Genomic DNA, 53,677 nt, shown 5'->3' on the forward strand with positions numbered 1-53,677 from the left:
AGTTTCTGCATAGCAAAAGAAACCCTAAACAAAATGAAAATACAACCCACACAACGGGAGGAAAATATTTGCAAAGGAATCGACTGACACGGGATTAATCTCCAAAATTTACAAACACCTTCTGCAGCTCCATACCAAAAAAGCAAATAACCCCATCAAAAAATGGGCAGAAGATCTAAACATACAATTCTCCAAAGAAGACGTACAGATATACAGATAGCCAAAACACACATGAAAAGATGTTCAACATCCCTCATCATTAGAGAAATGCAAATCAAACGCTCTATGAGGTACCTACCACCTTACACCAGGCAGAACGGCCATCATCAAAATGTCTACAAACAATAAATGCTGCAGAGGGTGTGGAGAAAAGGGGACCCTCCTGCACTGTTGGTGGGATTGTAAGTTGGTGCCACCACTGTGGAAAACGGTATGGAGAATCCTCAGAAAACTAAAGATAGAACTACTATTTGATCCAGCAATCCCACTCGTGTCAGAGAAAACCATGACTCAAAAAGACACGTGTACTCCAGTGTTCATTGCAGCACTATTTGCAATAGCCAAGACATGGAAACAACCTACATGTCCATCAATAGAGGAGTGGATCAAGAAGATGTGGTACATATACACAGTGGAATATCACTCAGCCATTAAAAGGAACAAAAGGGAGTTCCCATTGTGGTGCAGTGGTTAACAAATCTGACTAGGAACCATGAGGTTGTGGGTTCTATCCCTGGCCTTGCTCAGTGGATTAAGGATCCGGCGTTGCCGTGAGCTGTGGTGTAGGTTGCAGACACGGCTCGGATCCCGCGGTGCTATGGCTCTGGGGTAGGCCGGTGGCTGCAGTTCCAAGTCCACCCCTAGCCTGGAAACCTCCATACACCACGGGTAGTGGCCCTAGAAAAGGCAAAAAAAAAGACTAAATAAATAAATAGAAGGAACAAAATAACGACACTTTTAGCAACATGGATGGACCTAGAAATTACCATGCTAGGTGAAGTCAGTCAGACAATGAGACACCAATATCAAATACAATATCACTTACATGTGGAATCTGAATAAAATACACAATGAACTTCTTTGCAGTACAGATACTGACTGACTCACAGACTTTGAAAAACCTATGGTTTCCAAAGGAGACAGGTTGAGGGTGGAAGATGTGCTGGGGGCTTGGGACCGAAATGCTGTAAAATTGGGTTGTGATAATCATTGTACAACTATAAAGGTAATAGATCCATTGAGTAATATAAAAAAAGAACAAACTAATACCATTTGCAACAACATGGATGGAACTAGAGACTCTCATCCTGAGTGAAGTTAGTCAGAAAGAGAAAGACAAATGCTGTTTGATATCATTTATATCTGTAATCTAATATATGGCACAGAAAAGAAAAGACAATCATGGACTTGGAGAAGAGACTTCTGGTTGCCAAGGGGGAGGGGGAGAGAGTGGGAAGGACTGGGAGTTTGGGGTTAATAGACGCAAACTCTTGCTTTTGGAATGGATTAGCAATGAGATCCTGCTGTGGAGCACTGGGAACTATGTCTAGTCACTTAGGAAGGAGCATGATAATGCGAGAAAAAAGAATGTATACATGTATATGTAACTGGGTCGCCATGCTGTACGGTAGAAAAAATTGCATTGAAAAATAACATTTAAAAAAGTTTTTAGGAGTTCCCGTCGTGGCACAGTGGTTAATGAATCCGACTAGGAACCATGAGGTTAGGGGTTTGGTCCCTGCCCTTGCTCAGTGGGTTAATGATCCAGCGTTGCCGTGAGCTGTGGTGTAGGTTGTAGACACGGCTCGGATCCCGCGTTGCTGTGGTTCTGGCGTAGGCCGCGGACTACAGCTCCGAATCCACCCCTAGCCTGGGAACCTCCATACACTGCAGGAGCGGGCCAAAGAAATAGCAAAAAAATAAAATAAAATGAAAAAGTTTTTAAAATAAAAATATACATACAGTGGCAAAAACAAAAAAAAAAAAAAAACAACCAATGATACTGAATCAACCTGACAAGTTTTGCACAGCAAAGGGAACCATCCAAAAAAACAAAAAGACAACTTGCAGAATGAGAGAAAATAGTGTCAAATGATGCAACTGACATGGGCTTAAACTCTAAAACAGACAAACAACGTACACAACTCAACAGCAAAAAAAGCCAACAACCCAATGGAAAAATGGGCAAAAGACCCGAATAGACATTTCTCTAAAAAAGATATACAGATGGCCAACAAGCACATGAAAAACTGCTCCACATCACTGATTATTAGAGAAATGCAAATCAGAACCACCATGAGGTACCACCTCACACCAGTCTAGAATGGCCACCATTAATAAGTCCACAAATAACAAATGCTGGAGAGGGTGTGGAGAAAAGGGGACCCTCCGGCACTGTTGGTGGGAATGTAAGCTGGTACAACCACTGTGGAGAACGGTGTGGAGGTACCTTAGAAAACTATACATAGAACTACCATAGGACCCAGCAATCCCACTCATGGGCATATATCGGACAAAACTTTCCTTGAAAAAGACACATGCACCCGCGTGTTCACTGCAGCACTATTCACAATAGCCAAGACATGGAAACAACCCAAATGTCCAACAACAGATGAATGGATTAAGAAGATGTCGTATATGTACACAATGGAATACTACTCAGCCATTCAAAAGAACAAACTAATGCCATTGCAGCAACATGGATGGAGCTAGAGACTCTCATCCTGAGTGAAGTACGTCAGAAAGAAAAGGACAAATGCCATACGATATCTCTTTTATCTCGAATCTAACATACAGCACAAATGAACCTTTCCACAGAAAAGGAAATCATGGACTTGGAGAAGAGGCTTGTGGTTGCCAAAGGGGAGGGGGAGAGAGTGGGATGGACTGGGAGCTTGATGTTAATAGGTGCAAACTCTTGCCTTTGGAATGGATAAGCAATGAGATCCTGCTGTATAGCACTGGGAACTCTGTCTAGTCACTTATGATGGAGCATGATCATGGGAGAGAAAAGAATGTATACATGTATGTGTGACTGGGTCACCCTGCTGTACAGTAGAAAAATGACAGAACACTGTAAACCAGCTATAATGGAAAAAAATAAATAAAAGTTATATATAAAGTTATAAAGTTAAAAATAAACAAAAATAAAAAGCTATTTTAAAGAGAAAAAAAGAAAATACTGAAAGCAGCTAGGGAAAAGAAACAAATAACATACAAGGGAACCCCGATAAGGTTATTGGCAGATTTTTCAGCAGAAATTCTGCAGGCCAAAAGGGAGTGGCACGATATACTTAAAGTGATGAAAGGCAAAAACCTCCAGCCAGGCTTACTCTACCCAGCAAGGCTCTCGTTCAGATCTGAAGGAGAAATCACAAGCTTTAGAGACAAGCAAAAGCTAAGAGAATTCAGCGCCACTAAACCAGCTTTACAACAAATACTAAAGGAATTTCGCCAGGTGGAAAAGAAAAAGCCACAACTAGCAACAAAATAGTACAAAGCTCACCAGTAAAGGCATGCATATAGTAAAGGGAGGAAACCATCCACACGCGAATATTTTACCAAAATCAAACATCGTGAGAAGAGGAGAAGGTGCAAAGGCAGGACACCGGAGATGCACTTGCAATTAAGAGACCAACAACATAAAGCAATCTTGTATCTAGAGAGACTCCTATACCAAAACTTCAAGGTAACTGCAAACCAAACATCTACAGCAGATACACCAATAAGAAAAAGCAATCCAAATACAACGCTAAAGATAGTCATCCAACTACCAGAGAAGAGAACAAGAGAAGAAGGGAAGAAAAAAAACCAACAGACCACTTGACCCTACAGTGCCCCAGGACACCATTCTCAGACTTCTCCTCTTTCTACACCCACTTCCTTGGCAACCTCAACCAGTCTTCAAGCTTGAAATACTATCCACCTGCTGACCACTCTCAAATGATATCGTTCCCACACCTCACCCCTGGGCTGAGGCTGTCATTTCTAGCTGCCTACAGGCTGGCTGCCCTTGGATATCTAATTCACATCTCAAGTTTAGCATGTCTAACGGAGAGCCCCTTATCCTCCCTCAAAACCTCCTCCTTCCACAGTTTCTCCTAGGTTAATGGCAACTCCCTCTCTACATTGGCTTGAGGCAAAGCTCTTGTCCTCTGTGACTTCCGGTTTTCTCATCAACAAATCTTGTCAGAGCTGTCCTCAGAATATGTGCAGAATGTGACCGCTTCCACAGCTACCACACTAGTCCAAGTTAACACCTCTCACCTTTTTATTACAGCGACCTCCTAACTGATCCTGCTTCAGCCTTGCCCCTTCAGTTACTCCTCCATCTGACAGCAGAGTGACCTATAAATCCCAGTGTCACGATGCACGTCATTCTTCTGCTCCAAACCCTCCACATTACTCCTAGCAAAAGCCAAATTGCTAACAATGCCCTATATTATCCCTTCTGTGTACATATCCATATTAGGCACATTGCTGCCACAAGGCTTTTTGCTTGCTCATCTGTGTGCAGAGACAGTGGTTCTTAATCATGGACCTCTGTGGCAGTCCATGACGCCTGTGGGCTCCTTTTGAGTATCATATCTTTAAATCCATAAAATAAGCTTCATAAACTCTAAAGAAAACAAGTTACATTGAAATGCAACTCTCAAAATTTTTTTTCTTTTTTGGCCCACTCACAGCATGTAGAGGTTCCCAGGCCAGAGGTCAAACCCATGCTGCGCTTGTGCCCTGATCCACAGATGAGGTGGCACTGGGTCGTTTAACCCACTGTGCTGGCTGTATTTCAGTGGGTTGGGGACTGTATCTGCATCCTGGCACTGCAGACATACCACTGATCCCATCATGCCAAAGTGGGAACTCCTCAAAATATTTTTTAAATTTGCTACGTGGCAATATATGTTTCCAATGAGTTTTTTTTCTGTCGTTTTGCCTTTTCTAGGGCCGCTCCCGAGGCACATGGAGGTTCCCAGGCTAGGGGTCCAATCGGAGCTGTAACCACCGGCCTACGCCACAACCACAGCAACCACGGTTCCTGGTCGGATTCGTTAACCACTGCGCCACGACGGGAACTCCTCCAATGAATTCTTAAAGTAAAAGAGCTAGCAGGATAAATTTGAAGTAGTGATGAATGTAATGATATTTTAAGATATTTGCAGTAACTAATGTGATGTGAAAGTATCTGTGATTTCTATGGGCAACGATGCCACGGGTGCTGCTAATACCACTGTGATTTTCTGTCTGCATTCATAATTGAGGAAGACTCTAAATATTAATTAGTGAAAATAAAGATAAAATTGGGAGGAGTTCCCATTGTGGTGCAGTGGAAAAGAACCCCATTAGTCTCCATGAGGACAAGGGTTCCATCCCTGGCCTCGCTCAGTGGGTTAAGGATCCAGCGTTGCCGTGAGCATGATGCAGCTCGCGGACAAGGCTCAGATCCCACATCTCTATGGCTGTGGTATAGGCCGGCGGCTGCAACTCCTATTCAACCCCTAGCCTGGGAACTTTTAAATGCCATGGGTGTATCCTGAAAAAGCAAAAAAAAAACAAAAAACAAAAAAAGACATAACTTTTGTTTCCTACCTCAGGCCAAGACTTTCTGAATTGGATCTTCAGACTTCTGGAGGGAGGTGTCCGTGGAGTCCAGGTTAAGAATCCCTGGCTTCGGCAGTTCCCTTCATGGCCCAGTGGTTAACGAACCCGTGTAGGATCCATGAGGATGAGGATTCGAACCCTGGCCTCGCTCAGTGGGTTAAGGATCTGGCATTGCTGTGAGCTGTGGTGTAGGTCACAGATGCGGCTCGGATCCCATGATGCTATGGCTGTGGCATAGACCAGCAGCCACTGATTTGACCCCTAGCCTGGATCTTCCATATGCCATGAGTGTGGCTCTAAGAAGGAAAAAAAAGAAAAAAAAAAAGAATCCCTGGCTTAGAATATTCTTCCCCCGTAAACCCTCATAGCTCACTCCTTCCCTCTCTTTTACTCAAAAGCTACCTTTTCAGTGAGTTTTTCCCTGAGGACTCTATTTGAATTGCATTCTCACATGCCCTATCTCTTTTTCCTACTTGGTTTTTTCCACACTTAACCTTCAAACTCAGGGTTTTTAAACTTTTTTAAAAATGCGTATTTCCTTTCAGTAGAAAGTCGCTTCTGTGATAGCAGACACTGCTGTGCATCATGTTTGTGCCGTGTCCTCTGCATCTAGAATGATGCCTGGCATACAGAAGGCCCTCGATAAATATTTGCTTAAAAAAATTTAAATAAGAACTCTGAACGCAAAGAAAAACAAATGTGATTTTCACTTTAGAATAGATTAAATATTTACTCATTTCACGTTACAAGGCTTCTTTCTGGTTTTGGAGACAGTAAGTCTTCTGTCCCCCAACCTCTGGGCCCCTCAAAGGCTCTGAGACTAGGACTCTATACAGGACACCCTGTGGGCTGAATGGGGCAAGGCCTGGGGCAGCTGCTGTGCCAGGTTCTGAAAGAGCAACCCCACACGTGCCCTCTCACTATTCCTCACTGGTGTGGACCCACTTGACCCCACTTCCTAGAACATCTAATGAGAATGAAGTCCACGGTCATGCCTCTCTGAGGGGAAAAACAAATTTCACTTCCTAGCTTCGAGCCAGCTTCACATAAAAACCCCCTGGAACTATACCACAGATGCAACTGTGGAGGTTTTGAATTTACTGAATCTTCTAAAGATAGATTTCTTCAACAGCAGGTTTCCACATTTTCCAAAATTTAAACACAACTTTGAGGGTTTTAAAACATTTTAATTTGACAAAGTGAGGGAAAAAAGATGGGAGGAAATTCACCCCTATTGAGTACTGACATTTACCAGATATTGACTCAGTCGTTTGAGACAGGCTTGCTTATTCAATCCCAACAACAGTGCAAGAAGGTGGCTACCACTCTGTAATAAAGGAACTAAGCCTTAGAAAGATAAACAATTTCCCCAAGCAAAACAGCTAGTAAATGGCAGACAGGGATGGTAACTTTGGTAGTCTAATGGCAAGGAGCGGTGGATCCAGGTCCTCTGTATCTAGCTCTCTGCTCCACCTTCCCTAAAGAGTAGTTCTGTCCTCCTGACCCCACTCCCATGTCAGTATTGCCCTCCATCCCAGTCCTCCACCTTCTCAGCTACACCCGCCCCCCTGGATCCTCATGAGACCCAAGAGCCCCCTGCTGGCTCTCTTGAGGTTCAGCACAGTTTTATTCCTGGGACTCCACAAAGTGAAGTGTCTAGGGTTAGGGTAGACCCCAGGCCAGGAGGTGGTGGGTCACTGCTGGCCTCCACGCAGTGGCTCCACCCGCAGCCAAAGGCCGCCCTCTGCCCGCAGGACTATCTCTGGCTTCCTGCGCGGCTCCTCCTCATCTGGCAGGACGCGGAAGCGCAGCAGTGTGAGTGCCAGGACCACCTTCATCTCTGTCATGGCAAACGTCTGCCCAATGCAGTTCCTGCGGGGTGAGAGTAGGGGCTCTGACTGCACCCAGGTCCCCATCAGGCCCCATCAGGCCCAGAAACTACCTGGGACACCTATCCCCTCCTGCAGGGATAGAGAAGGAGGCTAACCATGCCTGAGACCACCCCAACCTGGGCTTGCATGTCCCCTGTACCCCACCCCTGTCTTCACACCATCCCCGCTTCACACACCCACCAGCCTTACCTCGGCCCTGCCGAAAAGGGAATAAAAGCCAGAGGTGACCTCTTCTGGGGACTTTCTGGATCAAAGCGGAAGGGATTGTATACCTGGGGCAGAGAGGATAGGCCTGCTGGGTGGGGTTTCTCAGGACACCCGGACACCCCCAGAAAAGACAGATGTAGATAGAGTAGAGGGGAAGTGTCTGATTCCCCAAGTGGGGGCAGCACCTCGGGGTCTGGCCAGATGGATGGGTTGTGATGAATCCCAAAGATACTGATGACACAGATGTTCCCTGTGGGGAAGGAGGAGGCAGTCAGGATGAGGGCTCAGCTGACAGGACCACCTCCCTCCTCCCTCTGAAATTTTGGGCACCTTTGGGGATGACCCGGCCATCTGGGAGCACAACATCCTGGGTACAGCAGCGAGAGATGATAGTGACTGGGGGATGCAGCCGCAGACTCTCCTTGATGCACATGGTCAGGAAGGGCAACTGAGCCAGATCATCCCTATGGATCCCCACACGCACAAAAAAAAATCAATTATCCAAGGAGCAAAAACAGAGACACCCCTGGGCCCTGATGCTGTCCTGTGAGACACTCTCTCCACCTCCCACTGACCCTCACTCCTATAATAAAATAAATTCAAGGGAGTTCCCAGTGTGGCTAAGCAATAATGAACCTGACTAGTATCCATAAGGGCGCAGGTTTGATCCCTGTCCTTGCTCAATGGGTGAAGAATACAGCATTAATGAGAGCTGTGGTAGAGATTGCAGATGAGGCTCGGATTCTGCATTGTTGTGGCTGTGGAGAAGGCCTGTAGCTGCAGCTCAAATTCGGACCCCAGCCTGGAAAATTCCATATGCTGCATGTGCATTCCCAAACAAACGAACAATAAAGTAAATTCAAGATGAAGCAAAGATTTAAGCATTACAATATCAAAATCACAAAAGTCACTAGAAGAAAACAAACTGGTATTTTAGAAGCATTTCTGAGCAAAAACACAACAGTTACTGGTATCCTTAAAAGTATTAATATATTTGCATTTAAAAGTTTTTTGAATTATATAATCAGCTTAAAAAGCAAAAACAATTCTCTATAATGAATTTATGGGTTTACATGAATGAGTAAGACCTACTCCACTCTCTGGGGTGAAATGACCTAATATTATTAAGGTGTCAGTTCTTTCTAAATCAGTCAACATAATCAATGCAATCTAATAAAAATCTAGTTTTGGAGGAAGAGGAAAAGGAAGGTGGTAATTGTATTCAGTTTGAAAGAATTAAAGTTCACCAAAAGCTAGGTCAATTTGTAATTCCTGTTGTGACTCAGCAGGTTAAGAAGCTGACTTGTATCCATGAGAATGCAGGTTCCATCCCTGGTCTCATTTGTGGGTTAAGGATTCCATACTACCACAAGCTATGGTGTAGGTTGCAGACACGACATGTATCTGGCATTTCTGTGACTGTGGCGTAGGCCAGCAGCTGCAGCTCCAGTTTGATCCCTAGCCTGAGAACTGCAGTATGCCACAGGTGTGGCCCTAAAAAAAAAAAGCAAACACCCACACACACACAATAAAATCCTAAGACAAATAGAAAATAAACACTAAATTCTGTTGGGACAACTAGTTAGCCATTTAGAAAAAACTGTAGACCCCTACCTCAGTACTTATACCAATACAGATTTCATATGCAATAAGGATTAAGAAATAATAATAATAACAATATTAAATAAAATTAACTTATACACAGAATTGTTTCCTTTTTTTGTCTTTTTGGGGCCACACCTACAGCATATGGAAGTTCCCTGGCTAGGGGTTGAAATGGAGCTGCAGCTGCCAGCCTACACCACAGCCACAGCCACAGCCATACCAGATCCATGCTGGTCTGCAACCTATACCACAGCTCATGACAACACTGGATCCTAACCCACTGAGGCCATGGATCAAACCCACATTCTCATGGATACTAGTCAATCCTTGACTCAATGAGCCACAATGGGAACTCAAATAAAACCTTTTTAAATAAATAAATCCATTAGAGAAATACAAGCAAGATGTTTACATTTTAGTCCTAGAGTATGAAAGTATTTTCTAAGCATTTTTTTTCTTTGTAGGGCTGCACCCAAAGCATATGGAAGTTCCCTGGCTGGGCATCTAATTGGAGCTACAGTTGCTGGCCTTCGTCACAGCCACAGCAATGGCAGGATCCGAGCAACATCTGCAACCTACACCACATCTCACAGCAACACTGGATCTGTAACCCACTGAGCAAGGCCAGAGATCAAACCTGCATCCTCATGGTACTAGTTGCACACGTTACCACTGAGCCACACCGGTAACTTCCCAATATTTTTTTTAAGTAAAGGAGCTGTGAAGGAAAAAAAAAGTTAATATATTTGACAACAAATAAATGAAACCAAACCAAGATAAAGTCAAAAGACAATCTGGGGAATAATTCTTGCATAAGAAAAAGTAATTGAATTTCCTTACATTTAAATAGTTTCTATAACTCGGTAAGGAAAAAATGACTAGGATAAAAGTAAAAATTTAAAGGACAAATTATGAAAACTGACACTCTACAGAAAAATAAATATATGTGGTTGGTCAAAATAGGAAAGCAGTGCCCAACTTTACCAATATTTAAAGTGATGTTCACTGAAGTAACAAACTATATTTCACCTAAGAGAAGGGCAAATTTTTAAATTTTATAATGCACACTGTTGATGAGGATACAAGGAAATGGGCACTCTTAAAATCTGTTTGTAGGAATGAATTTGCCAAGAGCTATTAAAATGCAATACTCTAACAGTCTTTGATCCAAGAACACCACTTCTAGGAATTAGTCTGAGAAAGACATCCACACATATACGCAAAGTGGATGTACACTGCATCAGGTTGATTGTAGTAACAGGCTTGGAAAAGATACAAATTGATGGGGGAATGTTTAGATAAATTATGATACATCCATATAATGGAATGTTATATAGCCATCAAGAAGAAGGATATAGGGATTAACTGGTTCTGTCCCACCATGCATGGTAAATCTGCAGAGTAAATCAGGACAGAGATACTGAAAAGCAACTTGGCAATATCTATTATAACTGCAAATTATATATTATATTATGTAAATGTCCCCCACAGAAGCAGCTTGGGTAAACTAAGCAATGCTATACACACTCAGAGAGAAGGAGCTCTAAGACACATTATTGACTGAAAAGAACAAATGACCAAATGTGTGTGTCTGTTTATATTAAACTCTAATAACCTAATCTTATCAGGATGTTTCATTGGGTGCAAAAAAAAAAAAAAACCCACCTACTCTCATTATTGACTTTGCAATTCAAAATTAGTTTCCCGAAACCTAATAAATGAAAGGATCTTGAAGCTATATTGTCAAGGATCATGCCTGGAAGCTCTGTATATACTCTGAGCTGTAGAGACATAAGATAGAATGAATAAGGCAAGAGAGACTGTGAACAGATTAATGTAGGGACAGACTGAACAATGTCTGGAAGGACACAGGAAACCATTGAAGGAAGGGATGGGTTTGGGATGCTGGTGTCTGACAGAGGCTTATGGGAGGTGATGGATGTCTTAAACAACTTTATTGTAATTATTCTGCAATATATACATATATCAAATCACCATGTTGTACACCTTAAGCTTGTAGAATGTTATATGACAATTATATCTCAGTAAGCCTGGGGTGGTTGATGGGAAGCTTATGTTCATACTGTTTAGATTTTACCAAGTGCCTAATTTTTTTTGAAGTTGAAAGAAGCACAAAAACATCTTTCCACCTCAAGGACTGCTGTGCTGAGCAAACCTTCACGTTGAGGGTACTACCTCCAAAATATTTATCCAGACCAACACTTTCTCTCCATCCATTAGCCTTTGGCCCATAATCTTCCCCCTTATCACCCAGACTGCATCTCATTCCCTCCAGGTTGCCCCTGTAGCTGCAAAGAGATATTTCTAATACATCAGACCTCTTTCCTCCCTTGCTCAAAGATCTTCAATGCTCCCCATCACTCTCCTATGTTAGTCATGGATCTCCTTTCAAGAAAGAACTAGCTGGAGTTCCTGCTGTGGCTCAGCAGTAATGAACCCTACTAGTATACATGAGGATGCAGGTTCATTCCCTGGCCTCACTCAGTGGTTTAAGAATACAGTATTGCCATGAGCTGTGGTATAGGCAGCAAACACATCTCAGATCCAGAGTTCATGTGGCTGTGAGACAGGCCAACAAATACAGCTTCAATTCAACCCTTAGACTGGGAACTCCCATATGCCATGGGTGCAGCACTAAAAAGAAGAAAGAAAGGAAGAAAGGAAGAAAGGAAGAAAGAAAGAAAGAAAGAAAGAAAGAGAGAGAGAGAGAGAGAGAGAGAGAGAGAGAGAGAGAGAAAGAAAGAAAGAAAGAAAGAAAGAAAGAAAGAAAGAAAGAAAGAAAGAAAGAAAGAAAGAAAGAAAGAAAGAAAGAAAGAAAGGAAGGAAGAAAGGAAGGAAGGAAGGAAGAAAAAGAAACTTGCTGTACAACTTCAAGGAGTGCTGTTACCTGACAGCCTCCAGCTATAGGATCCCTGGGCTCTGCTATAGCGTTCACAGCAAGGTCACACTTTCCCAGGCAGCCTACAGCCAATGACTGAGCACAGTGGGCCACAAATGTCTAATCATTATTGCCCCATGTGACGCTTCACTAAAGGCAACACCCAGCCTATTTTTATTTTTTATCCAATATTGGAGTCCCAAAGGACTTGAACTGATACCTTTGAAAACTCTTAATGTCCTTTCCAAAGCACTCCAACAAGGGCTTCCATTACCAGATCCAGCTTTAACAAGAACCTCTCTGATCCTCACACTGTAGATTTCACAAGGAGCCAACCACCTTTATCTCCTCCCAGACATCCCAGGCTCACTCTTGCATGCTTCCATCCTGGCCTTTGCACAAGTTACCCCCATGGCTTGCAGCACCATCCAATAACCACATCCAGGTGGCAAATCGATATTCACTTCTTCACTATGAAGCCTCACCTCCTTTCCTCTCTGCCCCAGGCTGGACCATGTAGGACTCAAATGGGACTAGACTCTGAACTGGAAAAGGGGAAGTATAGATATGTTTCCTGAGCAAAGAGGTGGACCCCCGAGAGATTTCCTCGGAACCCCTGGGATAGAATATTAGATGGGAATTAGAGGAAAGAGCAAAAATTCAGGGCAATGGGGGTCTTTGGAGAAACAATGCAACTTCAAGCAGAAGAGCAAGGGAGGAGAGAGGATGTTAATATATTGAACATGTACTGTGCTGCATCTGTTCTGCATTGTCACAATTCTCCAAGTAGCACCTGTGGAGGGGAGATTCCTCACCCCACCCCCCAATTCATAGAGGAGAAAACACTATTCAGAAAAAGGGGACTGATTTTCTTAAGTCACATAGCCAGTTAGTGGGGCATTAATGAAGACACTCAGATCTTCTCATCCCCAAAGCCTCAGCTGTTCAGACTGGGCACCACACTTTGCCTATGGGCTCTGCTCCTATGCCCACTAAGCAATAATGACAGAATAATAAATATATATTTGTTTCCCCTTTCCCAGCTGGGGACTAGAGCCAATAAGAAGGGTTCAGGAAGACACCATGTGGACATGCACGCACCATTCAATCTCCTTAGGCTCACGGTCCCTCAGGAGCTCTTGCACCTCCTGCCGGCAGCGCTCCTGGTACTCCGGATGCTTTGCCAGGTTGTACAGGACCCAGGAGAGGCCACTGGCGGTGGTGTCATGGCCTGAAGGGCAGCCAAACAGGCTTGGGTCTCTGGGATACTTCAGCACCAAAGGGTCGACAGCACCCTCATGGTAAGACGCCCCCCACCCCACCCTCGCCACCTCAAATAACATGGGAAAGATGGCCAAACGGGGTGATCCAGGGCCACCAGCCAAGTCCCTCACATGAAGAGACCCCTGCCTGTTCCGAAGTCCCACACCGGGACCCTCACCCGCAAACATGAAGGTGTCAGCCTCGGCTCGGATGTCCTCATCTGACAGTCCTTTCCCGTCTTCATCCTGGAGAGAAAGCACCCCCCAAATCACATCAGCTCAGAGGACACCTGAGCCTAACCTGAAATTGTCCCTGAAGCTCCACCATCCAAACAGGATCATCCCCTCGTCAGCTCCAGAGCCCACCCCACAGCCCTCCTCCTTGGTCTCCTGCCTCCTGTTTACTCCTTCCAGGCAGCCTTCTACACAGCCACGTCTGAAACTCCTCACCGACCTGTCCCTCCCTTCCTCAAGCACCCTCTGTGACTCCCTAGCCCTCTCTCGATCAAGTCCATGTTCTTTGCTCTGACATGTGAAACCAAGATCCAGTCTACCTACCTCTTGAATTTAGATCCCAGAGAAGCCTACCTTGGCCAGCAGGAGCACATCAATGAAGTCCAAAGTCTTGGCCTTAGCCTTGGCCCTAAGGAAGTCTTGGGAACCCTGACTAATGAGGGTGCGACGCCGCTCCTGGATGACGGCATCTGTGAAGTCGTGCACCAGGCGGCAGGCCTTGCGGAAGCGCCTCCCTTCGGGGGTGAGGTAGTACAGGAAGTCCTTGTGCAGGAAGATCTGCTCATTCCGTTTTGTCACCAGGGCACTGAGCTCGGAGATTGCAGCAATGTATTCACTGGGTTTCCTACACAGTCACACCAGAGAGAGCCTTGAGAAGCAGCTCCTTAACACACAGGAAACCCTGGGAGCCCTTCCAGTCAGGAACCCAGGACCACATCCCAGCCAGAAAAGAGTGCCCTCCCATCAGGTTTCTCTCGCTGCCTCCCATCTCTGTCAACTGCCTCATGTCCTAGATCTCAGGGCGGAGCTTGAGAATCACGCTCATCTCTCCTCGCTCCTACACAATATCTGCCCCTGCCATTCTTCCTCAGCTTCTCCCAAATCTGCCCCATTTTCCCCACCAACGTCAAGCTTCCTCCTCTCTGGGGTCTCCTTCCATCCTCTGTCCACATGACAGCCAGGCTTTGCCCAAGTCAGATGTCCAAACTCCGCTTTGACCACAACCCACATCTGCTTGAGCACCTTCCCTGGCTCCCTGGAAACCTCAGCAAAAAGTTCATATCCTCTTTGTCTGGCTTTGGAATGTCCTTAAGCTATAGCCCCTGCCCACTCCTCCAACCTTATTTCCAATGTCTCTCCTCACTCTTACACCCACTTGGCTCACACTAGCTTCCTGGCCTCTATCAAGCAGTTCTGCCTGACCAAGAGGATCTCACCTTCTCTTTCCCCTTCCTGACCTTCAGTGTCCACCCCTCACCCACCTCCTCCAGGAGGGCCCTTCTGATCACCCTGCTCAGTCCTCCCCCTACCCCATCCACTCCCTTGGGTCTATGGCTCATGGTTCCAGGCCCTGGGACAAGACTCACTCCTGGCAGTTGCTGTCAAAACTGAAGACACATTTCTGCAGACTGTCCAGAGTCATGAGGCTGATGTGTTCAAACATCTCCAGACGGGTGTGGCCTTCTGAGGCCAAGCGCTGCCACTTGGCCTGGACAGAGAAGAGGGCAGAGCTTGGGCTGGGTATTGCCTCCCCTGAGCCCCTCTCCAACCCCAAACACCAAGATGCACTCCCCAGACCCTGTCTCTTGGTCTCTGCCCTAGGCACCCACCCCCAAGGATGCCCAGGGCATGAGTGGGAGTGGAAGCTGTTCCTATCAAGACATCAAGCCCCCAGAGCTGGGAGTCAGGAGACCTGAGTTCAAGGTCCAGCTCTGCCTCTTAGGTTCTGGGTGCCCTTGGTCTATTCATTGCTTTCCACTGGGCTTTTCCAGCATCAAATATTTAGTAACACTTCAGATGAACTGCTTTGGTATTAGACAAACCAAGTTAGAGTTGGTGTGCCACCACACATAGCATCCTTCCTAGTGTGTGATCCTTGGCAAGCCCCTAACTTCACTGGCCTCCCATTTCATCCTCTATAGTGTGGCAATTGTCATAATCTCTGCTTCGTAGGAATGTAAAAATAAATTAAGCAACACATGTCAACAAATGGCCCCACTGTTTGGGATTTCCAATAAGTGTGAAATAACCGTTATTTACAGTAGTGTCTGAAGTTACAAAAATGTATCTTTTATGAAAATATTAGTTATTATCATTTACCTTAGTTGAACACATAGGCTTATATTTTTATTAATAATAATGAGGAGTTCCCTGTGGCTCATCAGGTTAAGGATCTAGTGTTGTCACTGCTATTTCTCTGGTTATAGCTATGGCACGGGTCCAATCCCTGGCCCCGGGGAATTCCTACATGCTGGGGGCATGGCCATCATTATCATCATCATCATAAAAAGTAATGTTAGCTTCTCTGACCAATAAACCTAGTATAGAAAACAAGATGTTCAAACTACGGTAATTAGACGTTTTTGGAGAAAATGAAGACTTTGCATCATCTAGAATTGTGCTAGAGTTGCTAAAATCGTCATAAAATCAAGGTTAAGTTATATGATCACACCCGACTAATTTCCAAGGATTCATTTTAACTAGAACTACCACTTTATGTTTTCCCTTTTAGGGTACTATTCCAGTTACTCAATTACTTAACTTCATTTAAAAAATAACTGTTAAATAACCATTAACTACCATCATCATCTTCGTCATTACCATAGTGGTAGACAACTGCAAAAATGTCATTCACTCTTTGTAATGAGACTTTGTGGCTCTTCCATTAGGAGGTGGAACCTCTCTCTTCACATGCTGAATATGAGCTGAGTATGTGACATGCTTCAACCAGCAGGAACAGAAAACTATGGTGTGCTAGTTTTGAAACTAGGCTTCAAAAGCTGCCACATGTTTTTTCAGACATCCCCAGGGCATATGGAAGTTCTAGCCACAGCTGCAGCAACGCTGCACCCTTAATCTACTAGGCTGGGCCAGGGATCAAACCCGCACCTCCACAGAGACAAACCAGATCATAAACCCACTGCACCACAGAGAGAACTCCATACTGCATGTTTCTTTTTTTTTTTTTATTTTCTGGTTTTATTTCTTTTTTTTTCTTTTTTTTTTTTATTTTATTTTCCCACTGTACAGCAAGGGGTCAGGTTATCTTTACATGTATACATTACAATTACAGTTTTTCCCCCACCATTTCTTCTGTTGCAACATGAGTATCTAGACATAGTTCTCAATGCTATTCAGCAGGATCTCCTTGTAAATCTATTCTAGGTTGTGTCTGATAAGCCCAAGCTCCCGATCCCTCCCACTCCCTCCCCCTCCCATCAGGCAACCACAAGTCTCTTCTCCAAGTCCATGATTTTCTCTTCTGAGGAGATGTTCATTTGTGCTGGATATTAGATTCCAGATATAAGTGATATCATATGGTATTTGCCTTTGTCTTTCTGGCTCATTTCACTCAGGATGAGATTCTCTAGTTCCATCCATGTTGCTGCAAATGGCATGATGTCATCCTTTTTTTATGGCTGAGGAGTATTCCATTGTGTATATATACCACCTCTTCCGAATCCAATCCTCTGTCGATGGACATTTGGGTTGTTTCCATGTCCTGGCTATTGTGAATAGTGCTGCAATGAACATGCGGGTGCATGTGTCTCTTTTAAGTAGAGTTTTGTGCAGATAGATGCCCAAGAGTGGGATTGCGGGATCATATGGAAGTTCTATGTATAGATTTCTAAGGTATCTCCAAACTGTTCTCCATAGTGGCTGTACCAGTTTACATTCCCACCAGCAGTGCAGGAGGGTTCCCTTTTCTCCACGGCCCCTCCAGCACTTGTTATTTGTGGATTTATTAATGATGGCCATTCTGACTGGTGTGAGGTGGTATCTCATGGTAGTTTTGATTTGCATTTCTCTTATAATCAGCGATGTTGAGCATTTTTTCATGTGTTTGCTGGCCATCTGTATATCTTCTTTGAAGAAATGTCTATTCAGGTCTTTTGCCCATTTTTCCATTGCTTGATTGGTTTTTTTGCTGTTGAGTTGTATAAGTTGCTTATATATTCTAGAGATTAAGCTCTTGTCCGTTGCATCATTTGAAACTATTTTCTCCCATTCTGTAAGTTGTCTTTTTGTTTTCTTTTGGGTTTCCTTTGCTGTGCAAAAGCTTTTCAGTTTGATGAGGTCCCATGGGTTTATTTTTGCTCTCGTTTCTATTGCTTTGGGAGACTGCCCTGAGAAAATATTCATGATGTTGATGTCAGAGAGTGTTTTGCCTATGTTTTCTTCTAGGAGTTTGATGGTGTCCTGTCGTATATTTAAGTCTTTCAGCCATTTGGAGTTTATTTTTGTGCATGGTGTGAGGGTGTGTTCTAGTTTCATTGCTTTGCATGCAGCTGTCCAGGTTTCCCAGCCATGCTTGCTGAATAGACTTTCCTTTTCCCATTTTATGTTCTTGCCTCCCTTGTCAAGATTAATTGACCCTAGGTGTCAGGGTTTATGTCCGGGTTCTCTATTCTGTTCCATTGGTCTGTCTGTCTGTTTTGATACCAGTACCACACTGTTTTGATGACTGTGGCTTTGTAGTATTTCTTGAAGTCTGGGAGAGTTATGCCTCCTGCTTGGTTTTTGTTTCTCAGGATTGCTTTGGCGATTCTGGGTCTTTTGTTGTTCCATATAAATATTTGGATTGTTTGTTCTAGTTCTGTGAAAAATGTCATGGGTAATTTGATAGGGATTGCATTGAATCTGTAGATTGCTTTGGGTAGGATGGCCATTTTCACAATATTGATTTTCCCAATCCAGGAACATGGAATATCTTTCCATTTCTTTACATCTTCTTTGATTTCTTTGATTAAGGTTTTATAGTTCTCGGCATATAGGTCCTTTACCTCCTTGGTCAGGTGTATTCCGAGGTATTTGATTTTGTGTGGTACAATTTTAAAAGGTATCGTATTTTTGTATTCCTTTTCTAATAGTTCATTGCTGGTATACAGAAATGCAACTGACTTCTGAATGTGAATCTCATATCCTGCTCCTTTGCTGAATTTATTAATCAGTTCAAGGAGTTTTGGGGTTGAGTCCTTAGGGTTTCTAGGTATAGAATCATGTCATCTGCATACAGTGACAGTTTGATCTCTTCTCTTCCTATATGGATGCCTTTTATTTCTTTTTTTGTCTAATTGCTGTGGCTAAGACTTCCAAAATGATGTTGAAGAGCAGTGGTGAGAGTGGGCATCCCTGTCTTGTTCCAGATTTGAGTGAGAAGGCTTTCAGTTTTTCCCCATTGAGGATTATATTTGCTGTGGGTTTCTCATAAATGGCTTTGATTATGTTCAGGAATGTTCCCTCTATACCCACTTTGGCGAGGGTCTTGATCATGAATGGATGTTGAACTTTGTCAAATGCTTTTTCTGCGTCTATTGAGACGATCATATGATTTTTGACTTTTTTTTTGTTAATGTGGTGTATGATGCTGATTGATTTGCGTATGTTGAACCATCCTTGTGAACCTGGGATGAACCAACCTGGTCATGGTGTATGATGTTTTTGATATGTTGTTGGATTCGGTTGGCTAAGATTTTGTTGAGAATTTTTGCATCTATATTCATCAATGATATTGGGTGATAGTTTTCTTTTTTGGTGGTATCTCTGCCTGGTTTTGGAATGAGGGTGATGGTGGCCTCATAGATTGTCTTTGGGCATGTTCCGTCTTCTTCAACCTTTTGAAAGAGTTTAAGGAGGAGGGGCACCAATTCCTCTTTATATGTTTGATAAAATTCACCTGTGAAGCCATCTGGTCCTGGACTTTTATTTGTAGGGAGTGATTTTATGACTTCTTCAATTTCATTTCTAGTGATCGGTCTGTTCAGTTGGTCTGTTTCTGCTTGATTCAGTTTTGGCAGGCCATACTGCATGTTTCTGATTGCTCCCTTGGAGCAGTCTCCACCATGCAATCAAGCCCAGGCTAACCTACTGGAGGAGGAAGGACAAAAGCAAGAGTCCACGGTCCCACCAAGGCTATCCTAGACCAGCTGATAGCTAGCCAAACCCCAAACATGTGACAGAGCTGAACCTGGGTCAGCAGAGCTGTCTACCAAACCCACACATGACCACAGACACAGGAGTGATTCCAGCTAAGATGAGAAGAACAAAACAAAACTGACCCAACATCGCAGGAACAATAATAAACCCAAACTCAAGTCTATGAGTTTAATGTGGTATGTAATGAGTAGGAACTGCAGGAGATCCTGTTGTGGCTCAGTGTGAACTAGTATCCATGAGTTCAATCCCTAGTATGCATAGCTTGGCCCACTTTATAGTATCCCATAGATCTCTTATATTGCTTTCATGTTTTTTCATTCAGTTTTCTGTCTGCTGTCCTGATTGGGTGATTACCATTATTTTATCTTCCAAGTCATTAATTCGTTCCTCTGCATTATTCATTCTGCTCTTCAGTGCCTCTAACTCAGCTTGCACCTCTGCAAGTGAATTTTCTAATGTTTCTTGGCTCCTCCTTTTACTTTCTAGTTCCTTTCTAAAGGAATCTGCATTACGGTTCATATCTACTCTAAATTACTTCATATTTTCTCTTAATCCCTTTAGTAATTTCACTAGCTCCTTTTTGAAGTCGGTGTCTGTTAGACTGCAGAGTTCTGTTTGCTCCTTCGGGGAAAATCTGTTGTTCTTTTAACTGTGAATGATTCCTGAGCTTCTTCATTTCACTTATCTTTTTCTTATTCTGTGACTTTAGGGAAAGCAATTACTATAGCCTTGGATGGCTATTTATATGTGAGAGCATCCCTGGGTATTTTGTGATGGCTCACTATGTATTTTTAGGGTGCTGTGCGTGCTTCCAGGGAGATGGAGGCAATGGGCAGGGCTAGTAGCCAGTGCCTATCGCTGGGCCTTGACAGTGGCAAAGACCCGTGGGCAGACGGCATAGCTGCTCCTAGTTGCAGGGCCCTGGGAAGTGACTGTGACTTCAGGCAGAGGTATGCTATGCCTAGAGCATTTGGCAGTGGCAGCACCAGGGTGTGTGTGTTCCCAGAGGAATGAGAGCACCAACTGGTGGTGCTTGGTTGCAGGGCCCACCTGTGTGCCGACCTCCGAGGTGACTGAGGCAGCAGGTGGTGCCTCTTCACAGACCCCTAGTGGTAGCGGGCCACGCCCACCTCTGGGGTCTGAGATGACTGCTGTGGTTTGCCCCTACTGCCTGCAGACCATGCAAGAGACACAGTGTCATGCTTAGCCCCCTGCTGCCCTTAGCCTGAGGAAGCAGTGCCCGGCTACACATAGCCCACAGAAGAGGCATCCCATAGCCTGTAGCCTGCACTAGAGGTTCCCTGCCCTCACCACCTTAGCCTGTGCCAGAGGTTCCCTGCCCTCTGAGAGTCCACAAGGAAAGACATTCCTGTGGTGTTCTCTGCCTCCTCCCCTGACCTCTCCAACAATGGTGCCTTGCATCTCCTGTGGGCCCAGATCTCCTGAGTTCCCTTGGCTGTGGCGATCCACTCCCCGACCAGTGGCACACAGCTCCCTGGCCCCTCAGGCTGTCTCCACGCATCCAACCCTAGTCCACTCCCTGAGTCTCAGCACCCAGCCCCCGCCCAGCCTCTCAGGCTGTGGTGTCTGGGAGTGCTGGTACAAATGGTCTGTATGGCTCTCATCGTGCTTGGCCCTCCTCAGTCCAGTTCCTGCGCTTTGCCCTGAGACTTTGAGATCCCTCTGTTCTCGCGGATCTCTGTATTGGTTACATGGCTTCAAAAAAGTGTTTTTCCTCTTTCACAGCTCCCTCTCAGTAGTGCTGGTCCAATCCTGCTTCTTTCTCTCTTTTTTTTTTTTTTTTCTTCTCCTCTGTTCTACCCAGGTATGGGGAGGGTTTCTTGCCCTTTTTGGAGGTTTAAGGTCTTCTGACAGCAATCAATAGATGTTCTCTGTGACTTGTTCTACATGTAGATGGGGGTATTTTGATCCGTTTACAGGAGAGGGTGAATGCCATGTATAGTCGTCCACAAGTATTTTTGGATGCCCTGCGGCATATGGAGCTCCCAGGCCAGGGATCAGATCAGGACCACAGTCATGACCTAAGCCACAGCTGTGGCAACTAGATCCCTAAAGCTCTATGCCAGTCCAAGGAGCAAACCCACATCAGTGTCTCAAAAGATGCCTCTGATCCCACTGCCCTACAGGAGAAGCTCCTTCTCCACCATCCTGACTCAATTTAAATCTTCATCATTTATATCCTGAATTTAAAGAGCTTCCATGATGTACACTAGAAACTAGAGCGGTCTGTGTACCCACTATGTGCCAAGAACAGGATTCCTTTACATCATCTTGACCACTCTTTCAGAAGGGATTATTATCCTGATTTTAAAGATGAGAAAACAGGCTTCGAGAGGAAAATCAGTGATGCCACCCCCACACACACACACACAAAAAGCCATTCAGCAGAGCAGGATTCCAGACTATTTGTGTCCGAGGCCACTCCGCCTTTCCCAAGGCTCCAGCTGGGAACCTGGGTTCAAGAAACTCACATGCATGATGTCTGCACTCCTGTTGAAAATCTTCACATATGACTTCAAGATATCAAAGTGGAAGGCAGGTGTCAGCAGGCGGCGCTGGTGGCTCCACTTCTCACCAGCACTCAGCAGGAGCCCAACCCCTAGCAGGGGCAGCCATGGGGAATGAGCAAGAAGGGCAGTACCTTCCCCCAGACCCCCAAGGTTGTCCCCAACCTCCGTCACTCCCCGTTACTCACCCAGCCAGGGCTTCAGGAAGCTGTAGAAAAGCATATCCTTGGGTATGATGGTGGCTGACATGAGAGATGGAACATCAGGGACCATGGAGAGGAGAAAGGGAGGGACTTTTGCTCTACATTCCCCCTCCAATCCCAGCATGGCAGGAATGGGACCAAGGGCAGGGGAAACAGGGAGGAGGGGGGAGGTAAGAGAGGACAAGACCAGGCTGCAGCACAGAGTAGAACAAAGGCAGAGCCAACACACACACTCCTACATACTTAGATGCAATCCAACATGGCACAACAGGTCTCGGCACACCTTGACGCGGTTCTTAGGAGGACTAATCTGTTCTACACACCCAAGCACAGGAACCTATCAGGAACCTAGTACACCACATTTGCCCCATCACTCTCTGACATCTCCTAGAACACCCAACATCACCCCAATATATATTAGCATGCCTTAACATGAAACAGCATACATGATATGTCCTAACATGGCATAGCCCTGACCTGGGCCTGAGGCAACATGACACAATCTTAGCATGTCCCACAGAGAGGCCCCAGATAGGACTTAAACACTGTCCCATTAAGGGCACAGACAGAGTCTGGCGTGACCTAGACTTCCTCAGTATCCTCCTTCACCCTACCCTTAGCATCAGGTGCTTAGGCTCAAGGGACCCTCTGTGCTGAAAGGGACCAGAAGATGCTGTCCCACTCAGATACTGAGCTCCATCCACCATGAAGAGCTCTCCTGTCCCTTAAGCCTCCAGAGGCCCCAGGACCAATCAGACACAGTGGGCTAACCTGAGGTCGGGTGGTATCCCTGCCCCACACACACAGTACCCTGGCCATCTCCCTACCCCACATCACCTTCTGGCTTAGAGTTCCTTCCATCAGAGGCAGCTCAGGCAGCAGAGAATACACAGAACTAGGAGGCAAGCTTCACATGCTACGTGGCCTTGAGAAGTTACTATGCTTCCCTGAACCTCTTTTTCCCACCCTGGAAATGCCCACTAGCAGGGTGGCTAGTGATGAATAGCTGCAGTATCTGCCTGTCCAATGTCTATCTCCTTTCCTGGGACCAGCACCCCATACTTCCTCACCGTCAACCCAAGTAGTTATGAGGCAGCTGTGCCACCCATCCCCTGCTCCAGAGCCGACCATATGACACTCAGGCCTCACCAATTCAGCTGCAGTTATTAGGTGATGAAGTGGTCCCTGTGACCCAGGCCACTCCACTTTAGGGAATTCTGCAACTTTCCTGGGTCTGTGGGCGTGAGCTCACTTGTCAGCGGGATGACCTTCTGGATTCATCTTACCAGCATGAAGAAGAAGAACACACAGCTTTGAGATGAAGACAGATTCCAATGACACTGCTTGAAAACCTAGATCCAGCCATGCCTGAGCAATGCTCCTGAGCTTTCACTCAAGAGATCCCTTCTTAGACCAACAGGTTGAGTTACACCACCACCCAAAACTGGAAGAGATTTTGGCAACCAGAGAGAGCAAGGACCTGCCAGAGGAACCAGCAGTCTCTGTCGATGCTGCCCATACCCCTGCTCAACCTGGTCTGTGGAGGAGTGGGAAGGGCTTGGAGCAGGGGCAGGGGGAGCCTGGGGTAGGGAGGGCTACCAGGAGATACCTGGGGCCTGGAGCAGGGGAGCAACAAAGTTGGGGTGGACAAGCCGCAGGACGGGGTACAAGGGCCCTAGCCACCAGAGATGGACGTCGCGGAAGCAGTGGCTGAGATCTTCTACCAGCCGCATGCCCTCTTCATTGTTCTTCGCCTGGGAATGAGTGAGGATGGGTCCAGGCCTGACAGAGGGCCTCAGAAACTGCAAGTGCCCACTCCATTCCCAAGCCACCACACTCACTCACCCCTTTTTCCCCCCGCTACCTGGATTATTAACCTATACTTTTCTCTATCTCAACAAGTCAGCTTCTCTCTGCTGGCCTCTCTTTTTTCATATGTATCCTAGTGACTCTCTCTGTGCCCTTATTCTCTTCATCTCTGAATTTTGACAGAAAGAGAGACGGGGCGGGGAAGCAAGAGAGATAACAGAAGGATGGGTGGATAGATATATTTGGATCGATGGATGGATGGATGGATGGATGGATGGATAGATAGATAGATAGATAGATAGATAGATAGATAGATAGATAATTATGGGTAGATAGAAAGATAAATGGATGGATGAATAGGTAAAATTTTAGATGATGGGTGGATAGAAAGACGGATGGATGGAGGCATGATGCAAATTCTATGATAGATAATGGATAGATAAATATATTATGGATAGACGGATGGATATAGATGATGGCTAGATAAATAGATTATATATGGATGGATAGCTAGACGAAGATAGCTGAGAGGAGGAAGACGATGGATGAATGGAAAATGATGGATAGATAGTATATTTATATATGTGTATGTACATTTCTTTGCTCCATTTATATCTCTCTGCATGTCTCTCTCAGTCCTCTCTCTGTATTTCTCTCTCTGCCCGATTTCTCTGTCATTCCACACATCTTCAACTCAACAACTCTGATTCTCCTCATCTACACCCTTTCCACAGCTCCCCTTCGCTCTCAGGATCAATCTCCTGCCACTACCTTGTCTTGAAGTCCTGTGACCCCTACTCTCCTCACCACTATTTCTCTAACCCTCACTGCTATCACTGTAGCTGCAGGGAACTCCCAAGTGCTCAAAAGCCAAATCCTCACTCTGTCACCTCCAGGCCTCTGAGTGCACTAGTCCTCTCCACAGAATACACTTTCCTTTCTTGCTCAAAAAACAAATGCCTGCAATTTTTTCCAGACCCACTTGCATCACTTTTCCTCCAGAAGCCTTTCAGCCTGCCTGATGGCAGAAGCCTTGCTTCCTCTCTGGGTCTGCCAGCCCGTCTCTCCCTCAGACCTATCTGGCCACAGAGATTGGGTGTCTCTGCCTCTGCATGCAAGATCAGGGTTCCTCCAGGCAGAGTCTGGGGCTATCTCCCCAAGAATCCTCAAACAGTGTCCAGAATGGGGTTGGAAAATAAATGAAAGAAAGACATGACAAAGGAAGCCCAAGTTCAGGAGGGGCTTTGGGACCTGCAAGAGCTGTGCAGAAGTGAGGCAGGGAAGGGCTCGCAGCACTCAGATGCTGACACAGCACCCACCTGTGGTGTCAGTGACAGACCAGGCAATAACACAGTGGCAGAAAGAATGAGGAAGATGGCGGGGCCCAGCCAGATCCTCTGTCTCTGGGGACAGTTGGCCACCAGTGGAGTTAAGTCCCTCAAGCCCTGCTCCATGGGGGCACTTGCAGCCAAGGCAAGGGCCATCACTCCCCAGAAGGAGCCCCTACAGTTGGACGCTGTGTCAGAATCTGCACAGACAGAGGTGGCCACAGGAAGAGGTCCTCATGGGGGAGATTTGTGGGTGGTACAGTGACCAAGACTTGTCCTGGGTTTGGGTCCCACATCTTCTCATGTTCTGACCAGTCCATATGGCTTCTGTCCTTGGATGGTGAAGGGTCTAAAGTTCTGGGACCTTCCAGCCCTGGAAGATGCCACAGGACAGATGTGAACTCTACCTATCAACTAGGGCAGCCTCTCCCACCTATGAGTCTGTTCTACTGCCCAGGCTCTGTGCACAGTGCATTCTGTCTGACAGTCTATCTATCTATCCGTCTATCTATCTGTCTACCTACCTATCTATCTATCTAGCTATCTATCTATCTAGCTATCTAAAACATCCTGTCTATCCATCAATTTATCATAGTATCTCCCAGCAAGCCAGCTATCTCTCCTGAACCTATGGACACTCCCATAAATCATGCCATTTACAAATGAGGAAGCTGAAACCACATACCCCACAAGAGGAAGAAGCATGGGTCCCCTCCTGGTCAAGCATTCTCACCCTCATGAGGACCCAATCAAGCCTGACAAATAGTCCCAGGTGCTCCAGTCAAGGGAATATAAGTCTTATTCGCCTTTGTCACCCACTCCCTGCTCCCTGATGACCCTGAGACACTTGATGAGATCAGTCCAGACAGGGAGAGGGACTCAGCCAAGATCACACAGGAACAAACACGGAAGGAGAGAAGAGAGGTCAACACAAGCCTCCAATGCCAAGCCCTTGGATGGGGAGCCAGAACTGCAGTAACTCTGTAACATTCCTGCTGCCTCAGGGGCTGGCTGAGACATGTAACCTAGGGAGGGCCCTTCTGATCACCCTGCTCAGTCCTCCCCCTACCCCATCCACTCCCTTGGGTCTATGGCTCATGGTTCCAGGCCCTGGGACAAGACTCACTCCTGGCAGTTGCTGTCCAAAACTGGAAGACCACATTCTGCAGACTGTCCAGAGTCATGAGGCTGATGTGTTCAAACATCTCCAGACGGGTGTGGCCTTCTGAGGCCAAGCGCTGCCACTTGGCCTGGACAGGAGAAGAGGGCAGAGCTTGGGCTGGGTATTGCCTCCCCTGAGCCCCTCTCCAACCCAAACACCAAGATGCACTCCCCCAGACCTCTGTCTCTTGGTCTCTGCCCTAGGCACCCACCCCCAGGATGCCCAGGCATGAGGTGGTAGTGGAAGCTGTCCTCATCAAGACATCAAGCCCCCAGAGCTGGGAGTCAGGAGACCTGAGTTCAAGGGTCCAGCTCTGCCTCTTATGTTCTGGGTGCCCTTGGTCTATTCATTGCTTTCCCACTGGGCTTTTCCAGCACTCAAATATTTAGTAACACTTCAGATGAAATGCTTGGTATAGACAAAACCAAGTTAGAGTTTGGTGTGCCACCACACATAGCATCCTTCCTAGTGTGTGATCCTTGGCAAGCCCCTAACTTCACTGCCTCCCATTTCATCCTCTATAGTGTTGGCAATTGTCATAATCTCTGCTTCGTAGGAATGTAAATAAATTAAGCAACACATGTCAAACAAATGGCCCCACTGTTTGGGATTTCCAAAAGTGTGAAATAACCGTTATTTACAGTAGTTCTGAAGTTACAAAAAATGTACTTTTATGAAAAGATTAGTTATTATCATTTACCTTAGTTGAACACATAGGCTTATATTTTATTAATAATAATGAGGAGTTCCCTGTGGCTCATCAGGTTAAGGATCTAGTGTTGTCACTGCTATTTCTCTGGTTATAGCTATTGGACACGGGTCCAATCCCTGGCCCCGGGGAATCCTACATGCTGGGGGCATGGCCATCATTATCATCATCATCATAAAAAGTAATGTTAGCTTCTCTGACCAATAAAACCTTAGTATAGAAAACAAGATGTTCAAACTACGGTAATTAGAACGTTTTTGGAGGAAAATGAAGACTTTGCATCATCTGGAATTGTGCTAGAGTTTTGCTAAAATCGTCATAAATCAAGGTTAAGTTATATGATCACACCCGACTAATTTCCAAGGATTCATTTTAACTAGAACTACCACTTTTATGTTTTCCCTTTTAGGGTACTATTCCAGTACTCAATTACTTAACTTCATTTAAAAAATAACTGTTAAATAACCATTAACTACCATCATCATCTTCGTCATTACCATAGTTGGTAGGACAACTGCAAAAATGTCATTCACTCTTTGTAATGAAGACTTTGTGGCTCTTCCATTAGGAGGTGGAACCTTCTCTCTTCACATGCTGAATATGAGCTGAGTATGTGACATGCTTCAACCAGCAGGAACAGAAAACTATGGTGTGCTAGTTTTGAAACTAGGCTTCAAAAGCTGCCACATGTTTTCAGACATCCCCAGGGCATATGGAAGTTCTAGCCACAAGCTGCAGCAACGCTGCACCCTTAATCTACTAGGCTGGGCCAGGGGATCAAACCCGCACCTCCACAGAGACAAACCAGATCATAAACCCACTGCACCACAGAGAGAACTCCATACTGCATGTTTCTTTTTTTTTTTATTTTCTGGTTTATTTCTTTTTTTTCTTTTTTTTTTTATTTTATTTTCCCACTGTACAGCAAGGGGTCAGGTTTCTTTACATGTATACATTAACAATTACAGTTTTTTTCCCCCACCATTTCTTCTGTTGCAACATGAGTATCTAGACATAGTTCTCAATGCTATTCAGCAGGATCTCCTTTGTAAATCTATTCTAGGTTGTGTCTGATAAGGCCAAGCTCCCGATCCCTCCCACTCCCTCCCCCTCCCATCAGGCAACACAAGCTCTCTTCTCCAAGTCCATGATTTCTCTCTGAGGAGATGTTCATTTGTGCTGGATATTAGATTCCAGATATAAGTGATATCATATGGTATTTTGCCTTTGTCTTTCTGGCTCATTTCACTCAGGATGAGATTCTCTAGTTCCATCCATGTTGCTGCAAATGGCATGATGTCATCCTTTTTATGGCTGAGGAGTATTCCATGGTGTATATATACCACCTCTTCCGAATCCAATCCTCTCGTCGATGACATTTGGGTTGTTTCCATTGTCCTGGCTATTTTTGAATAGTGCTGCAATGAACATGCGGGTGCATGTGTCTCTTTTAAGTAGAGTTGTGCAGATAGATGCCCAAGAGTGGGATTGCGGATCATATGGAATTCTATGTATAGATTTCTAAAGGTATCTCCCAAACTGTTCTCCATAGTGCTGTACCAGTTTACATTCCCACCAGCAGTGCAGGAGGGTTCCCTTTTCTCCACGGCCCCTCCAGCACTTGTTATTTGTGGATTTATTAATGATGGCCATTCTGACTGGTGTGAGGTGGTATCTCATGTAGTTTTGATTTGCATTTCTCTATAATCAGCGATGTGCTTGAGCATTTTTTCATGTGTTTGCTGGCCATCTGTATATCTTCTTTTGAAGAATGTCTATTCAGGTCTTTTTGCCCATTTTTCCATTGCTTGATTGGTTTTTTTGCTGTTGAGTTGTATAAGTTGCTTATATTTCTAGAGATTAAGCTCTTGTCCGTTGCATCATTTGAAACTATTTCTCCCATTCTGTAAGTTGTCTTTTTGTTTTCTTTTGGGTTTCCTTTGCTGTGGCAAAAGCTTTTCAGTTTGATGAGGTCCCATGGGTTTATTTTTGCTTCTCGTTCTATTGCTTTGGGAGACTGCCCTGAAGAAAATATTCATGATTTGGATGTCAGAGAGTGTTTTGCCTATGTTTTCTTCTAGGAGTTTGATGGTGTCCTGTCGTATATTTAAGTCTTTCAGCCATTTGGGTTTATTTTTGTGCATGGTGTGAGGGCTGTGTTCTAGTTTCATTGCTTGCATGCAGCTGTCCAGGATTTCCCAGCCATGCTTGCTGAAATAGACTTTCCTTTTCCCATTTTATGTTCTTGCCTCCCTTGTCAAAGATTAATTGACCCTAGGTGTCAGGGTTTATGTCCGGGTTCTCTATTTCTGTTCCATTGGTCTGTCTGTCTGTTTTGATACCAGTACCAACTGTTTTGATGACTGTGGCTTTGTAGTATTTCTTGAAGTCTGGGAGAGTTATGCCTCCTGCTTGGTTTTTGTTCTCAGGATTGTTTTGGCGATTCTGGGTCTTTTGTGTTCATATAAATTTTGGATGTTTGTTCTAGTTCTGTGAAAATGTCCTGGTCATTGGATAGGGATTGCATTGAATCTGTAGATTGCTTTGGTAGTATGGCCATTTTTACAATATTGATTTTCCAATCCTTGAACATGGAATATCTTCCATTTCTTTACATCTTCTTTGATTAAGTTTATAGTTTTGGCTATAAGGTAAAGGTACTCCTTGTCAGGTGTATCCGAGGTATTTGATTTGTGAGTGCAATTTTAAAGGTATCGTATTTTTGGATTCCTTTCTAATAGTTCATTGCTGGTATATAGAAATGCGACTGACTTCTGACTGTTAATCTTATATCTGCTACTTTGCTGAGTTTATTAATCAGTTGAGTAGTTTTGGGTTGAGTCTTAAGGTTTCTATGTAAAGTATCATGTCGTCTGCATACAGTGACAGTTTGATCTCTTCTCTTCCTATATGGATGCCTTTTATTCTTTGTTTGTCTAATTGCTATGGCTAGGACTTCCAAAACTATGTTGAAGAGCAGTGTGAGAGTAGGAATCCCTGTCTTCTTCCAGATTTGAGTGAGAAGCTTTCAGTTTTCCCCATTGAGGATTATATTTGCTGTGGGTTTTCTCATTAAATGGCTTTGATTATGTTCAGGAATGTTCCCTCTATACCCACTTTGGCGAGGGTCTTGATCATGAATGGATGTTGAACTTTGTCAAATGCTTTTTCTGCGTCTATTGACGACGATCATATGATTTTTGACTTTTTTTTGTTAATGTGTGTATGATGCTGAGTTGATTTGCGTATGTTGAACCATCCTTGTGAACCTGGGATGAACCAAACCTGGTCATGGTGTATGATGTTTTTGATATGTTGTTGGATTCGGTTGGGCTAAGATTTTGTTTGAGAATTTTTCATCTATATTCATCAATGATATTGGGTGATAGTTTTCTTTTTTTGGTGGTATCTCTGCCTGGTTTTGGAATGAGGGTGATGGTGGCCTCATAGATTGTCTTTGGGCATGTTCCGTCTTCTTCAACCGTTTGAAAGAGTTTAAGGAGGAGGGCACCAATTCCTCTTTAATATGTTGATAAAATTCACCTGTGAAGCCATCTTGGTCCTGGACTTTTATTTGTAGGGAGTGATTTTATGAACTTCTTCAATTTCATTTCTAGTGATCGTCTGTTCAGTTGGTCTGTTTCTGCTTGATTCAGTTTTTGGCAGGCCATACTGCATGTTTCTGATTGCTCCCTGGAGCAGTCTCCACCATGCAATCAAGCCCAGCTACACTACTGGAGGAGAAGGACAAAAGCAAGAGTCCACCGGTCCCACCAAGGCTATCCTAGACCACAGCTGATAGCTTAGCCAAAACCCCAAACATGACAGAGCTGAACCTGGTCAGCCAGAGCTGTTCTACAAACCCACACATAGACCACAGACACAGGAGTTGATTCCAGCTAAGGATGAGAAGAACAAAACCAAAACTGACCCAACATCGCAGGAAACAATAATAAAACCCAAACTCAAGTCTATGAGTTTTAATGGGTATGTAATGAGTAGGAACTGCAGAGATCCTGTTGTGGCTCAGGTGTGAACTAGTATCCATGAGTTCAATCCCTAGTATGCATAGCTTGCCCACTTTATAGTATCCCATAGATCTCTTATATTGCTTTCATGTTTTTTCATTCAGTGTTTCCTGTCTGCTGTCCTCGATTTGGGTGATTACCATTATTTTATCTTCCAAGTCATTAATTCGGTTCCTCTGCATTATTCATTCTGCTCTTCAGTGCCTCTAACTCAGCTTGCACCTCTGCAAGTGAATTTTCTAATGTTTCTTGCTCCTCCTTTACTTTCTAGTTCCTTTCTAAAAGGAATCTGCATTACGGTTCATATCTACTCTAAATTACTCATATTTTTCTCTTAATCCCTTTTAGTAATTTCACCTAGCTCCTTTTTGAAGTCGGCCTGTCTGATTAGACGCAGAGTTCTGTTTGCTCCTTCGGGGAAAATCTGTTGTTCTTTTAACTGTGAATGATTCCTGAGCTTCCTCATTTACTTATCTTTTTCTTATTCTGTGACTTTAGGAAAGCAATTACTATAGCCTTGGATGGCTATTTATATGTGAGAGCATCCCTGGGTATTTTGTGATGGGCTCACTATGTATTTTTAGGGTGCTGTGCGTGCTTTCCAGGGAGATGGAGGGCAATGGGCAGGCTAGTAGCCAGTGCCTATCGCTGGGCCCTTGACAGTGGCAAAGACCCGTGGGCAGACGCCATTAGCTGCTCCTAGTTGCAGGGCCTGGAAGTGACTGTGACCTTCAGGCAGAGGTATGCTATGCCTAGAGCATTTTGGCAGTGGCAGCACCAGGGTGTGTGTGTTCCCAGAGGAATGAGAGCAGCAAGCTGTGGTGCTTGGTTGCAGGGCCCACCTGTGTGCCGACCTTCCCGAGGTGATAGGCAGAGAGTGGTGCCCTTCACAAGACACCCTGTCGGTAGCGGGCCACGCCCACCCTGGGCGTGAGATGACTGCTGGCGTTTGCCTAGCGTCCTGCAGAGCCAGACATAGAGGCAACGAGTGTCATGCCTAGCCCCCCTAGCTGCCACTTATAGCGGTCTTGAGGATAGGCACGCTTCCCGGCGACATCGCCCAGGGAGAGAGGCACGCTCCCGGCTATGACTGCCTGTGAGCACTGTGCGAGCTGAGACGGTCTCCCTGCTCCAAGCCACAGCGGTTAAGACCTCTCTGTAGGCCAGAGGTTGTACTCTGCCCTCTCGAGAGTCCACAAGGAAAGACATTCCTGTGGGTGTTCCTCATGTCCTCTCTCCCTGACCTCTCCAACAATGGTGCCTTGCATCTCCTGTGGGCGCCAGATTCCTGAGTTCCCTTGGCTGGTGCGATCCACTCCTATCCCCGACCAGTGCACACAGCTCCCTGAGCCCCTCAGGCTGTCTCCACGCATCCAACCACGTCCACTCCCTGATGGTCTCAGCACCCAGCCCCCGCCCAGCCTCTCAGGCTGTGGTTGTCTGGGAGTGCTGGTACAAAATGGTCGTGTATGGCTTCTCATCGTGCTTGGCCCTCCTCAGTCCAGTTCCTGCGCTTTGCCCTGAGACTTTGAGATCCCTCTGTTTCTCGCGCGATCTCTGTATTGGTTACATGGCTTCAAAAAAGTGTTTTTCCTCTTTCACAGCTCCCTCTCAGTAGTGCTGGTCCAATCCTGCTTCTTTCTTCTTTTTTTTTTTTTTTTCTTCTCCTCTGTTCTAACCCAGGTATGGGGAGGTTTCTTGCCCTTTTTGGAGGTTTAAGGTCTTCTGACAGCAATCAATAGATGTTCTCTGTGACTTGTTCTACAGTTAGATGGGGGTATTTTGATCCGTTTACAGGGAGAGGGTGAATGCCATGTATAGTCGTCCACAAGTATTTTTTGGATGCCCTGCGGCATATGGAGCTCCCAGGCCAGGATCAAGATTCAGGACCCAGTCATGACCTAAGCCACAGCTGTGGCAACTAGATCCCTAAAGCTCTATGCCAGTCCAAGGAGCAAACCCACATCAGTGTCTCAAAAGATGCCTCTGATCCCACTGCCCTACAGGAGAAGCTCCTTCTCCACCATCCTGACTCAATTTAAATCTTCATCATTTATATCCTGAATTTAAAGAGCTTCCCATTGATATGTACACTAGAAACTAGAGCGGTCTGTTGTACCCACTATGTGCCAAGAACAGGATTCCTTTACATCATCTTGACCACTCTTTCAGAAGGGATTATTCCTGATTTTAAAGATGAGAAAACAGGCTTCGAGAGGAAAATCAGTGATGCCACCCCCACACACACACACACAAAAAGCCATTCAGCAGAGCAGGATTCCAGACTATTTGTGTCCGAGGCACTCCGCCTTTCCCAGGGCTCCAGCTGGGAACCTGGGTTCTAGAAACTCACATGCATGATGTCTGCACTCTGTTGAAAATCTTCACATATGACTTCAAGATATCAAAGTGGAAGGCAGGTGTCAGCAGGCGGCGCTGGTGGCTCCACTTCTCACCAGCACTCAGCAGGACCAACCCCTAGCAGGGGCAGCCATGGGGAATGAGCAAGAAGGGCAGTACCTTCCCCCAGACCCCCAGGTTGTCCCCAACCTCCGTCACTCCCCGTTACTCACCCAGCCAGGGCTTCAGGAAGCTGTAGAAAAGCATATCCTTGGTATGATGGTGGCTGACATGAGAGATTGGAACATTCAGGGACCATGGAGAGGAGAAAGGGAGGGACTTTTGCTCTACATTCCCCTCCCAATCCAGCATGGCAGGAATGGGACCAAGGGCAGGGGGAAAAGGGGAAGGAGGGGGAGGTAAGAGAGGACAAGACCAGGCTGCAGCACAGAGTAGAACAAAGGCAGAGCCAACACACACACTCCTACATACTTAGATGCAATCCAACATGGGCACAACAGGTCTCGGCACACCTTGACGCGGTTCTTAGGAGGACTAATCTGTTCTACACACCAAGCACAGGAAACCTATCAGGAACCTAGTACACCACATTTGCCCCATCACTCTCTGACATCTCCTAGAACACCCAACATCACCCCAATATATATTAGCATTGCCTTACATACAAACAGCATACATGATTATGTCCTTAACATGGCATAAGCCCTGGACCTGGGCCTGAGGCAACATGACACAATCTTAGCATGTCCCAAGGAGAGGCCCCAGATAGGACTTAACACTGTCCCATTAAGGGCACAGACAAGTCTGGGCGTGACCTAGACTTCCTCAGTATCCTCCTTCACCCTACCCTTAGCATCAGGTGCTTTAGGCTCAAGGGGACCCCTGTGCTGAAAGGGACCAGAAGATTGCTGTCCCACTAGATACTGAGCTCCATCCACCATGAAGAGCTCTCCCTGTCCCCTTAAGCCTCCAGAGGCCCCCAGGACCAATCAGACACAGTGGGCTAACCTTGAGGTCGGTGGTGTATCCCTGCCCCACACACACAGTACCCTGGCCATCTCCTACCCCCACATTCACCTTCTGGCTTAGATGTTCCTTCCATCAGAGGCAGCTCAGGCAGCAGAGAATACGCAGAACGTAGAGGCAAGCTTCACATGCTACGTGGCCTTGAGAAGTTACTATGCTTCCCTGAACCTCTTTTTCCCACCCTGGGAATGCCCACCTTAGCAGGGTGGCTAGTGGATGAATAGCTGCAGTATCTTGCCTGTCCAATGTCTATCTCCTTTTCCTGCGGACCAGCACCCATACTTTCTCCACCGTCAACCCAAGTAGTTATGAGGGCAGCTGTGCCACCCCATCCCCTGCTCCAGAGCCGACCATATGACCACTCAGCCTCACCAATTCAGCTGCAGTTTTAGGTGATGAAGAGGTCCCTGTGACCCAGGCCACTCCACTTTAAGGGAATTCTGCAACTTTTCCTGGTCTGTGGGGCGTGAGCTCACTTGTCAGCGGGGATTGACCTTCTGGGATTCATCTTTACCAGCATGAAGAAGAAGAACACACAGCTTTGAGATGAAGACAGATTCCCAATGACACTGCTTGAAAACCTAGATCCAGCCATGCCTGAAGGCCAATGCTCCCTGAGCTTTTCCACTCAAGAGATCCCCTTTCTTAGACCAACAGGGTTGGTTTACACCACACCCAAAACTGGAAGAGATTTTTGGCAACCAGAGAGAGCCAAGGACCTGCCCAGGGAACCAGCAGGTCTCTGTCGATTGGCTGCCCATACCCCTGCTCAACCTTTGGTCTGTGGAGGAGTGGGAAGAGGCTGGAGCAGGGGGCAGGGGGAGCCTGGGGTTAGGAGGGCTACCAGGAGATACCTGGGGCCTGGAGCAGAGGGGAGCCAACAAAGTTGGGGTGGAAACAAGCCGCAGGACGGGTACAAGGGCCCTAGAGTGCTGTTACCTGACAGCCTCCAGCTATAGGATCCCTGGGCTCTGCTATAGCGTTCACAGCAAGGTCACACTTTCCCAGGCAGCCTACAGCCAATGACTGAGCACAGTGGGCCACAAATGTCTAATCATTATTGCCCCATGTGACGCTTCACTAAAGGCAACACCCAGCCTATTTTTATTTTTTATCCAATATTGGAGTCCCAAAGGACTTGAACTGATATCCTAGAGCCTTTGCACAAGTTAGCCCCCATGGCTGCCCAGCCACCATCAATAACCCATCCAGGGGCAAATCGATATTTCACTTCTTCACTATGAGCCTCACTCCTTTCCTCTCTGCCCGCTGGACATGTAGGACTCAAATGGCTAGACTCTGAACTGGAAAAGGGGAAGTATAGATATGTTCTGAGCAAAGGGTGGACCCCGAGAGATTCCTGCGAAACCTGGGATAGAAATTAGATGGAATTAGAGGAAAGAGCAAAAATTCAGGGCAAATGGGGTCTTTGGAGAAACAATGCAACTTCAAGCAAGAGAGCAAGGGAGGAGAGAGGATGTTAATATATTGAACATGTACTGTGCTGCATCTGTTCTGCATTGTCACAATTCTCCAGTAGCACCTGTGGAGGGGGATTCCTCACCCCACCCCCCAATTCATAGAGGAAAAACACTTTCAAAAAAGGGGACTGATTTCTTAAGTCACAAGCCAGTTAGTGGGGCATTAATGAAGACCTCAGATCTTCTCATCCCCAAAGCCTCAGCTGTTCAGACTGGGCACCACACTTTGCCTATGGGCTCTGCTCCTATGCCCACTAAGCAATAATGACAGAATAATAAATATATATTTGTTTCCCCTTTCCCAGCTGGGGACTAGAGCCAATAAGAAGGGTTCAGGAAGACACCATGTGGACATGCACGCACCATTCAATCTCCTTAGGCTCACGGTCCCTCAGGAGCTCTTGCACCTCCTGCCGGCAGCGCTCCTGGTACTCCGGATGCTTTGCCAGGTTGTACAGGACCCAGGAGAGGCCACTGGGGTGGTGTCATGGCCTGAAGGGCAGCCAAACAGGCTTGGGTCTCTGGGATACTCAGCACCAAAGGGTCGACAGCACCCTCATGGTAAGACGCCCCCACCCCACCTCGCCACCTCAAATAACATGGGAAAGATGGCCAAACGGGTGATCCAGGGCCACCAGCCAAGTCCCTCACATGAAGAGACCCCTGCCTGTTCCGAAGTCCCACACCGGGACCCTCACCCGCAAACATGAAGGTGTCAGCCTCGGCTCGGATGTCCTCATCTGACAGTCCTTTCCCGTCTTCATCCTGGAGAGAAAGCACCCCCAAATCACATCAGCTCAGAGGACACCTGAGCCTAACCTGAAATTGTCCCTGAAGCTCCACCATCCAAACAGGATCATCCCCTCGTCAGCTCCAGAGCCCACCCACAGCCCTCCTCCTTGTCTCCTGCCTCCTGTTTACTCCTTCCAGGCAGCCTTCTACACAGCCACGTCTGAAACTCCTCACCGACCTGTCCCTCCTTCCTCAAGCACCCTCTGTGACTCCTAGCCCTCTCTCGATCAAGTCCATGTTCTTTGCTCTGACATGTGAAACCAAGATCCAGTCTACCTACCTCTTGAATTTAGATCCCAGAGAAGCCTACCTTGGCCAGCAGGAGCACATCAATGAAGTCCAAAGTCTTGGCCTTAGCCTTGGCCCTAAGGAAGTCTTGGGAACCCTGACTAATGAGGGTGCGACGCCGCTCCTGGATGACGGCATCTGTGAAGTCGTGCACCAGGCGGCAGGCCTGCGGAAGCGCCTCCCTTCGGGGGTGAGGTAGTACAGGAAGTCCTTGTGCAGGAAGATCTGCTCATTCCGTTTTGTCACCAGGGCACTGAGCTCGGAGATTGCAGCAATGTATTCACTGGGTTTCCTACACAGTCACACCAGAGAGAGCCTTGAGAAGCAGCTCCTTAACACACAGGAAACCCTGGGAGCCCTTCCAGTCAGGAACCCAGGACCACATCCCAGCCAGAAAAGAGTGCCCTCCCATCAGGTTTCTCTCGCTGCCTCCCATCTCTGTCAACTGCCTCATGTCCTAGATCTCAGGGCGGAGCTTGAGAATCACGCTCATCTCTCCTCGCTCCTACACAATATCTGCCCCTGCCATTCTTCCTCAGCTTCTCCCAAATCTGCCCCATTTTCCCCACCAACGTCAAGCTTCCTCCTCTCTGGGGTCTCCTTCCATCCTCTGTCCACATGACAGCCAGGCTTTGCCCAAGTCAGATGTCCAACTCCGCTTTGACCACAACCCACATCTGCTTGAGCACCTTCCCTGGCTCCCTGGAAACCTCAGCAAAAAGTTCATATCCTCTTTGTCTGGCTTTGGAATGTCCTTAAGCTATAGCCCCTGCCCACTCCTCCAACCTTATTTCCAATGTCTCTCCTCACTCTTACACCCACTTGGCTCACACTAGCTTCCTGGCCTCTATCAAGCAGTTCTGCCTGACCAAGAGGATCTCACCTTCTCTTTCCCCTTCCTGACCTTCAGTGTCCACCCCTCACCCACCTCCTCCAGGAGGGCCCTTCTGATCACCCTGCTCAGTCCTCCCCCTACCCCATCCACTCCCTTGGGTCTATGGCTCATGGTTCCAGGCCCTGGGACAAGACTCACTCCTGGCAGTTGCTGTCAAAACTGAAGACACATTTCTGCAGACTGTCCAGAGTCATGAGGCTGATGTGTTCAAACATCTCCAGACGGGTGTGGCCTTCTGAGGCCAAGCGCTGCCACTTGGCCTGGACAGAGAAGAGGGCAGAGCTTGGGCTGGGTATTGCCTCCCCTGAGCCCCTCTCCAACCCCAAACACCAAGATGCACTCCCCCAGACCCTGTCTCTTGGTCTCTGCCCTAGGCACCCACCCCAAGGATGCCCAGGGCATGAGTGGGAGTGGAAGCTGTTCCTATCAAGACATCAAGCCCCCAGAGCTGGGAGTCAGGAGACCTGAGTTCAAGGTCCAGCTCTGCCTCTTAGGTTCTGGGTGCCCTTGGTCTATTCATTGCTTTCCACTGGGCTTTTCCAGCATCAAATATTTAGTAACACTTCAGATGAACTGCTTTGGTATTAGACAAACCAAGTTAGAGTTGGTGTGCCACCACACATAGCATCCTTCCTAGTGTGTGATCCTTGGCAAGCCCCTAACTTCACTGGCCTCCCATTTCATCCTCTATAGTGTGGCAATTGTCATAATCTCTGCTTCGTAGGAATGTAAAAATAAATTAAGCAACACATGTCAACAAATGGCCCCACTGTTTGGGATTTCCAATAAGTGTGAAATAACCGTTATTTACAGTAGTGTCTGAAGTTACAAAAATGTATCTTTTATGAAAACATTAGTTATTATCATTTACCTTAGTTGAACACATAGGCTTATATTTTTATTAATAATAATGAGGAGTTCCCTGTGGCTCATCAGGTTAAGGATCTAGTGTTGTCACTGCTATTTCTCTGGTTATAGCTATGGCACGGGTCCAATCCCTGGCCCCGGGGAATTCCTACATGCTGGGGGCATGGCCATCATTATCATCATCATCATAAAAAGTAATGTTAGCTTCTCTGACCAATAAACCTAGTATAGAAAACAAGATGTTCAAACTACGGTAATTAGACGTTTTTGGAGAAAATGAAGACTTTGCATCATCTAGAATTGTGCTAGAGTTGCTAAAATCGTCATAAAATCAAGGTTAAGTTATATGATCACACCCGACTAATTTCCAAGGATTCATTTTAACTAGAACTACCACTTTATGTTTTCCCTTTTAGGGTACTATTCCAGTTACTCAATTACTTAACTTCATTTAAAAATAACTGTTAAATAACCATTAACTACCATCATCATCTTCGTCATTACCATAGTGGTAGACAACTGCAAAAATGTCATTCACTCTTTGTAATGAGACTTTGTGGCTCTTCCATTAGGAGGTGGAACCTCTCTCTTCACATGCTGAATATGAGCTGAGTATGTGACATGCTTCAACCAGCAGGAACAGAAAACTATGGTGTGCTAGTTTTGAAACTAGGCTTCAAAAGCTGCCACATGTTTTTTCAGACATCCCCAGGGCATATGGAAGTTCTAGCCACAGCTGCAGCAACGCTGCACCCTTAATCTACTAGGCTGGGCCAGGGATCAAACCCGCACCTCCACAGAGACAAACCAGATCATAAACCCACTGCACCACAGAGAGAACTCCATACTGCATGTTTCTTTTTTTTTTTTTATTTTCTGGTTTTATTTCTTTTTTTTTCTTTTTTTTTTTTATTTTATTTTCCCACTGTACAGCAAGGGGGTCAGGTTATCTTTACATGTATACATTACAATTACAGTTTTTCCCCCACCATTTCTTCTGTTGCAACATGAGTATCTAGACATAGTTCTCAATGCTATTCAGCAGGATCTCCTTGTAAATCTATTCTAGGTTGTGTCTGATAAGCCCAAGCTCCCGATCCCTCCCACTCCCTCCCCCTCCCATCAGGCAACCACAAGTCTCTTCTCCAAGTCCATGATTTTCTCTTCTGAGGAGATGTTCATTTGTGCTGGATATTAGATTCCAGATATAAGTGATATCATATGGTATTTGCCTTTGTCTTTCTGGCTCATTTCACTCAGGATGAGATTCTCTAGTTCCATCCATGTTGCTGCAAATGGCATGATGTCATCCTTTTTTATGGCTGAGGAGTATTCCATTGTGTATATATACCACCTCTTCCGAATCCAATCCTCTGTCGATGGACATTTGGGTTGTTTCCATGTCCTGGCTATTGTGAATAGTGCTGCAATGAACATGCGGGTGCATGTGTCTCTTTTAAGTAGAGTTTTGTGCAGATAGATGCCCAAGAGTGGGATTGCGGGATCATATGGAAGTTCTATGTATAGATTTCTAAGGTATCTCCAAACTGTTCTCCATAGTGGCTGTACCAGTTTACATTCCCACCAGCAGTGCAGGAGGGTTCCCTTTTCTCCACGGCCCCTCCAGCACTTGTTATTTGTGGATTTATTAATGATGGCCATTCTGACTGGTGTGAGGTGGTATCTCATGGTAGTTTTGATTTGCATTTCTCTTATAATCAGCGATGTTGAGCATTTTTTCATGTGTTTGCTGGCCATCTGTATATCTTCTTTGAAGAAATGTCTATTCAGGTCTTTTGCCCATTTTTCCATTGCTTGATTGGTTTTTTTGCTGTTGAGTTGTATAAGTTGCTTATATATTCTAGAGATTAAGCTCTTGTCCGTTGCATCATTTGAAACTATTTTCTCCCATTCTGTAAGTTGTCTTTTTGTTTTCTTTTGGGTTTCCTTTGCTGTGCAAAAGCTTTTCAGTTTGATGAGGTCCCATGGGTTTATTTTTGCTCTCGTTTCTATTGCTTTGGGAGACTGCCCTGAGAAAATATTCATGATGTTGATGTCAGAGAGTGTTTTGCCTATGTTTTCTTCTAGGAGTTTGATGGTGTCCTGTCGTATATTTAAGTCTTTCAGCCATTTGGAGTTTATTTTTGTGCATGGTGTGAGGGTGTGTTCTAGTTTCATTGCTTTGCATGCAGCTGTCCAGGTTTCCCAGCCATGCTTGCTGAATAGACTTTCCTTTTCCCATTTTATGTTCTTGCCTCCCTTGTCAAAGATTAATTGACCCTAGGTGTCAGGGTTTATGTCCGGGTTCTCTATTCTGTTCCATTGGTCTGTCTGTCTGTTTTGATACCAGTACCACACTGTTTTGATGACTGTGGCTTTGTAGTATTTCTTGAAGTCTGGGAGAGTTATGCCTCCTGCTTGGTTTTTGTTTCTCAGGATTGCTTTGGCGATTCTGGGTCTTTTGTTGTTCCATATAAATATTTGGATTGTTTGTTCTAGTTCTGTGAAAAATGTCATGGGTAATTTGATAGGGATTGCATTGAATCTGTAGATTGCTTTGGGTAGGATGGCCATTTTCACAATATTGATTTTCCCAATCCAGGAACATGGAATATCTTTCCATTTCTTTACATCTTCTTTGATTTCTTTGATTAAGGTTTTATAGTTCTCGGCATATAGGTCCTTTACCTCCTTGGTCAGGTGTATTCCGAGGTATTTGATTTTGTGTGGTACAATTTTAAAAGGTATCGTATTTTTGTATTCCTTTTCTAATAGTTCATTGCTGGTATACAGAAATGCAACTGACTTCTGAATGTGAATCTCATATCCTGCTCCTTTGCTGAATTTATTAATCAGTTCAAGGAGTTTTGGGGTTGAGTCCTTAGGGTTTTCTAGGTATAGAATCATGTCATCTGCATACAGTGACAGTTTGATCTCTTCTCTTCCTATATGGATGCCTTTTATTTCTTTGGTTTGTCTAATTGCTGTGGCTAGGACTTCCAAAACGATGTTGAAGAGCAGTGGTGAGCGTGGGCATCCCTGTCTTGTTCCAGATTTGAGTGAGAAGGCTTTCAGTTTTTCCCCATTGAGGATTATATTTGCTGTGGGTTTCTCATAAATGGCTTTGATTATGTTCAGGAATGTTCCCTCTATACCCACTTTGGCGAGGGTCTTGATCATGAATGGATGTTGAACTTTGTCAAATGCTTTTTCTGCGTCTATTGAGACGATCATATGATTTTTGACTTTTTTTTTGTTAATGTGGTGTATGATGCTGATTGATTTGCGTATGTTGAACCATCCTTGTGAACCTGGGATGAACCAACCTGGTCATGGTGTATGATGTTTTTGATATGTTGTTGGATTCGGTTGGCTAAGATTTTGTTGAGAATTTTTGCATCTATATTCATCAATGATATTGGGTGATAGTTTTCTTTTTTGGTGGTATCTCTGCCTGGTTTTGGAATGAGGGTGATGGTGGCCTCATAGATTGTCTTTGGGCATGTTCCGTCTTCTTCAACCTTTTGAAAGAGTTTAAGGAGGAGGGGCACCAATTCCTCTTTATATGTTTGATAAAATTCACCTGTGAAGCCATCTGGTCCTGGACTTTTATTTGTAGGGAGTGATTTTATGACTTCTTCAATTTCATTTCTAGTGATCGGTCTGTTCAGTTGGTCTGTTTCTGCTTGATTCAGTTTTGGCAGGCCATACTGCATGTTTCTGATTGCTCCCTTGGAGCAGTCTCCACCATGCAATCAAGCCCAGGCTAACCTACTGGAGGAGGAAGGACAAAAGCAAGAGTCCACGGTCCCACCAAGGCTATCCTAGACCAGCTGATAGCTAGCCAAACCCCAAACATGTGACAGAGCTGAACCTGGGTCAGCAGAGCTGTCTACCAAACCCACACATGACCACAGACACAGGAGTGATTCCAGCTAAGATGAGAAGAACAAAACAAAACTGACCCAACATCGCAGGAACAATAATAAACCCAAACTCAAGTCTATGAGTTTAATGTGGTATGTAATGAGTAGGAACTGCAGGAGATCCTGTTGTGGCTCAGTGTGAACTAGTATCCATGAGTTCAATCCCTAGTATGCATAGCTTGGCCCACTTTATAGTATCCCATAGATCTCTTATATTGCTTTCATGTTTTTTCATTCAGTTTTCTGTCTGCTGTCCTGATTGGGTGATTACCATTATTTTATCTTCCAAGTCATTAATTCGTTCCTCTGCATTATTCATTCTGCTCTTCAGTGCCTCTAACTCAGCTTGCACCTCTGCAAGTGAATTTTCTAATGTTTCTTGGCTCCTCCTTTTACTTTCTAGTTCCTTTCTAAAGGAATCTGCATTACGGTTCATATCTACTCTAAATTACTTCATATTTTCTCTTAATCCCTTTAGTAATTTCACTAGCTCCTTTTTGAAGTCGGTGTCTGTTAGACTGCAGAGTTCTGTTTGCTCCTTCGGGGAAAATCTGTTGTTCTTTTAACTGTGAATGATTCCTGAGCTTCTTCATTTCACTTATCTTTTTCTTATTCTGTGACTTTAGGGAAAGCAATTACTATAGCCTTGGATGGCTATTTATATGTGAGAGCATCCCTGGGTATTTTGTGATGGCTCACTATGTATTTTTAGGGTGCTGTGCGTGCTTCCAGGGAGATGGAGGCAATGGGCAGGGCTAGTAGCCAGTGCCTATCGCTGGGCCCTTGACAGTGGCAAAGACCCGTGGGCAGACGGCATAGCTGCTCCTAGTTGCAGGGCCCTGGGAAGTGACTGTGACCTTCAGGCAGAGGTATGCTATGCCTAGAGCATTTGGCAGTGGCAGCACCAGGGTGTGTGTGTTCCCAGAGGAATGAGAGCACCAACTGGTGGTGCTTGGTTGCAGGGCCCACCTGTGTGCCGACCTCCGAGGTGACTGAGGCAGCAGGTGGTGCCTCTTCACAGACCCCTAGTGGTAGCGGGCCACGCCCACCTCTGGTGTCTGAGATGACTGCTGTGGTTTGCCCCTACTGCCTGCAGACCATGCAAGAGACACAGTGTCATGCTTAGCCCCCTGCTGCCCTTAGCCTGAGGAAGCAGTGCCCGGCTACACATAGCCCACAGAAGAGGCATCCCATAGCCTGTAGCCTGCACTAGAGGTTCCCTGCCCTCACCACCTTAGCCTGTGCCAGAGGTTCCCTGCCCTCTGAGAGTCCACAAGGAAAGACATTCCTGTGGTGTTCTCTGCCTCCTCCCCTGACCTCTCCAACAATGGTGCCTTGCATCTCCTGTGGGCCCAGATCTCCTGAGTTCCCTTGGCTGTGGCGATCCACTCCCCGACCAGTGGCACACAGCTCCCTGGCCCCTCAGGCTGTCTCCACGCATCCAACCCTAGTCCACTCCCTGAGTCTCAGCACCCAGCCCCCGCCCAGCCTCTCAGGCTGTGGTGTCTGGGAGTGCTGGTACAAATGGTCTGTATGGCTCTCATCGTGCTTGGCCCTCCTCAGTCCAGTTCCTGCGCTTTGCCCTGAGACTTTGAGATCCCTCTGTTCTCGCGGATCTCTGTATTGGTTACATGGCTTCAAAAAAGTGTTTTTCCTCTTTCACAGCTCCCTCTCAGTAGTGCTGGTCCAATCCTGCTTCTTTCTCTCTTTTTTTTTTTTTTTCTTCTCCTCTGTTCTACCCAGGTATGGGGAGGGTTTCTTGCCCTTTTTGGAGGTTTAAGGTCTTCTGACAGCAATCAATAGATGTTCTCTGTGACTTGTTCTACATGTAGATGGGGGTATTTTGATCCGTTTACAGGAGAGGGTGAATGCCATGTATAGTCGTCCACAAGTATTTTTTGGATGCCCTGCGGCATATGGAGCTCCCAGGCCAGGGATCAGATCAGGACCACAGTCATGACCTAAGCCACAGCTGTGGCAACTAGATCCCTAAAGCTCTATGCCAGTCCAAGGAGCAAACCCACATCAGTGTCTCAAAAGATGCCTCTGATCCCACTGCCCTACAGGAGAAGCTCCTTCTCCACCATCCTGACTCAATTTAAATCTTCATCATTTATATCCTGAATTTAAAGAGCTTCCATGATGTACACTAGAAACTAGAGCGGTCTGTGTACCCACTATGTGCCAAGAACAGGATTCCTTTACATCATCTTGACCACTCTTTCAGAAGGGATTATTATCCTGATTTTAAAGATGAGAAAACAGGCTTCGAGAGGAAAATCAGTGATGCCACCCCCACACACACACACACAAAAAGCCATTCAGCAGAGCAGGATTCCAGACTATTTGTGTCCGAGGCCACTCCGCCTTTCCCAAGGCTCCAGCTGGGAACCTGGGTTCTAGAAACTCACATGCATGATGTCTGCACTCCTGTTGAAAATCTTCACATATGACTTCAAGATATCAAAGTGGAAGGCAGGTGTCAGCAGGCGGCGCTGGTGGCTCCACTTCTCACCAGCACTCAGCAGGAGCCCAACCCCTAGCAGGGGCAGCCATGGGGAATGAGCAAGAAGGGCAGTACCTTCCCCCAGACCCCCAAGGTTGTCCCCAACCTCCGTCACTCCCCGTTACTCACCCAGCCAGGGCTTCAGGAAGCTGTAGAAAAGCATATCCTTGGGTATGATGGTGGCTGACATGAGAGATGGAACATCAGGGACCATGGAGAGGAGAAAGGGAGGGACTTTTGCTCTACATTCCCCCTCCAATCCCAGCATGGCAGGAATGGGACCAAGGGCAGGGGAAACAGGGAGGAGGGGGAGGTAAGAGAGGACAAGACCAGGCTGCAGCACAGAGTAGAACAAAGGCAGAGCCAACACACACACTCCTACATACTTAGATGCAATCCAACATGGCACAACAGGTCTCGGCACACCTTGACGCGGTTCTTAGGAGGACTAATCTGTTCTACACACCCAAGCACAGGAACCTATCAGGAACCTAGTACACCACATTTGCCCCATCACTCTCTGACATCTCCTAGAACACCCAACATCACCCCAATATATATTAGCATGCCTTAACATGAAACAGCATACATGATATGTCCTAACATGGCATAGCCCTGACCTGGGCCTGAGGCAACATGACACAATCTTAGCATGTCCCACAGAGAGGCCCCAGATAGGACTTAAACACTGTCCCATTAAGGGCACAGACAGAGTCTGGGCGTGACCTAGACTTCCTCAGTATCCTCCTTCACCCTACCCTTAGCATCAGGTGCTTAGGCTCAAGGGGACCCTCTGTGCTGAAAGGGACCAGAAGATGCTGTCCCACTCAGATACTGAGCTCCATCCACCATGAAGAGCTCTCCCTGTCCCCTTAAGCCTCCAGAGGCCCCCAGGACCAATCAGACACAGTGGGCTAACCTGAGGTCGGGTGGTATCCCTGCCCCACACACACAGTACCCTGGCCATCTCCCTACCCCCACATCACCTTCTGGCTTAGAGTTCCTTCCATCAGAGGCAGCTCAGGCAGCAGAGAATACACAGAACTAGGAGGCAAGCTTCACATGCTACGTGGCCTTGAGAAGTTACTATGCTTCCCTGAACCTCTTTTTCCCCACCCTGGAAATGCCCACCTAGCAGGGTGGCTAGTGGATGAATAGCTGCAGTATCTGCCTGTCCAATGTCTATCTCCTTTTCCTGGGACCAGCACCCCATACTTCCTCCACCGTCAACCCAAGTAGTTATGAGGGCAGCTGTGCCACCCCATCCCCTGCTCCAGAGCCGACCATATGACACTCAGCCTCACCAATTCAGCTGCAGTTATTAGGTGATGAAGTGGTCCCTGTGACCCAGGCCACTCCACTTTAAGGGAATTCTGCAACTTTTCCTGGGTCTGTGGGGCGTGAGCTCACTTGTCAGCGGGGATTGACCTTCTGGGATTCATCTTTACCAGCATGAAGAAGAAGAACACACAGCTTTGAGATGAAGACAGATTCCCAATGACACTGCTTGAAAACCTAGATCCAGCCATGCCTGAAGGCAATGCTCCCTGAGCTTTTCACTCAAGAGATCCCCTTTCTTAGACCAACAGGGTTGAGTTTACACCACCACCCAAAACTGGAAGAGATTTTTGGCAACCAGAGAGAGCCAAGGACCTGCCCAGAGGAACCAGCAGGTCTCTGTCGATGCTGCCCATACCCCTGCTCAACCTGGTCTGTGGAGGAGTGGGAAGGGCTTGGAGCAGGGGCAGGGGGAGCCTGGGGTAGGGAGGGCTACCAGGAGATACCTGGGGCCTGGAGCAGGGGAGCAACAAAGTTGGGGTGGACAAGCCGCAGGACGGGGTACAAGGGCCCTAGCCACCAGAGATGGACGTCGCGGAAGCAGTGGCTGAGATCTTCTACCAGCCGCATGCCCTCTTCATTGTTCTTCGCCTGGGAATGAGTGAGGATGGGTCCAGGCCTGACAGAGGGCCTCAGAAACTGCAAGTGCCCACTCCATTCCCAAGCCACCACACTCACTCACCCCTTTTTCCCCCCGCTACCTGGATTATTAACCTATACTTTTCTCTATCTCAACAAGTCAGCTTCTCTCTGCTGGCCTCTCTTTTTTCATATGTATCCTAGTGACTCTCTCTGTGCCCTTATTCTCTTCATCTCTGAATTTTGACAGAAAGAGAGACGGGGCGGGGAAGCAAGAGAGATAACAGAAGGATGGGTGGATAGATATATTTGGATCGATGGATGGATGGATGGATGGATGGATGGATAGATAGATAGATAGATAGATAGATAGATAGATAGATAATTATGGGTAGATAGAAAGATAAATGGATGGATGAATAGGTAAAATTTTAGATGATGGGTGGATAGAAAGACGGATGGATGGAGGCATGATGCAAATTCTATGATAGATAATGGATAGATAAATATATTATGGATAGACGGATGGATGATAGATGATGGCTAGATAAATAGATTATATATGGATGGATAGCTAGACGAAGATAGCTGAGAGGAGGACAGACGATGGATGAATGGAAAATGGATGGATAGATAGGTAATATTTATATATGTGTATGTACATTTCTTTTGCTCCATTTATATCTCTCTGCATGTCCTCTCTCAGTCCCTCTCTCTGTATTTCTCTCTCTGCCCCGATTTCTCTGTCATTCCACACATCTTCAACTCAACAACTCTGATTCTCCTCATCTACACCCTTTCCACAGCTCCCCTTCGCTCTCAGGATCAATCTCCTGCCACTACCTGGTCTTGAAGTCCTGTGACCCCTACTCTCCTCACCACTATTTCTCTAACCCTCACTGCTATCACTGTAGCTGCAGGGAACTCCCAAGTGCTCAAAAGCCAAATCCTCACTCTGTCACCTCCAGGCCTCTGAGTGCACTAGTCCTCTCCACAGAATACACTTTCCTTTCTTTGCTCAAAAAAACAAATGCCTGCAATTTATTCCAGACCCACTTGCATCAACTTTTCCTCCAAGAAGCCTTTCAGCCTGCCTGAATGGCAGAAGCCTTGCTTCCTCTCTGGGTTCTGCCAGCCCGTCTCTCCCTCAGACCTAATCTGGCCACAGAGAATTGGGGTGTCTCTGCCTCTGCATGCAAGATCAGGGGTTCCTCCAGGGCAGAGTCTGGGGCTATCTCCCCAAGAATCCTCAAACAGTGTCCAGAATGGGGGTTGGAAAATAAATGAAAGAAAGACATGACAAAGGAAGCCCAAGTTCAGGAGGGGCTTTGGGACCTGCAAGAGCTGTGCAGAAGTGAGGCAGGGAAGGGCTCGCAGCACTCAGATGCTGACACAGCACCCACCTGTGGTGTCAGTGACAGACCAGGCAATAACACAGTGGCAGAAAGAATGAGGAAGATGGCGGGGCCCAGCCAGATCCTCTGTCTCTGGGGACAGTTGGCCACCAGTGGAGTTAAGTCCCTCAAGCCCTGCTCCATGGGGGCACTTGCAGCCAAGGCAAGGGCCATCACTCCCCAGAAGGAGCCCCTACAGTGGACGCTGTGTCAGAATCTGCACAGACAGAAGGAATCTCAGCTGCATCTTGGAACATGTCCAGGTCCCAAGGGTGCATCCCAGGGCACAGGGAGAAGACACACTCTGCCCACAGGGAAGCTGACCTTGGCTGGAGAAGACAGATTTTTCTCATGCCGGGAGTGGTCCCAGCCCTAGTGGTGGCCACAGGAAGAGGTCCTCATGGGGGAGATTTGTGGGTGGTACAGTGACCCAAGAACTTGTCTCTGGGTTTGGGTCCCACATCTTCTCATGTTCTGACCAGTCCATATGGCTTCTATGTCCTTGGATGGTGAAGGGTCTAAAGTTCTGGGACCTTCCAGCCCTGGAAGATGCCACAGGACAGATGTGAACTCTACCTATCAACTAGGGCAGCCTCTCCCACCTATGAGTCTGTTCTACTGCCCAGGCTCTGTGCACAGTGCATTCTGTCTGACAGTCTATCTATCTATCCGTCTATCTATCTGTCTACCTACCTATCTATCTATCTAGCTATCTACCTATCTAGCTATCTAAAACATCCTGTCTATCCATCTATTTATCATAGTATCTCCCAGCAAGCCAGCTATCTCTCCTGAACCTATGGACACTCCCATAAATCATGCCATTTACAAATGAGGAAGCTGAAACCACATGCCCCACAAGAGGAAGAAGCATGGGTCCCCTCCTGGTCAAGCATTCTCACCCTCATGAGGACCCAATCAAGCCTGACAAATAGTCCCAGGTGCTCCAGTCAAGGGAATATAAGTCTTATTCGCCTTTGTCACCCACTCCCTGCTCCCTGATGACCCTGAGACACTTGATGAGATCAGTCCAGACAGGGAGAGGGACTCAGCCAAGATCACACAGGCAGAAACACGGAAGGAGAGAAGAGAGGTCAACACAAGCCTCCAATGCCAAGCCCTTGGATGGGGAGCCAGAACTGCAGTAACTCTGTAACATTCCTGCTGCCTCAGGGGCTGGCTGAGACATGTAACCTAGGGAAACCTTTACAATGAGCTTGGGACATCCTGTTCTGTGACAAGCTGGTCTGGGGGAGGAGAGGAGAGGAGCTGGACAATCAGGATTTTGGCCTTGGATAACAAAGGGAGGTGATGGCAAGCTACCCAGGCCTCCTCCATCACATTAGCAAATATTTATTAAGTGCCTACTGTATATCAGCCCCTGGGATGGGCCACTGTAGATCTAATCTGTGCCTCCCAGACCTACCATCTACTCAGTAGAGTTGGGTAAAAAGCAAATGATTGGATAATTAACTGTGTAAGCAAGAGCCAGGCCAAGTAAGAGGTCAAGGACTGGGTGGGAGGAGTTATTAGGGAGGCTTTTAGAAATTAGTTATATTTGAGCTAAATGGGAGAATAAGGAGGAATCCACTGGGTAACTGCAGGAAGGGAAGAGCCTCCAGGCAAAAGAACAGCACAAGCAAAAGCCCTGTGGTGAGAAGGGCTTGGTTCACTGAGGAACCAAGAAGCTCAGAGTGACTATGACATGCATGAGGCTGAGGAGGACACCAGGGCCTGGCCAAGAAACACTTGCCTTTATTTTCAGAGGGATAAGCAGGCATTGAACAGTATTCATCCGAAAAGTTGCATGGTCTAAACTGAATTTCAGAAGAATTTCTCCAGGGCCAAAGTGACAGTGGAGGAGAGGGGAAAACAGTGGCAATGAAGAGACCAGAGAAGGGGGAGGGAGTGGGATGGATGGGGAATTGGGGGTTAGTAGGCAAAAACTATTACATGTAGAATGGAGAAGCAATGAGCCCCTACTGTACAGCCCAGGGAACTATATCCAATCGCTTGTGTTACCACATGATGGAAGATAGTAGGAAAAAAAGAATAGACTTATATGCACGACTGGGACACTTTCTGTACAGCAAAAAATGACAACATTGTAAATCAACTATACTTTTAATTTTCTTTTTTTAAAAAAGGGAGACCAGTGAGTAGGCTGGGAGAGCCTTCCTGGAGAAAGGTTATGGTGCGTGGGGCCAAGGGTGACAAGAGATGCAGAGAGCAGACACATTAAGGAGGGATTGTGGAGGCAGCACATTAGGGACAGATGCACAGGTGAGAGGAAAAGGCAGACTTAGAAACCCCAAGATATGGGCTGAGGGCAACTAGAAAGATGGACTAGATCAAGGGTGGGGGCAGGATTGGGGACAGAGCCATGAGTTCAGATTCTGACCAAGGAATCAGATGTTTAGGAGCTCCCCAGCCCCCATGAGAAGAGGAGGAAGGAGCTGGATAGGATGACCTCGGGCTCAGGTCAGGTGTGAATTTGGAATTCACTTATGCAAGGAACTGATGGTCCACTTAGGAGCTGAAGCCTTGGGGTAAGGAAATGGTCTTAGGAGAGAAAGAAGAAAGATGCTGGTGTTTCTACTCATGGAAGGGTGGAGCAAAGGAAGAGCCAAGTGGAGACAGAAGGGCCATGAGGAGGTATAGGAGATACCAAGGAAGGAGGGTGGCCTAGAACCAAGAGGAAAAGAGGTCCAGGAGGACAAGGGGATCCACAAGCTCAAAGAGCTGTGAGCAGGTGGATGAGATGGGGCTGGATGGAGTCCACAGGATTTCGAGTCCATGAGGTCACAGCCATTACTGAGCTCACACAAGGACAAAGTCTTCCAAAGAGCCATGAGGGAAAGCCCAGGTGGTAAGAGACTTCAGCCCATGTGCAAAGGATGAGAATCTAAGCTTGATGTACCCAAGGAAATCAGATTGAAAAGAATCTGTTGGACTAGGGTGCACAGGGGAATGGACAGCCTGGCAAGGTCTAGGATGAGAGATGAAGAAAAAAAAAGAAGCTAGAAGAAAGGGAAGTTTTGGTCAAAGAATGCAATCTGGAATCAATGGTTTTGGACATTGTGCCTTTGCTAGTGATGACAAAGTCCTTATTGGGATTAGGGCCAAAGTAGGCTAATGCAGCACAAAGGAAGGGGCTCTGGAGATGAGGCTAGGAAGGTGGGCCAGGAGCCCCCTCCCACCCTCCCAGGAAATTTGGCCATTAGGTCCGAGTGATTCCTTCTGAAAGAGGGAAGGGTCCACTTTTATCCAAGTTGAGCAGAGAGGCCCACCGATATATCCTGAGGGTGGAAGACAAGTTTGGAAGAGACAGACGCCAGAGGAAGGGGAGGAGGAGGAGAGACTGACCACACATCTCCTCAGCTCCTGCTGTACCCCCATAGGGGCATAAGAGGGGTGGAAGTCATAGCTGATTCCTCTGGGAAGCAGAAGCCCAGAGAGGAGCAGACACTGACCTGAAACCAACAGAGATGGGCCAGGCAGGGACAGACCCTGGACAGTGGCCCTGAGGAGGCCTCAAGACCAGCAGTGGACACCATGGGGTCACTAGGGGACCCAGCTCTCTGCAGCCCATTCTGTCACTAGGGGACCCAGCTCTCTCCAGCCCATTCTGAGAGCTCCTCAGATGTGCACCAGTGTAGGGAAGACGGGCAGGAACATAACCCCAAACTGGCCTTGGGTGAGGAAGGCTATGAACCATGAAAATATTGGGGCATAGAGTGGACAGAGAGGAGAGGGTTCGACCCAGTGGGGAAGTGAGGAAAATGCTCTCCCTTGCTTCTCTGCTGCCCTAGACCCCAGCTCAACCCCAGCCCAACCCCAGATCCCAAGCTCCCTGAGCCCAATCCCCAACCCCTAGAAGTCCACACACCATCATCCCTCAGACCATCTTGTCACCGTCACTCACCAGGCCCAGGTGACCCCAAAACCAGTTCCGTTTTGGGGGTTGCGGGAAACACCGGAGGCGGCAGCAGTTGTCATAGAAGTCATAGATCCAGGACAGGATTCGGGACAGGAGCCAGGTAGCACCGACCAGCTGCAGGAGCAGCCACGGGGAGGCTGACACAGGCCCCAGTCCCAGCCAGGACAGGCTCAGCTGCAGCATCCTGCAGGGCAGATGGTGTGGAGAGTGAGCTCCTGAGACTCAGCAAAGGGACAGTGAGGGTGAGCTCTGAGGCAGAGACAAATAGACAAACAAACACAGGGAGAGGAACAAGGGGGGTGAGGGGGAGGGATGGTGACTGCTGGGGAAGGAAGGGCTCAGAGATGGGAAGACTGAGACTCAGAGAGGGGTGGAGACCCAGGAAAATCCAGAGGAAGAGAGAGAGACAGGGAGAGGGCAAGGGAGGACAGAATGAAGACACATCTGCACGGAATCAATGGAAGGTTGCCTTGGGCAGTGCCCCTCCCCACCCTGGGCCAGAACCCTCAGTCCCACCAACGCCAGCACTGCACCTTCTGTCTGGAGCAACTAGTCCCACACAGCTTCTTCTGTCCTCTTCCTAGGAAGTCTTCCTCCCTATCCCGAACTCTGAACAGGAGGGCAGAGGTGGGGCTTCAGTGGGTCAGCCAATCCCTGCTCCCCTGGCTGCCTCCTCCCCACCTGGCCCTCTGCCCAAGACTTAGAAACACAAAGCAGCTGGCTCCAGAGATGAAACAGCTTAGAGTCACATGATGCAGATGCTTGCTCCTCAGGATTCAGCACCTCCCATGTGGGGCAAGAAGCTTTTTGGAGTGAGGGCAAAGATGACTCTGGGCCCCTATGTTTATAGCCACCCCTGCCCTTCCAAGGCCAGGGTACA

The 53,677-nt window shown here is 46.6% G+C and overlaps 1 protein-coding gene across 2 annotated transcripts; it reads right to left on the reverse strand.

Moving 5' to 3' along the window:
* Positions 6,768–53,406, reverse strand: LOC100739101 (cytochrome P450 4F6-like). 2 transcript variants are annotated; one of them, XM_021083611.1, is made up of 13 exons: positions 53,331–53,406; positions 52,783–52,981; positions 47,331–47,475; positions 45,676–45,729; positions 45,452–45,579; positions 38,386–38,507; positions 14,055–14,325; positions 13,646–13,712; positions 13,306–13,435; positions 8,031–8,164; positions 7,886–7,950; positions 7,683–7,765; positions 6,768–7,473 (listed from the first exon to the last, which is right to left on the reverse strand). In XM_021083611.1, the coding sequence occupies exons 2-13, from the start codon at positions 52,978–52,980 to the stop codon at positions 7,296–7,298; spliced, it is 1,575 nt and encodes a 524-aa protein (XP_020939270.1). In that variant the 5' UTR covers position 52,981; positions 53,331–53,406; the 3' UTR covers positions 6,768–7,295. The 2 variants fall into 2 exon arrangements, with proteins under 2 accessions (XP_020939270.1, XP_020939269.1); XM_021083610.1 differs by lacking the exons at positions 38,386–38,507; positions 45,452–45,579; positions 45,676–45,729; ... (1 more) ...; positions 52,783–52,981; positions 53,331–53,406 and adding exons at positions 15,068–15,189; positions 22,130–22,257; positions 22,354–22,407; positions 23,978–24,389.

The sequence above is a fragment of the Sus scrofa genome, chromosome 2 (genome assembly GCF_000003025.6).
Source record: "Sus scrofa isolate TJ Tabasco breed Duroc chromosome 2, Sscrofa11.1, whole genome shotgun sequence".
NCBI classification, from domain to species: domain Eukaryota; kingdom Metazoa; phylum Chordata; class Mammalia; order Artiodactyla; family Suidae; genus Sus; species Sus scrofa.

Coding starts and splice junctions, on each gene's coding strand:
- LOC100739101 (XM_021083611.1), bottom strand. CDS start 52,980: ATGCTGCAGCTGAGCCTGTCCTGGCTGGGACTGGGGCCTGTGTCAGCC. Junction 13,436..13,645: donor TGACACCTTCATGTTTGCGG/GTGAGGGTCCCG, acceptor GCTGCCCTTCAG/GCCATGACACCACCGCCAGT. Junction 7,474..7,682: donor CCCTTTTCGGCAGGGCCGAG/GTAAGGCTGGTG, acceptor CTCACCCCGCAG/GAACTGCATTGGGCAGACGT.